Source organism: Acartia tonsa, chromosome 11 (genome assembly GCF_053477335.1).
Source record: "Acartia tonsa isolate MP-2025a chromosome 11, ASM5347733v1, whole genome shotgun sequence".
In the NCBI taxonomy this organism is placed as follows: domain Eukaryota; kingdom Metazoa; phylum Arthropoda; class Copepoda; order Calanoida; family Acartiidae; genus Acartia; species Acartia tonsa.
Window position 1 is genome coordinate 1125456 of NC_137270.1, and position 72089 is coordinate 1197544.

General features: G+C 31.8%; 1 protein-coding gene and 1 long non-coding RNA gene across 4 annotated transcripts; one reads left to right on the top strand and one right to left on the bottom strand.

The window, feature by feature from the left end:
- Positions 1-9743: 9743 nt before the first annotated feature.
- Positions 9744-13190, top strand: LOC145331785 (uncharacterized). The gene is made up of 4 exons (XR_013883900.1): positions 9744-9823; positions 12118-12195; positions 12642-12694; positions 13153-13190. It is a non-coding gene; the product is annotated as an uncharacterized LOC145331785 (long non-coding RNA).
- A 1357-nt stretch (positions 13191-14547) lies between these two features.
- On the bottom strand, positions 14548-47673 carry LOC145331363 (troponin C-like). 3 transcript variants are annotated; one of them, XM_080175985.1, is made up of 9 exons: positions 47631-47673; positions 47004-47156; positions 46187-46299; positions 24468-24567; positions 17068-17160; positions 16284-16301; positions 16019-16085; positions 15670-15774; positions 14548-15266 (listed from the first exon to the last, which is right to left on the bottom strand). In XM_080175985.1, exons 2-8 carry the CDS (start codon positions 47049-47051, stop codon positions 15692-15694), a joined length of 522 nt encoding a protein of 173 aa, XP_080032111.1. In that variant the 5' UTR covers positions 47052-47156; positions 47631-47673; the 3' UTR covers positions 14548-15266; positions 15670-15691. The 3 variants fall into 3 exon arrangements, with proteins under 3 accessions (XP_080032111.1, XP_080032110.1, XP_080032109.1); XM_080175984.1 differs by lacking the exon at positions 16284-16301 and adding an exon at positions 16388-16405; XM_080175983.1 differs by lacking the exon at positions 16284-16301 and having other exon boundaries at positions 16019-16103.
- Positions 47674-72089: the final 24416 nt, after the last annotated feature.

Consider the following 72089-nt stretch of genomic DNA (forward strand, 5'->3'; position numbering starts at 1 on the left):
TTTTTAACACATCAAAATACATTTTTGTATACTTTTCAGGCTAATTTTTATTTTAAACATGTATTTAGCTTCATCCATAAAACTGGGGGTCGGCAGCTGTCCTCTAAAGTGATAGGGATAGAATTTCTTTTTTTCAATTATTTCTTATTTAGAAAAATCATTAAAATCTACCTTAAACTGTTTTTCATTATAAATAATGCATAAATCCCTTAAAAAATTGTTATTTTATCAGAATTAATTTTTAAAAGTGGAGAAAAGGGCAAAACAACGTTTTCCCATTGATTTTCTTTTGATTTGCATAATGAAGTGGATCGGTAAAAAATACAAAAATATAGATTTTGATTGAAATATAAGCATTTTACTTTAAAAAGAATCTTTTTCTTTTATCATACGTGTTGCTTTAACAAATAGAAACAATGTACTGTAAAGCTGTACACTTATGGACTGTAGACAGAATATCCAGGAAAATGTAGTGGTTTTGGGTTTAGAAGCAAAGCTTTTCTTTAAAAGTATTGTCTGTACGTTCAAATCATTTGAAACTTAGATCTCGCATCTACAGTTATCACATGTGTATAATAACACAATATAAATAAATACAAGATATACAAATGAAAAAGCTAATTTTACATAATTCTAATCCAGTAGAAGATTATATTTTAGACTGTAATAAGAAATAGTTTAATTGTAGTTCTTAAAAAATCCTTACATGAATTTTTAAAAGAGGGAATGGTATGTTGCGGGTAAAATCCGTAAAGGTTGTGTGTTTTGACACACACTTTTAAGGATTTTACCCGCAACCTACTTTTCCCTTTTGTTTGAATAAAAATCTATTTTTTCAAGTGTGATAAAACATACACAAGCTTGTGTTTTAAAAAGATCATAAACGACATCTAGTGCATGTTTAAATAACAAAAAATATTATATAATTCTATAATCCACTGAGGTTTCGTGATACCGGAATTAGCTGATTGTTGGTTGAAGATTTAGCGGAAAAAGTTGGGGGGATGACGCAACTTCAACTTGAATCTTATTGGGCTGAACAGCTGTTTCTTATCTTCTCAACAGCTGTTATTTCTTTTCCTCAAACACAGCCAGCCGGCGTCTTCTTATTTCATCCTAAATATTAAACCATTTTATTATCATCATATTAATGTAACCCCAGCCAGAAAGTCGAGTTACTATCGAGCTACAATCACTTGCGATGTCGTAGAGTAATCTCACGCAAGTTCTTACGATATCGCAAAATAATCGCCCTATTCACATCGACGATATCATACGATAAATGGTTGATAAGGTCCTTACAGCTGCGCGATACACCCACGAAATCCTAAGCAATATCGTAAGGCTCGTAAGCGATATCGTGCCAAAATCGTGAATAAAAAGTACATTTAAAATATATTTAACATCATGTAGTTTTTTTTTTTATGTAATTAAGAATTAATTTTATACTATGCAGCATACAGAGAGAGAATGAGAGAGTGAGAGAGAAACCTGGTGCAGAGAGAGAACAATCTCTGTGACTTCCCTCTTTATATGTACTGTACTCTCAAATGTTTTCATTGAACTTTGTTAGAGTATATGAGGTTTCATTACAGAATAGCAATGATTTAAGGAATATTAAGACACACATTTAAAAATGTTGCCATTTAGAAAAAAAGCTTTTTAAAATACTTTTATTTGTAATATTAAACATAAACACATTATGACAATTTTAGTTATCACTTTTAAATTTATTTTGTTTGACAACAGAAAAAATGAAATATTTTTTTTAAATAATGTGAAATTCTAGCGGCCAATTTATAAACTATATTTCTCACAGAATGATGTTGATTATATGTTGGTTGTGTGTCTGTTTGTAAGTGTGTGTTGACAAACATAAAATGCTATGGTTTACGATTTCTTAGGCAAATCGTGGTTGCCGCGGTTTTTACTGCAAATTCGAATTAATCCCTAGCGATTTTTTTCGATTTTTTTCGATATGTAGTATTGGTGATAAAATACTACATATCGGATGCGAGTTTCCTTACGACGTTTCTGGCTGGGACAGGATCTCTGTCTGTTCGTTTGTCTGTAGGTCTAGGGAAGGTTTATAACTATTTTGGGGAAAGGCACCACCATCCTCCCAAGAGAAGTCTCAAAAAAACATAACTAACCACATCTAGGCGTTCAATTTTGAAAATTGTAGCACCCCCCCCCCCCCTTCTTCCGACAACGACAAACAACTATTTTAGGTTAGGTTAGGTTTTAGGCTTGGGAGCCGAGCGCTGCGGCTAGGCAGGCAAGGAAGCCGAGCGCTGCTGCTAGGCATGCAAGGGGGCCGAGTGCTGTGGCTAGGCAGGCAAGGGGCCGAGCGCTGCGGCTAGGCAGGCAAGGGGGCCTAGCGCTGCGGCTGGGCAGGCTAGGGAGCCGAGCGCTGCAGCTAGAGGTCATAGTTCGCTTGGAAAAAAATTTTCTAAGAGGATAATACCGCCCTATCCATTCCCTTTACCCCATCCTTTCCAAACAAACTAACTGACCAATAAATTACATCAATGCTAGCAACCTCAATTGACAATTTTTTCATGTGAAAATATCCAAGTAAATTGATTACTCTATATCCATTCATTTAACTTGAATTTTTATTCTGGTAAGACGACATATTATAGCATTGCTATCAAGAAAACCAAATAAGTTAAATAATCCTTCTATTATATGAATAAGTATTATTTTCTTTAATATATTTTTTCTAATGCTTTAAAGGGATAAGACAATGGCCGATACATTGATATACATCCCCAATGATAAATAACAAAATTATCCATTCTTTAGATTACAAGTAGTGGTTGAAACATTTGGACACTCATCTTCATGAACCAACTAATCAAAATTCAATAAAAGTCTTCAAAGTTGTTAAATCAACGAATAAGAAAATGTTATCATAAAACTTTTAAGGACTAGTATAATAAACAGCCCATTGTCCACTTTCTTCCCCCTTTTTTACATCCCTAAACACAATGCAAATTTATCATAAAACTTTTAAGGACTAGTATAATAAACAGCCCATTGTCCACTTCCTCCCCCCTTTTTTACATCCCTAAACACAATGCAAATAAATTTGTACTTGAAAGTTAGATCTGTATAATTCCAATCAGGGAGGTAGGGTACATTGGGCTGTTTATTACACTAGTCTCCAAACTTTTATAATGTTTGTTGGCTTAATAACTTTCGATTGATTGATTGATTAGCCATAGTCTCTTAGGGTTTGGACCTAAGTAGTCATGGAGTAGGCTGAGACACTTTTGTATAGCCACTAGGGCTATCAAGCTCCACGTTCAAGCACATTATGACTTGACCCGCTATCTCATGAGAGCTACTCATTATTACCTCACCCTCGCCGAGTATGGCAGGTGTCCCAAATTAAGTCACCGTAATGAATGACGCTCTCCGCAGAGGAGCTTGGGATAAGGGTAGTACTGATATTATGTACGTGACTATTAAGTATCCAAACTTACTCAATAATCCCCTTCTTACACAACCAGGGGAAGTTGCGTGAATGCATTCAACTGAGAAATTCGAGTTGCCACATGGGGACTAGAACTCGAACTCTCATCACCGTAAGTCAGTGCGCTACCACTGAGCTACGACGCCCCTTCTATAACTTTCGAGATTTTAATTGGTTAGTTTATTAAGTTGAGTGTCAAAATGTTTAAACGACTAATTGCTATCTACAGAAGAGGTAATTTTTTGTATCATCATTGGGGATGTACATCAATTTTCGGCCATTGTCTTATCCCTTTAGATCCCTAATACTTAGGGAAAATTTTGGATAACAATGAAATTACATATTTTAAATTCATTTTGCATTGACTTATCCCTGAAACACCCCCGAAGTAACTAATATAATATTACTTGGATGTTGTGTGGTATCCGCCTAGGTTAAATGGCAGACACCAGAGTTCAAATGACTACGGCACTGCGAACAGACGTGGACACATATATTATAGAGAAGCTACGCTTCTCTAGCAATCACTAAATAATAAACAGAGTCTATTCAGTTGTTCCTTTATTCAGGGTCTAAGGTTTACTAAAGTTATATACAACAAACAATAAATACACAGATAGGAATAAGTAATCATAAACAGAATCAATATAATACATATACAATAGTCAGTTTGGGCAATAATGATCCCCCATCCCTGGAAAGGGTGGGGGGAATTAACAATACAGCTTAACCATAATAAGGCTGTCAGAATCTATCATTAATTTTACCAGTTGCACCAGATTTTCATGTACTCTCATAAAGTAATGCTCGCAGCTTTCTAAAATAATGATACCCCATCCCCTCTCCTAATACAGGATGAACAGCCTGATCAATAGATGAAGCACTTATTTTCAAGCTAAATTGACGAGAAATTTTTCTCAGTCAATATATCCACATATCTTATTTCCATTCCAATTATTGTTATTATTATTTCCGTCGCTTTACATTAGAGTCATATGTTTTAGAATAATCATACTTAGCTTTTACTAAAACTTTTTAAATCAAATTTCTTATTTTTTTATTTCATAGCTTCAATAAACTGAAGGCTGGTTTCATATATAGTTGTTTTTAAATCCTAGCTTTTTTTGCAATGACCATGATTTGACAAGTGGCTCCGTCCCCTAATATATTAGATATCAACTTGCACCACATATTATAGCAATGTTTTTAATTACAAAAAATGGGGCTATTCTCTGCAGAGTAGAGCGTTAGGTTCACAGGTTACCAAGATCTTATGCTTCATATGGATAAACAGACATCTTTCTACTTTGTAATACATTAGAAAAATGACAAAAAGGGAATCTAGTAATAATTTCTATAAAGAACAGATACGATGCAAATATATTTGTACTTGAAACTTTAATTTATATTCCCAGGGACTAGAATCATAGAATACATATAGTTAGAACAGATATGATGTAAATATATTTGTACTTGAAACTTTAATTTATATTCCCAGGGACTAGAAGCATAGAATAAATATGGTTAGAATAGATATGATTTAAATATATTTGTAGAAACTTTAATTTATATTCCCAAGGACTAGAGTCATATAATAATTAGAGTTAGAATAGATATGATGTAAATATATTTGTAGAAACTTTAATTTATATTCCCAGGGACTAGAGCATAGAATAGATATGGTTAGAACAGATATGATGTAAATATATTTGTAGAAACTTTAATTTATATTCCCAGGGACTAGAGCATAGAATAGATATGGTTAGAACAGATATGATGTAAATATATTTGTAGAAACTTTAATTTATATTCCCAGGGACTAGAGCATAGAATAAATATGGTTAGAACAGATATGATGTAACTAATACTATATTTGTAGAGACTTTAATTTATATTCCAAGGGACTAGAATCATAGAATCAATATGCTTAGAATAGATATGATGTAAGTATATTTGTTCTTAAAACTTTGATATAAATTCCCATTGACTAGAATCATAGAATAAATATGGTTAGAGTAAACATACAAAACTAAAATTTTTAATATACAAAACTTTCAATTAAGTAGTTCTATTTTAAATTTTCTTAGATTGCATTAGTTTATAATTAAAATTATCAGTTTTCAATAACAAAATTGTTAAATCATTAATTTTAGGTGGCATTAATGTCCTTTTAATACAACATATCATTATGATAAAGTATTATGATGTCTAATTGTTTGTTTGTCTGTCTGCACCAAAGGATTTTGCTAATTGCTGAACCAAAATGGTTCTCCTTTACAATGTAGCTAAAATTTTTGTAATGAAATTTGTCTTTTTCAAAATTCCGAAAAGTAGCTTAGAAGTAATTAAAACCATTAGGTTTATCAATATATTCCTAAATAGGAAAAATATGTTAGAAAACTTTCCAAAACTATTTGGAAAAAAAATCCTCCATTTTTTTGTAAAAATTACCAGTATCTTTCTGAAGATTGCAAAAGCAAGAAACTTAAAACTTGAGTGAAAAAAACGTAGGTTTACTATAAAAAATGTCAGGCTCCAAAAAATATTTCATGTAATTGTAGAGCACTCTTGGCTACCTTTAAAACTGACCGAGGCATTCTCAAATATAGGAATTTAATATGAATAAAAGTGTTATAGATTAGGGATCTAAAGGGATAACACAATGGCCAATAAATTAACGTAAATCCCCAAATGTGATACACAAAATTACCCCTTCTGTAGTTGAGAATTAATGGTTGAAACGTTTCAACACTCAACTTAATGAACCAACGAATCAAAATTCACTATAAGAAACGTTATTATAAAACTTTGGGGGCTAGTGTAATGAAACACCCATTGTCCACTCTCTTTCTGGTTATAGAGATACTATCATCATTCGTTGCCAGATTATTTGCTACAGTAATAATTCAGCTTCTTTATAGAAATACCTTGCAAAAAAAAGATTAGGTGCAGAATTATTCTTCTAATGCAAATCATATTTTCTGTGTTAGTATTTCCAAGAACGTTCCGTGGCGTTGTCAAACAAGGATCATTATTTCCACAAGAGCTTAGCATTATTTAAAATAAAGGTCCTAGGACAAATGCAGGAGTGGCATACTACGGAGTGGACAAATGTCGGAGAGGACAAATGTTGGAGTGGACACTTGTTTTTTATCATGTTTTTTTAACAATCTTATAGGTTTTTAAATGCCTAACCTGTAGAAATTTACTTAATATTTTAGATACTCCTGCTTTGTCCACTCCGACGTTTATCACTCATGCTTTTGTCCACTGTGACGTTTGTCACTCCTGCGTTTGTCCTGGAACCAAAGACAATAGTGTAGAAAGTTGGTTTTGTGCTATATTAAACAGGGAGTGAGGGGACATAGGGCCGTTTATTACTATAGTCCCCAAAGTTGTAATACTGTTTTCTTATTTGTTGGAATAACAACTTTGGAGACTTTTTATTGAATTTTGATTGGTTAGTTCATTACATTGAGTGTCCAAACGTTTCAACCACTATTTAAAATCTACAGAATGGGTAACTTTGTATATACTCAACGTTTTTAAACTCAATTTTTAACTTAATTTTTTTTTACAGATTTTTATAATGAAAGAGATACTGAATGAGGAATTGTCAGGACTTTACTTCTGCTCTATATTCAGAAGGCATTTTGTCATTTAATATCATTTTAAACATAATATTGAATGTAAGAGAGAATAATTGTGGTTTTTATTGTTCTTTCTATACCAATAAATGTATAAGTATAGATGTATAAACCAGACAACTACATGATTCCAGTGGTGGAGATATTTTTTGTCTGCTAGCAAATTTCTTTCTGCTCTCTTGTAGCGACTTGGCTGTGTTAATATTTCCAACGATATTGGTTGATTTTCAAAAACCCAATTGAAGTCGTTTTATACATGTTTCCAATCCCGTGAAAGTAAAGTTATTTTACTCTTCCCCCCTTTATTCTTTTACTTCAATCCTATAACTAAATACAAATAATCGATTTTTATAAATAATTTTTAACGATAATGATAAAATAAATTTGGTTTAGAGATCTTACGTTTTTGGACATTGACACAGGTAGAGCTATGAAATTTAAAGATTAGGTTTATTTAGGGATCTAAAGGGATAAGACAATGGTCGATAAAATGATGTGCATCCCCAATGATACACAAAATTATTCTGTGGATTACACTTAGTGGTTAATACATTTAAATACTCAACTTAATGAACCAACCAATAAAAGTTTAATTATAACCCAAAAAGTTAATAAACCAACTGATACTAAAACGTTTTTACAAAACTTTGGAGAATAGAGTAATAAATAGCCCTTTGTCCCCTCCCTCTCGAATATTTATTAATAATCCTATTTACTAAGGTATCATGACTAGGATCTCGTAAATAAATTGGTTGATTTCAAAACTTTAAAACATTTTTTTAAATAAATGTAAAAGACAAATAAAAACCAAATTTAATGGTATGTTTTTTTTTAATATTTGTAGAATAGGATGTCTAGTTATAGATCTATCTATCTGTATGATCACTAAGATCTTAAAAATGACAGAAAGCACTAGAAAGATAAGAATTAACATTATTGGATGTTTTCATTAGAGGATTTGTTCTTTAAATATTTTTATAAACATTCAGGGTTTTATAGGGATAAGCCAATGACCGATAAATTCATGTAAATCTCCAATGACACACAGAATTACCCCATCAGTAGATTAAAATTAGTGGCTGAAACGTTTGAACACTCAACTTAATTAACTAACTAATCAGTAAAGGTTCCAAAGTTGTTAAAGCCAACGTATAAGAAAATGTTATTGTATAACTTTTTGGACTAATTTAATAAACAGCCCGTTATTCTCTCTCTCTCTAGAAAACATTACCTCAATTATTAGATGAAGATCTGGTGGTGCCAAAAGAGTTTATGAGTTTCATGACTCGACTCTTGAGAGATGGGGATGAAAGAATCCGGATGCCAATTCAGTCCACCCTCGGATCTGGCAAAGACTGGCTGCCTGTTACGGTATTCGATTTTCTTATTTTCTAAACGCAAAGATTTTCTATAATTATGGCCGGTCCGTCTGTCTGTCCATAACGGTTAGCTCTTTTTGTTATGAAGAGTTTTATGACTAGACTCTTGAGAGATGGAGATGAGAGGATTCGGATGCCTATTCAGTCCACACTCGGATCTGGCAAGGAATGGTTGCCTGTTACGGTATGGAACTTTCCAGTATGGCTTTGAAACAAATTAATATATGCTGGATTAGAACCAGTTCAAAGCCCTACTGTAAAATTATGTATAGGTTCGAATTAGACAGTTACAGACGATAAATAATAATTCTTATTTTTTTCTATACTAGACATAGAGGTGTTCAGGGGTAGGGGTAAAGGGGTGTTTATTACCCCTCCTCAAACTTTGAAGCCTCCAATTTAGCCCCCTTCAAAATTTGAAGAAAAATAATATTAGATTATCCCCTTTAAACTTTTGACAGGTCTCAATTTAATCCCCTCAAAATAAAAGTTTAGACGTTCTTGATACTGGAGATATGTATATTTTTTACTACGAAATTCTACAGTTAATCTATAACCATAGTTTAGAATTTATAGTTTTAAGGGCTTAGCAGCCCAAGCTTCAGACACCCTTAGCCTTAAGGCTTACAGAAGCCTTGCACCCTCCCGTGCAGCTAACTTAGCCACTTAATAGGCCACAGCCACCAAATAATAATCCATCATGACCATGAGTTCTTCTAAGCCACCTGGTCTAAGTTAATACTTAAACAAGATTGTATTGCTTTATCTTCTGAAGTATTATTTATTCATTATTTCAGGTAAATCACCCTGGAATGAGAAATAAAAGATGTACATATCACTTCATTGTCAGATCTTCTCTGTCTAAACCAATGAAGGTAAAGAAACTTTTTTAAAGACTCTGAAAGTTATAAAAATAAAGAATCAGCTTATTTTGCTAGATAAAATGACGTCAATCAATAAAAATAACCAATAATACATTGTAATTGACCAATGGTTAAATGAATACTGGCCTAACATTGGTCATTTGTATTGTATGATGTCATTTTTATTATGCACTATAAGCTTCTTCAAGAATCTGAATAGGGAAAAGAAGTAAGATAATAAGAACAAATTGTAGCCTATAGATTACGGAAAATAATAAAATGGGATATGAAATTCATTTGTGAAACTTGAATGATATTACTAACCTTTCAAGCACATTTTAGAACTAATGATGTAAACCAATATTTCTACTTCAGGATGATATACTTGAGTTGGTTGGATTAATTCTGGAAAGATTGGCTTGGAGAGTAACACAAGTTACATATGCTTTAAAGGTACATCATCCTATTAATTTGAGTAGCTGGGTGTACACAGGGAAGGAGGGGACATTGGGCTTTTAATTACAATAATTCCCAAATTTTTATAATAACACATTCTTAATTGTTGGCTCTAATAGTTTTCAGATTGGTTGGTTTATTAAGGTGAGTGTCCAAACGCTTCCATTACTAATTTTAATTTACAGAAGGGGTAATTTTGTGCATCATCATTGGGTATTTACTTTAATTTATCGGCCATTGTCTTATCCCTTTAGGTCCATGTGGTGTATAGGTCCATTAGGAACTCTGAACCAATACCACTATGTACAGGTTCTAAGCTATTTGGAGAAAGATATGAAGAGAACCTTTTTTTAGGTATTTTCTGTTCTTAATTATGAACATTTCATAAATATACATTTGGTCAAAATTATAAACAGTTTGACTTAATAAGCGCATTTGACAAAACATTAACACACATCTTAAGAGAAAATATGAAAAAATTACCCTGTTTTTTTATCTATTTATTATAGATAGAACTAGACAAAAGATATGGTAGTATTTGGCATGTTGTCATGGGGGAACAATTCACTAGTAGTATCTTTTTATTATAGATAGAACTAGACAAAAGATATGGTAGTATGTGTCATGTTGTCATGGGAGAACAATTCACTAGTAGTATCTATTTATTATAGATAGAACTAGACAAAAGATATGGTAGTATGTGTCATGTTGTCATGGGAGAACAATTCACTAGTAGTATCTATTTATTATAGATAGAACTAGACAAAAGATATGGTAGTATGTGTCATATTGTCATGGGGGAACAATTCACTAGTAGTATCTATTTATTATAGATAGAACTAGATAAAATATATGATAGTATGTGTCATGTTGTCATGGGGGAACAATTCACTAGTAGTATCTATTTATTATAGATAGAACTAGACAAAAGATATGGTAGTATGTGTCATGTTGTCATGGGGGAACAATTCACTAGTAGTATCTATTTATTATAGATAGAACCAGACAAAAGATATGATAGTATGTGTCATGTTGTCATGGGAGAACAATTCACTAGTAGTATCTATTTATTATAGATAGAACTAGACAAAAGATATGGTAGTATATGGCATGTTGTCTTGGGAGAACAATTCACTAGTAGTATCTAATTATTATAGATAGAACTAGACAAAAGATATGGTAGTATGTGTCATGTTGTCTTGGGAGAACAATTCACTAGTAGTATCTATTTATTATAGATAGAACTAGACAAAAGATATGGTAGTATGTGTCATGTTGTCTTGGGAGAACAATTCACTAGTAGTATCTATTTATTATAGATAGAACTAGACAAAAGATATGGTAGTATGTATCATGTTGTCATGGGGGAACAATTCACTAGTAGTATCTATTTATTATAGATAGAACCAGACAAAAGATATGGTAGTATATGGCATGTTGTCTTGGGAGAACAATTCACTAGTAGTATCTATTTAATATAGATAGAACTAGATAAAATATATGATAGTATGTGTCATGTTGTCATGGGGGAACAATTCACTAGTAGTATCTATTTATTGTAGATAGAACTAGACAAAAGATATGGTAGTATATGGCATGTTATCATGGGAGAACAATTAACTAGTAGTATCTATTTATTATAGATAGAACTAGACAAAAGATATGGTAGTATGTGGCATGTTGTAATGGGAGAACAATTCACTAGTAGTATCTATTTATTATAGATAGAACTAGACAAAAGATATGGTAGTATGTGGCATGTTGTAATGGGAGAACAATTCACTAGTAGTATCTATTTATTATAGATAGAACTAGACAAAAGATATGGTAGTATGTGGCATGTTGTCATGGGGGAACAATTCACTAGTAGTATCTATTTATTATAGATAGAACTAGACAAAAGATATGGTAGTATGTGGCATGTTGTCATGGGGGAACAATTCACTAGTAGTATCTATTTATTATAGATAGAACTAGACAAAAGATATGGTAGTATGTGGCATGTTGTCATGGGGGAACAATTCACTAGTAGTATCTATTTATTATAGATAGAACTAGACAAAAGATATGGTAGTATGTGGCATGTTGTAATGGGAGAACAATTCACTAGTAGTATCTATTTATTATAGATAGAACTAGACAAAAGATATGGTAGTATGTGGCATGTTGTAATGGGAGAACAATTCACTAGTAGTATCTATTTATTATAGATAGAACTAGACAAAAGATATGGTAGTATGTGTCATGTTGTCATGGGAGAACAATTTACTAGTAGTATCTATTTATTACAGATAGAACTAGACAAAAGATATGGTAGTATGTGGCATGTTGTCATGGGAGAACAATTCACTAGTAGTATCACATTTGAGGTAATTCTTTATAATTATTCGTATAGTAAGGTAACAGGATGTTCGCTGTTTGTTTGTACTAAAGTATCTCGCTAACCGCTGGGCTCATATGATTCTTCTTGACAGGGTAGCTTCTCATAGGTCCTCGAAAGGTTTATAACTATTTTTAGGAAGGTACCACCACCAGAAGCAGATAGTATAGTAGTAAGATTTGTTTTAAGAAGATTAAGATTTCAATAATTATTAAACTAAAAGTCTCATTTTTAGGGAAGTTTACATAGATTCAAGTATGGTTGTACGCTATTTTAATTACTTCAGGCCTTTTGTTTGGTTTGTTTTCTGCTCCTTAATTAATTTATTGAATACAAAGCCCCTATGAGATAGATTGAAGGGGGAGCAATTTATGATTATATTCTCTACAAACATGAATATAATAAATTGAAAAGTTTAATGTTGTTTGATTGTAGAAAGGAGGTATGATCTATTTTTACTATGGATCTTTAGCTATTCTTCTTTGGAGGTAAATTAGATTTTTTAAAGCGAAGCTTTTTCATAATTAGGGTTGGTCAGTCTGTCCGTAAAGGTAGATTTTTTAATTAAAAAGTTGGAATTGTCCTATTGATTTCAAAATTTGCATGATGATTTCTATAACATTTAAATACTTTCTTTGGAAGCATAGCAACTCTAATCATTACCAGAAAGTTTTTACGTCCATTTAAAACATTCTTTTTTTTACCTTTTGACAAGGATTTTTGTAATGTTAGGATTATCATATTCATCTGATTTTTGGAATACTGATTCCTATTTACATGGTGCAATGTTATAAGCGAAGGCTCTTTATAATCTCTATTATTCGTGTCTGTTACTCTACAAGTGATAATGTTTGCTTGTCCTTTCTTTTTAGAGCTTCGTTTTTATGAATGTTGTCATCCTTGTTAACTTAAAAATAATTTAGAACTTTTCTGTATACTTTTTAAGATGTGGATTTGTGTCAAGTCATGAGACAGACTATAAAGGCAAGTATAAGTCTTTCTTTAAAATCAACATATTTTGATAATTTGATTTATTAAATTTATTTTGATTTTTTAGTGGCTACTTTGTAATAAACTATTGTCCATCAGTCAATCTGGAAAAACGATTTCTCAGCTGCTGTGGATGAAAGACGGATGGAATTTTTAGTGAAGATTCCCTGTATCTATGAGCATCAAATGTATAATTTACCGTCAGTCATATAACATAAAAAAACATTAAAAACCTTGTTTATATATATCAGAAATGTTTCTTGATTTCAAAGAATTATAGCACATTTACCAACTGAACAATAACATAGTCTGTATAATTCATTAAGTATGTTTGTCCTTCTATTAATTTTTATTGCTTCGCTACTTATGAATGTTCTCATCCTTGTTTTTTCTCTATCATACTCTATTTCTGAAAAGACAAAATATTAGCCTTATAATAAAGTAACTATGGGTTTCTGTACTGAGGGATCTTGGTTCTGCTTTACATTGTAGCTTTACATTGTAGAAGAAAAGGTTTATAACTATTTTAACATTTAGAGAAATTATTACCCCCTTTGAAAAAATAAAATTGGGATGCTCCACTTCAAGTACACATAGAGGACTCTAGAAACGTATTCGCTAGTCTTACCAAAAATTAATGATTTATATTCCCCTTGTTGAAACAGCCATTAATAAATAATATTTATGCTTTTAGATCCAGAACCAGATGAATTTTCAATTAGAGAACAAAAAGAATTAAAACAAAGAAGAAAATATAATAGGGGAGGAGATTAATTATGAATTCTCTTTTGCTATAACATTTAAGTATAATTTTAGAATCCCAAAATATATAAAGCTATTAAGAATTATCCTATTATATAAAGTATTACGTTATTTTTTGTCTGTAGAAAAGGAACTTGCTAACCACTGAACTGATATGGTTCTCCTTTACAAGGAAGTATATTTTAGGTCCAGGAAAAGTTTAGGGCTACTTTGGTAGAGGGTACCATCACCCTCCTAAGGAAAATCGCCAAAAATATTTGCCAGAATGGCTTCGAAACCAATTATTATCCGCTGCATTAGACACGGTTCTCAGCCATACTGAAAAATCATGTATAACATCGAATTACAGACAGTTTTCAATGGATATTAAATAAAAATTATAAAATTAAAACCAGTTTTTTTAGCCCATGTAGCATGATTTCTCATTTTCATATCCGCAGAAAGCCATTTATAATACGATGCGAAAAAAAACTGTTGCATGCCCACAGAGGCCTCTAGGGGCGTAGTTGCTACTATATTATAAAGTCATAAAAAATAACTATATTGTTCTTTTGTGAAAATTAATTACACTATATTAATAAAAAGAATATCAGCATGAAAGAGATTTTATTGACTTATTTTATGAAAACATAATTACAATTACAAATTAGAAAACACTGAACACCATTAAATTATTATTGCATTGTAGTAATAATTACAAACTGTTTGTGTGTGTGTGTGTATGCATGTTTAATGTGTAGTTTTTTATAGCAGACCTGTGTACTTTTGATAATGAGGGACATTTTTTCGCGCATTTGTCATAAAGTTGAATGTTACTATTTAGTCAAATGCTCTTATTAAGTCAAAATGTTCTTAATAATAACCAAATGTATATAATATATGAAATAGTCCATAATTAAGAACAATTTGACTTAATAAGAGCATTTGACTATAACTCAACAGTAACACCCAACTTTATGAAATTATGCGAAAAAATTACTCTTTTAGTTAAAAGTAAAAAGTCCATATTTTGGAGAAAAAAAATTCAATATTTTATGAAGTAGAATTTGTTTGGACTTATTTTTGTTTAAAAGTATCATGCAGATACTTTGGCAATTTGATGATTAAAGTGATCAAGAAGCAATTATAAAAAATTATTATTTTTTTTAAAAATTGCTTCATGATCACTTTAAAGTACCTAATGTTACACATGTCTGTTTATGGCATAGTAATTATAATAGTTTGACATATGACATATAATTACATTTATAAAAGATAGAAAATAAAGGAAAAACAAGGAACTCGGATCAACTGCAACTCTTTTGATAACTGAAAATAAAAAAAAATAATAATTTTGCTTTTTGTTTAATTTTTTATTTTGACCAAACAATAAGCTAAAACATTTAGAAATGTTTTTTAGTAACTTAATTAAACACTAATATTTAAATTTTAGATAAACATAGCAGCATTTTTAACACCTTTAGTTATGGCAGTTGGTTAAATTGTGATTCGAACTTATCACCTTCCCAACAATGAGAGGATGTGCTACATTTTCATGAACAGTGGTCGCGGGTTTACCTCTCAGTATATAATAGTGTGAATAGTCCTCTTCAGGAAAGGCCATCTTGATAAAAACCAGATATCCAGCAGATTATTGGAAATCCAGAATTAAAAATTAGCTGGATATCTAGGACCCAGCCAATAATGTATCTGACCCAACCCTAAGCAATACCTCTCAGTATATAATAGTGTGCCTAGTCCTCTTCTGGAGAGGCCATCATGAGTTCACAGAATTCTTCAAAGTCCATGGTTCCACTGCCATCCTCATCAATCTCAGCTAAATTAAAGGATGTGTAAAAACAAAAAAATGTATCCGTTTATAAAACATGAATAACGCGGCTTGTGTTAATGGTAGATATATACCACACAGACTGCTCGAACCTCTCTGGGCTCTAGTCTTTGGAAATATAAGTATTATATTTGTGCTATTTGCCATGGTAAAACATGTAAGAGTGGATGAAAAATGCAACTTGCACGTAAGTGATAAACTCGTCAAAATTTGTTTTTAATTTATTACTGACCTATAATTTGGTCTAAATCTTCTTCAGTAAGCTTGGGATCAACATCAGCAAGTAAACCACGGAATACCTCCATAGTGATGAAACCCTAGACATAAACAATAGAGATTATTTAGAGTAAATCAACCAATATGATCAACATCAGCAAGTAAACCACGGAATACCTCCATAATAATGAAACCCTAGACATTAACAATAGAGATAATTTAGATACACAATGTCTAATTCAACCATTGGAATCAATATCAGCAAGTAAACCAAGTAATACCTCCATAGTAATGAAACCCTAGACATAAACAATAGAGATAAATTAGAGACACACTGACTAATTCAACCAATAGGATCAACTTTATCAAGTAAACCACGGAATACCTCCATAGTAATGAAACCCTAAACATAAACAATATAGATAATTTAAAAGCCTATTATCTAAATCAACTAATAGGAACAACTTCAGCAAGTAAACCACAGAATATTTATATTGTAGTGAAACCCTAAACATAAACAGATAAATTAATAAAGACCATCATACAAAGAACCTTCTTGAACACAAATAAATCCCTCCCCTACTTTGTTTGCAAACTAAATTGAAAATAAGGGGTAGTATTTTGTTAGTTTGTTTATTATTATAGGGTTTGATTAAGTTTTATTGGGTACTGGTTAGCCCTACAAGGATAGGGCACCGCAGGTAGAGGCCTGCAGGTGTTAGGTGTAGGAAAAAAAAACATCCCTCTTATTTTAAATGTATTTTAAAATTACGGGGTGGGGGTTAATCGATAAAGCAATTATTGTCAGAATTTTATACATTTGTCCATAAAAAAAACATCCAGCTATATTTGAACTGGTTTAAAAATGGGAGTAATAGTTATTTATCGCATCATATTTTATAGCCTTCTACTGATTTTAAAATGAAAAATTATCAGATAAAAACCAGTATTGTTAGCCAAATGGGGTCAAAGGCCCTGGCTAAAAAACTGGCTTTATGATTTTTATTTTTTATTTTTTTTGGAAAATTAATTGTAATGCGATGCTATACTGTAAAGAAACATTACCGTGCACTCTTTGTCGAACAATCTGAATGCCTGCTTGAGTTCTGCTCTCATAGTCTCTGGGTCGGGGTCTTCAACCAAGAATTTGGCACACAACTATACAATCAGTATTCATAATATACATTTGTTCATCTTCAGAAGTTCATAACATATGCCTGTTAGTTTGTATTTTTAGAGGTGAGATTTTAAATCAATCAATCAAGTTCTTGATATAAAACAATTTCGCGGCATTTTTGCATAAAATAAAAACGATGACATTGAAAAGGTCAATTATAATCCTTATAATAAATTAAAATGATGTTTGTCTGTTTGTGTATTTGATAGTTTGTATGTTTGTACTGAAGGATCTTGCTAATCTCTGAACGAATCGGGTTCTCCTTAACAGGATAGCTTCTCATAGGTCCCCAGAAGGTTTATAACTATTTTGGGGGAGGTTACCAAAACCCCCCATAAAAAAATTAACCCCCCCAAAAAATATTTTTATATTTTTCTTTTTAAATATAAAATAAAAAGTTGGGTCATCTAATTAAGTTTCACCCTCCTCAAGTGCCCCTAGAGGCCTCTAGGGGTGTCGCTGCTAATAATAAATAATCAACCAAGAATTTGGCACACAACTATAAAGCCATTATTCATAAAATTAATGTGACAAAATATAGGTCCTCTTAGCACGCCAGATGGTGAATTACTTCAACTTGACTAGAGGTTATGCCCCTACAGGCCTCTAGTGGCAATTAAAATATTTTTTATCTTTTATTTTAAATATGTAATTTTATAAATAGTTTGTTTATGTTAAGATCTGCGATTTATCTTGGGAGGGTGGTGGTACCCACCCTCAAAATAGTTCTAAACCTTCCTAGTACTTATGAGAGGCTTAGAAGTTCAGCGGTTAGTGAGATCCTTTGGTATAGACAGACGGACATCCTGTTACTTAATTATAAGGAATACAGCCAAAAATCCTTCAGTTACATTTCCTTTATTTGGATATTTTTTTGCGTCATAAACTGAATGAAGTTTTGTTTTCAACACAAAATGAATATTACTCATATTTCTCAGAATTTTAGAATTTTAAGAAGTTCGGATTTTCAATAAATTGGCCTGTCTGTAAGTTTACTATAAAATTGTTAAGAAAATGTGGGTTTTGTTTGATAAAATTTTCAATTTCCTTTTTAAATGAGTATTTAGCAAATATTTCACCGTCAGTAGGAGACACATGGTTACTAGCAAAGCAGGGAGGGGGGGGGGGCGGTGGGGCATTAGGCTATTTATTACACTCTTTCCCAAAAGTCTTAAAATAACGTTTTCTTATTCATTGGCCTAACAACTTGGGGACTCTTAATGAATTTTGATTGGTTGGTTCATTAAGTTGGGTGTCAAAACATTTCCACCTCTAATTTTAATCTGCGGCAGGGGGAATTTTGTGTATCATCATTGGGGATGTTCGTTATTGTCTTATCACTTTAAATCATGATTTGCTTATGGAGGTTGTTATCCTTGTTATGATTGAAAAGAATATGACATATTTAGAGCTATATATAGGTTCATTTTGTTTAAAATTTGACTTTTTGTTTTATATATGTTCTTTGTTTCTACCCTTGTGCGTAAAAAATTTACTTATTTTAAGGATTTTAAAACATCTAAATTGGATATTTCAGGTTGATAATAGTTATTTATTGCATCATAACATAGACAGCTTCCCGCGGATATTAAAATAAAAAATTATAAGATTAAAACCAGTTTTATAAGCCTAGTAAGACCGAAGGACTGGGCTATAAATTAAGGTATTAATTTTATGAATTTTATTATAATATTCATGGAAAATTGTTTATAATACGATGCTATACTTAATTTTTCAGTATGGCTGAGAACTGTTTCTAATCCAGCGGATATTAATCGGTTTTGAAGCCATACTGGAAAAGCTTTATGCATACTCTATTTATATAAGTAGTAAGTTGTTTGTTTGTTTGTGTCTAAAGTTTTAAGATCTCTCAAACCACTAAAATAATTGAGAAATAAAAATAAATCCTGGAATGGATTTAGATCATTCAATTCATGAATAAAAGTCTTATACTGGATTTAGGATATTTTCATACGACATCTTTTATATAGATTTAGTGACAAAGTGATACAGATTTTGAATATGCCAAATTTAGTTTTAAAGCGACCAAACGGCTAGACCTAAATGCAATAACAGCAGCTTTAAAAGACATTAGAAAAATTAAATATAATCTGAAATTGACAACTTATAATTGTCTAGCTGAAGAAAACAAGTGTAAAATAAGTTTTTTTCTTCAGCAAATATGTATATTGTGAATTAACTCTTCATTGGTGAGTATTGGCTATTCAAGATAATTTGGTCTTCTATTCCAATTCAATTGATTTAAAATTATAAAATGTACAATATACATTCATAGTTTTTTTAAGAACAACAAACAAAGAAAAAGCAAATGGAGGAAAAAGGTAAAATGAGAGGTTAATTTTAAAGTATAAAATGAATGAAAATCAGGCGCAAAAAAAGTGAAAAGAAAGAATAATGCTCCAGAGCTCTGATTCTGTTCTCTCGCGCATTTTTGCCTAATTCATGCTCAATTGAACAGACACGCCTGTCACATACGGGTCAGAATATAAAACTACTAAAAGTTATCCCAGGGATCTATAGGGATAAGACAATGGTGGATAAATTGATGTAAATGCCCAATGATGAATCACGAAATCACCCCCTATGTAGATTATAATTAGTTTGGACACTCAACATAATTAACCAACCAATCATAATTCAGTAAATGTCCTTAAAGTTGTTAAGCTAACGAATAAGAAAACGTTATTATAAAACTTTAGGAACTAGAGTAATCAGCTTATTGTCCCCTAACTCACATAGTAATGTAACTAAATAGAATTTATATACAATTTTGTTCCGACCTAGAAATTAATGTTCTGCTTTTTAAGTTTTGACACTCTACAAAATTTATTGTTCGGTTGCCCCTCCCCCCCCCCCCCTCTTTTAATTTTAGAGCTTTTTTTATAGTACTTATTTACTTCATTATAAGAACTCTGACTATCAAGATCTGACAGTTTTTAAATAAATTTGTTTTTTCATACCTTTACAAGCCCTAATTCTGTAAGAGTACACAATTACAGGTAGGGAGGGGACATTGGGCTGTTATTACACTAGTCCCCAAAGTTATATAATAACGTTTTTTTATTTGTTGGCAACTTTGGGGACTTTTTTTATTTGATTGGTTGGTTTCTCGAGAGTCCAATCGTTTCAACCACTAATGGTGATCATTAGAAGCGGTAATTTTGGTAATTTTTGAAGATGTACATCAATTTATCGGCCAATGTCTTTTCCCTTTAGGTCCCTGTCACATTTCTCATTTTTAGTCGTCTTTTAAAATGGAATAATGATAATGCTGATGATACACCAAATAATCAATTAATGGATGTAGAATATACGTGGATATTATGACAGGAGAAAAACTTAGCTAGCTAATATGGAACTCGTTTATTGGTCAGTTCGATCATCCAATAGGAGGGAGGAGATGGGGTATAGAGGGTGCAATGGGGAATTGGTATTTACCAGCCTTAGCTTTACTTGGAAGTAGTCAACCAAGTTGTTTTAAATCTTGATAGGAAAAATGTACGCTTTTAAAGAAATATAAAACATATTTTTTAAAGTTTTTAACAGTTTTACCTCTAGCCTATATATTTTCAATGAACTACAAACGACGTAGAACTTTTTTTCATGGATATCAAGCAAAAGAAACATAGAAATATCTTTTTTTACACTATTTAAAACAGTTTTTTTCTTGCATCGTATTATAAACAGCTTTCCGCGGATATAGAATGTACAATTATAAGATTAAAACCAGTTTTTTTATTCCCGAGATGCCGAAGGCACGGGCTAAAAAAACTGGTTTTTATCTTATAATTGTACATTTTTATATTCGTAGAAAGCTGGATATAATACGATGCTAGACATAGTTTTTCCGTTTGGATGAGAACCGATTCCTATCCACTTGATTCGAATGAATACGAGAAAAGAATTGAAAAGATACTGATAACGAGAGAATGGATATAAAATATGTGGATATTATGACAGGAGAATTTTGTCGTCAATTTAGGTTGCTAATATAGGCACCAGATATTGCTCAATACATTACTCTTTAGTCAGAAGGGGGACGGGTACCGTTATATTAGCCAACTAGGAGAAACATTTTATAAGGGTATGCAATAATATCTCACAATATTCACACATTATATATCCATTCCTGAAAGAACCCTGTTCTAGAGAGAGAGAGGTGACAATGGGCTGTTTATTACACTTGTTCCTAAAGTTTTATAATGACGTTTCCTTATTCTTAGGCTTAATGAATTTTGATTGGTTTGCTCATTAAGTGTTGAAACGTTTCAACCACTAATTTTAATCTTCAGATTGAATGATTTTGTGTACCATCATTGGGGATGTACTTCAATTTATTGGCCATTGTTTTATCCCTTTAGATCCCTGACCCTGTAAAATTAACTTTCCCATCAATTGCCATATCTTGTCTTGTTCAGGGATATAAAGGGATAAGACAATGGCCGATAAATTGACGTATATCCTCAATGATGATACACAAAATTATCCCTTGTGTAGATTGCAATTAGTGGCTAAAACATTTTTAAACTCAACTTTATGAACCAACTCATCAAAATTCACTAAAACTCTCCTACAACAACGAATAAGAAAACTTTATTTCAAAACTTTGGGGACTAGTGTAATAAACATCCCAATGTCCCCTCCCTCCCTGTGTCTTGTCTCTTTTACAGCACAACAATTGATACCTTGTTTGTTTTTAAATATACTACACATTGAAAAACATCTTTACTTTTTTGTTGCGCAGGTGCTCTAGACCTGTGTTTTGTCCAGAGAGAGAAATGGGACATTGGGCTGTTTATTGTGCTAGTCCCCAAAGTTTTATTATAACGTCTTCTTACTCGGTTGAGTGTTAAACATTAAAACACTAGTTTTAATTTACAGAAGGGGTAATTTTGTGTAACATCATTGGGGAAGTACATAAACTATCGGCCATTGTCTTATCCCTTTAGATCCTTGGGTTATTAGACGAACCATTGAGAACTGCTAAGAAAATATACTAAAGTTTTCTTCAAATTGTTCAAATTCAATGAGACATTCAATGATATTTTTACAGTGAATTATAGATGATACCTGCTATAAGTTTTGAGTTTAATCATTGATTCTTAATTACATAAAGTTTTAATGTTTTATTTTCATTATGAATACACTGATTTAGATTAGTAATCGAAAGAAAATATAATTTTTAGTTCAGTTGTATATTTATAAAAATATTATTTTTCAAATAAAAATCTTTATTGTTCTTGTTATACAACTGCGCGTTTAGCTTTATTTATTATTTGTTTGTTATATAAAATCAAGGGTCTTTGTATTCAAAAGGGTATGGGAGGGCATAAAATAGCCTAAAACCAAACCGTTACCTTTATATTTTAATGGCTTTATGTAATAGAATAATGTTTTTGAAATTCTATAAATTTTCAGTATAATTTTACAACTGTATAAAATTCTAAATTTTATTTAGAGATTTGACATGAAAGATCTGTAACAAAAACAATTTCAAAACAAATATTTAAATAAGAAAAATATAAACACTGCCTTAGGAAGGGGAATCAAAACAAAACTTTTTTGCTAGGGATTAGGTTAATCTTTTTATATGTTAAATTTATATCTAAATTTAAAAGTTAAAATAATCTAATTTTTAGTTTTAGAAACCTGTGTTGCAAAAAAAAACTATATTTTCACATGCATGATTAGGAAACAGCTCTAATGGAACTATACAGTCAAACGCCTGTGTTATGTCAGAAAAAATGGAATTTGTCTTAAATAGAGTTATTTTTTCAATCCTATTATATAGAGTAGTTAGGTTTTTTTTGCTTGTAGCTTAAGATTTTGATAAATACTGAACAGATTGAGTTCTCTAATTCATATAGTTCCCTGAATGGTTTTTAGCTATTTAATTTTAAAATCTAAGTTTGGTTTTAGGCTATTTTTAATAGCTATTTTTTAATGTATATAAATATTACCTGAACATTTTTAAAAGCGAAGCTTTTCTATAATTAGGGTCGGTCCGTCCGTCCGTCCGTCCGTACGTCCGTCCGTCCGTCCGTCCGAGATAGATAGCTTTTATTCGTTAATTTAGGCATGTTAAAATTGTCCTATCGATTTCAAACTTTGCATGATGATTCCTGTAGTAGTTAGGTACGATTTAGAAAGCGTAGCAACTCTATAATCATACCAGAATGTCCGTACGTCCATTTTAAACATGTTGATTTTTTAAATTTTTTAACAGCTAATTTTTATTTTATCTAATTATCCGTTTGATCTGATTTTTGGTATATTGATTCCTGGGACAACAAAGAACAATATTTTAAGCGAAGCAACTCTATAATCAAATCCTAAAAATGTAAGTATGTCCATAAACTCAATAAACATTATCCTGTATCAAGAAGTTTTTCAACAAATTTTCTTACTCTTATACTTTTATATTCTGATAATTCAGTTTAGACACTATACAAGTGTTAATGTCCGTTTGTCCTAACGTTTCAGTGCTTCGCTTTTATGGATGTTGTCATCCTTGTTTATCAAATTATTTAATGCAAAATTAAATAAGAAAAGTATAAATTTAATTTCTTATCTAACAAATAGGAAATCTGAATGTATACATATAAAGACGGCTATGCTAAGAATTTAGAACGGATTTTTATGGCTATCCGTTCATAGGACATTTCCCCTTCCTTAAGATAGTGCAGATTTTTTGTTAGTTTATTTTTAACATTCTTCACAACTAGCTTCTAGACTTGCTTAGGACTCTTCATTAAAAATGGTAAGAAGGTTACAGAAAATAGTCTAAAACCACCTAAAGGCTTAAATCTATAAATAAAAAAGTCTAAAAATATATTAACACATTTGTGAAGCTTTCCTTAAATGGAGAACTCAATCAGTTAAGCAGTTATTGAAATCTTGAGTTTCAAACAAAAAGATGCGAAAAGATATGTTTGAAATAAAAATGCTATATTTTTGTTAAATAATGTGGTTTTTAAATTTTGGAATTTAGTAATCAAATTCCATTTAACTTATATAAAGATGAGTTGTAAATGAAACCTTAAAACTTAATAATATTATTATTAATAATCCATTTTGTCCGAGGAATTAATATTCCAAAAATGAAAAGCCGAGATACGAACCTATCACCACAACACGTGTATCTTTTTTTGACCCACTGTTATTTGAGTCTAGGAGAAAAGCTTCTCGTTAATGTAACACCAAGTTAGTATGTCCTGCGTGAACTGTGGTTCTCGACTAGTCCAGTAGATTATGAATAATTGTATTCCTGAGCAAATTCTGGGAACTCGATGGCACCGGAACCATCCTCATCAATTTCCTCAATCAACTCCTCCAGCTCCTCTGCGGTGGGACGGAAACCCATGGCCCTTAAAATATAATCATTATTAAAATCAAGGATCTAAAGGGATAAGACAATGATCTCAAAATTTATAAATTAATGTACATATCAAAGGTTGAAACTCGAAATTATCCCTACTTTGGATTACAATTAGTTTGGACACTCAACTTAATGATCCAATCAATGAAAATTAAATTTAAGTTCACAAAGTTAGTTAGCAAACGAGTTATCAAAAAACATTATGAAACATAAAACAGCCATATGTCCCCACCTTTTACATTATCTTATTGTAATCTAAATAACGACATTTCGATAATATGTAATTCATGTCAAATTTTAAGTAATGCTTGTAATCGAAATGAATTTAATGCAATACGTTTTTCAATGATAATCATTAGATTTTGGTTATAAAATTCAACAAAAAGTTATTAAAATTTTAAAAATAAAGGTAATAAGAATAATATTAGAATTTTCAGCTAGATTTAGATTTTACCCTGAGGACCTGAAAAAATATTTAGGTCGAACAATTAGGATATTTATTCCCCAACAATTATCCACAAATATAGAGATAAGACATTAAAGAAATATTATTTCTTCAAATTTAAAGTTTTTAAATAAGAGATTATTACTTACTTATAAATCGTATATAGGGTTCTCTTGCTTCTAGGCCATTAACTTATTTCCATTAATTGGAAAAAATGGAGAGCTTACTATATTGATCCTACAGGGCGAGCGCTCTAACCCAGTGGGGACATATTTTCCAAGGCTTTTAAATCCTTTACTTAACCGAACTTAACCGTCAATAAGCATAAGAAAATTTGATATGAAAGAAATATTTTAATGCCACGAAAATCTAACGGTATATCCAACAGCCTGATTTTATAATAACATACCCGTTTTTGCAAGTTGTTAAACCTGCTAAATGGCCAAGGCATTCACTATAATCTGACTTTTAGCCTATAAATGTAGATTTTATGTTATAATATTCTTTTACGCTGGCTTAACAACTCTCATTGAATTTTGATTGGTTGGTTTATTAGGTTGAGTTTCCAACGTTTCAACCACTAATTGTACTCTACAGAAGTGGTATTTTGTGTATCATAATTAGGGATGTACATCAATTTATCCTCCATTTTCCTATCCCCTGTACCCCTGACAATTATCCTAAGAAAATATACTACACTAATGCTCATTACACATTTTATACATACTTCTTTAAACAATTCAAATAGTATATTCATCAGGGAGGGAGTGGTAATTACACTAGTCCCCAAAATTTGTTTTTCTTATTCGTTGGCTTAATAAATTTGGAGAATTTACTGAATTTTAATTGGTTGCCTCATTCAAATCGTTATTCAAACGTTTTATCCACTAATTATAATCTACAGAAGGGGTAATCTTGTGTATAATCATTGGCGATGTACATCAATTTATGGACATTGTGCGAACTTTTTTTGAGAAAATAATATATAGGTTAGTAAAGTCCCACAGGGCAAGTGCCTTGTAGGATAAAGGATTATCTTTATAGTCTAAAAGAAAAAAGCTTAAAAGAATATAATCCTGATTTTAAATTTTATTAATATTTTTCAATTTTGTCGTATTTTATCCCATAGTGTAAGTCATGTCATGCATTAGTCCCAAAGTTTAGTAATAACGTTTTCTTATTCGTTGACTTTGGGGACATTTGAGTTTAATGAGTTTGATTGGCTTGTTCATTAAGTTGAGTTTACAAACGTTCCTATTACTAATTTTAATCTACAGAAGGGATAATTTTGTATATCATCATTTTATCGACTACTGTCTTATCCCTTTATATCCCTGAAGTGATGGGGTGTATACAAGTAGAACAATGCCAAGAATTTTAATGTTTCAAATCAATTTTCCATGGTAATGAGATCTTATATATCCCCCTCTCCTACTAGTTTCATTATATTAGATTATCCTCCTTTCTAATAAAACAATCCTCTTAATAAAGTAACAGGATGTTTGTATGTCTGTACTAAAGGATCTCGCTAACCGCTAAAGCTACATGGTTCTCGTTTACAAAGTAGCTTCTCATAGGTCCTTAAAAAGTTTATAACAATTTTGGGGGAGGGCACCACCACCCTTCAAAGAGAAATCGCCCCTAAAAAACAACCCATCCCCCCAAATATATTTTTAACTAAAATAAAAATTCTACCGCCAAAACTTTTTATACAACTTCCCCCTCATCAAGTGCCCATAGAGCCCTCTTTAGGCGTAGCAGCTAGTAAGATATATTTTAACCTAATCTTTTATCAATAACAAGAGGAGGAGAGTGGAGATCAACCCCTAAACCATAAAATGTATTCTTGAAATTCCACAAGGGGAGGGGAAGATTTTTTTAGAAGCAATAACAGAGGAAGGAGCTAGCAACCCCAAAAATAGATTAAAACCTTTTTTTAAAAGTGAAAGCAAGCATGATTATGTCCATAGACAACAGAACTACATCCAGCTATCAATAACTTTAATAAAGGTAAAAAATAAAAATGAAGAAAGTGATTTTTTTAAAAATAATAAATGAAAAAATGCCTAGTTTTAAAAGCAGTACAAAACATTTAAAAAACATTTTGAAGGCATGCGTTTCATTCTTTTACAGACACATCTTCGGGATCAATACAGAAATACTAAAAGATATATGTTATTTAAAGCAAAGCTGTTTATAGTGCCTATACAAAAAATCACATCATACAATACAAATGACCAATGATGGGCAAGGACGAAGCCCAATTGTACCACTTTTGATTCCTGTGACATCATATAAATGAGGGATTCTCCACCTCTTTATTAGGGGTTTTATTTCCCACTTCTCCTCTCATTTTATGACGTCACAGGAAACAAAAGTGGTACAGATTGGGCTTTGTCATAGGCAAGTACATATTTCACCATATTGGTCAAAATGTATTCTTGCATATTGCGATAACTTTTTTTTATTTTCATTAGATTAGCTTATGTGGCTAGGGGACCGAGCGCACGCGGCTAGGCAGACTAGCGTTTGACGCTAGCAAAAGTTGTAAAATGTATTTTCATTCCGACATGATTCTATTTTAGTTTCAAGCGATACAGACATTTTAGTGTGAAACCTCAAACAATAAAGTTGTTTTTAACGCATAAATGATTGTTCTGTTAAGCTTAGATTCCCTTATTTTATTTGTTTGTCTTAATAGATGAAAAATAAGATTTTCAGTATCGATTCGAAACCGATTAATATCCGATGGATTAGAACCGGTTGTGAGCCATACTGAAAAATTATGTGTAAAATCGTATAACAAAAAATTTTCCATGAATATTAAAATAGAAACCATAAATTCAATACCAGTGTTACCCTTCGGGGCTTACAAACTTGGTTTTCATCATATATTTTTTTTTCTTTTTAATATGCGGAAAGCTAGCTATGAATAATACGATGCTATAATAGTTATTTCTCGCATCGTATTATAAACAGCTTTCCGCAAATATAGAATGTACAACTATAAGATTAAAACCTGTTTCTTTAGCCCCGAGGTGCCGAAGGCATGGGCTAAAAAAACTAGTTTTATTTTTCTGATTGTACTTTTTTATATTCGTAGAAAGCTGGATATAATACGATGCTAGACATATTTTTTTCGTATGGATGAGAACCGGTTCTTATCCACCGGATTCGAATGAATACGAGAAAATAGCATTCTTATATTTTTGTGTTATGAATGTTTTCGTCCTACATTTTATTTTGTGCTGGCGAGACACTCTGAGATGCTCTACATTTCACACTTTTTATGATTTTACAACAAAAATTTCATGGCATTTTTCAGTGAATAGACAATGGCTGATAAATTAATTACATACCCAATACACAAAATTAACCCCTCTGGACACGTTTGGACACTGAATTTAATTTTAACCAACCAATCAATATTCAATAAAGTCCCAATGCATAAGAAAATGTTACAATAAAACTGTAGGGACTAGTGTAATAAACAGCTCAATGTCCCCTTCATCCCCGGACAATTTTTCTTCAGCTCAAAGTCGACCAATAATACACTGTTAACAATTGCCGATGAATTGATGTTCATCACCAATGATGATACACAAGATTACCCATTCGGTAGATTATAATGAGTGGTTGAAACATTTGGACACTTTCCTAAATGAACCAACCAATCTAAATTCAATGAAAAGTACCTTTCTAAGGTTTGTAAGGCATCGAATAAGAAAACGTTATCATAAAACATTGAGGACTAGTGTAATAAACAGGCCAGTGTCCCATCCCTCCCTGATATAAATTCCATGAACATACTTGATGTCTCACAATATTATTTTATTTCTCAGTGATTAAATAACTTTATGTTGTCGTTTATTTAGTTTTAAATATCTCTCTCAGACGCAATTAATTTACAACAGTTTGACTTGAGCATGGCGTTTGATATGACTTGCAGTTCAATATTATATTTTTTTTTTCTTCTTAAAAGCGAAGCTTTTCTATAGTTATGGAACGGTTAGCTTGTTTAGTTTATTTAGACATGTTGTGCTATCGATGGCAAACTTTGCATGATGATTTCTTTAACAATTAGGTACGATATAAGAAGCGTAGCAACTCTATATTCATTACCAGAAAGTCTGTCCATTTAAACGTTAAATGTTAGTCATGTAAGAATTTATTATTGAACTGTAAATTTTATCATTATAATTAACAGAACTGCTAATTTAGTTTATTCTTATTGAAGGTATACATCAGTTTATCATAAATTGTCTTGTCCTTTAAGATCCCTAAGTACATCATAAATATTGAAACTTATAGTTACATCTACTCTACAACTAACTTTGTATTTATGTCCCTAAGAGAAAAATTGAATTGAGTAATATTTAAGAAAAATGGCTGATTTTTTTTATTTTCAAGAATCGGTATTTCATAACTTACTTTGTCTATCGCTTGATTTCAATTTTATATTCGTGGAAAATTGTCAGTATTAAACTGCTATTCATGATTTTTGGGTACGGCTGAGGACCGGTTTTAACCCAGCGGATATTGATCGGCTTAGAAGCCATACTGGAAAAATGATTCTAAATTTATGTGTTTCTTGTCTTGTATAAAATAGCTAAACTTTATAAAATGTATAAATTTTGTCCTAGGATTAAAATTTGTAAAATAATTAAATGCAGTTTTGTTAGTTAAATAAAACTTACAAACAAAAATACAGGGTGGCAAACAATATCTATAATAGGGGGGGGGGGGGGCCCGGGGGGGGGTCGATTAAAAGTAGATTTAGGAGAAATTGATGAATAACATTATATTTCAATCAGAAATGCTGGTGATAATGTGACAAAAAATGCATTTATTCTATTAAATCAAGTAGTAAGTTTCTGTTGTCTGAAAGATTTCACTATCCGCTGAACCAATATGGTCCTTCTTTACAGTGAAGTTAAACGACCATGAAATTTTTTATCTTATGGGGGGAAATCTCCACCATCCGAATAAAGAATGACCCCCCCCATTATTTTTCCTTTTTATTCTTTAAGGAGGTACATCCCCTTGAAAGAATAATTAATGTTGGACGGCCTGTACAATTTGAACCTGTGTCAGTGTGTATATATTTAGTGCCAGGGAGGGAGGGGGGCATTGGGGTGTTTCTTACTCTGGACTTTTAATCAATTTTTATTGGTTGATTAAATAAGTTAGATGTCCCAACATTTCAACCACTAATTGTAATCTACAGAAGGGGCAGTTTTGTGTATTACCATTAGGGATGAAAATGAATTTAACGGCCATTGTCTTAGCTTTTTAGATATCATCCCTGATATTTAGTGCACTAAATTTGAACTGCGCCAATTATGTGTAGAAATGAGGTGTGCACCCAAGGAGAGGTAAAGACAGGGATATAAAGGGATAAGACAATGGCCGATATATACATGTCTTCCCCAATGTTGATACACAAAATTTCCCCTTTTGTAGATTACAATTAATGGTTGACAGGTTTAGAAAATCAACTTAATGAACCAACCAATCAAAATTCGAATTAGAAAACGCTAGTATAAAACTTTGGGGACTAGTATAATAAAGAGCCCAATGTCCTCTCCTCCCTGAGGTAAAGACCTTAAAACATAAATAAAGATAATTTGGTAATTTTACGTAGACTGAAAATGGACGACAAACATGTTTTTTAAGGAAAAAACGCACTTTTGAGTATTTTAAGTTGGGATAAAATAGGTCCTGCAGAGTTGGGCCTTACTTGTTAAATTCAAAATTAAAGAGAGTGAGGATGATCATTATACAACTCAACAGCATACAACTAATGATATTGTCTGATGGGTTATTGTATACATAAAAGTATATTTTACTTTTACATTTTTGTCTAGTATCCCTATTTTAGCAGTTATTTGGAAGTCTTTATTTTCATATTTCTAAAGTCTAAAAACTTTTTATAATTATAATATATTTTTGTTAACAAACTTAGTTGGGAGGGTGTAATATTTATTACAAAATATGGACAAATTAGCCGAATTATTAAACATGATGAATTTGCACAAGGATGACAACATCCATATGTAGCGAAGCACAAAAAATTGTTTTTTTAAATGACAGGAAATTTAATTTTGATATCTATAACTGAAAAAAATTTGAAAATCGGACCATAAACACCAAAGATATGGAAAATTACGTGAAAACTTAAAAAAACCAAAACCTGCAAAAAGGTAGTCTGACCGTCATGGTTGTTTTCTTTAAACGACGGGAAATTTTATTTTGATATCTATGAACTGAAATAATTTTGAAAATCGGACCATAAACACCATAGATATGGAGAAAAATGTGAAAAATATAAAAATAGCCATTGATGTTTTATAGTTAATTGTGCTTCTTAATGATGGGAATGTTGTCAGAAAATTTCACCATTCTATCTTTTATAGGAGCTGAGTAAATCTCATTTCCCCCATAGCGTTATGGACTGACGGACAAAGTGAATTATAGAGTATCTTCGCTACTAAAAACATGCAAAAAAGGGCCTTACTGAAATAGTCTATATAAAACATAGCTGGTTATGTTCTTATGACAACAATTTTTAACTCAATCAAGAATCATTTCTAGCAAAACATACTTCACATAATTGAGAATGAAATGGATGTTTTTTTTTAAATTAATATTACAATATTTAAGGTCCGTTCTCATGTGCACTGTTCCTGTATAGTAGATTTACACATATACTGGATGATCATATAAAAAACAAATTCTTAACATTAGAAAAATATAGAATACAAATTGAAGACTTTTTTATCTTTATATAAATAGCAGGATCTGTGTATGTACCAAAGGATCTCGCAAACCCCTGAACCTATATATTTATCTTTTGCAGTATAGCTTCTCCTAAGTCATAGTATGCCTCATAGCTATTTAGGGGGAGGGTTTTCAAAATTCTATCTGGTTACATTTTTCTTGGAAGCTTGTATTGGTGACAATTTGTTTTAATTAAACCTTAATTAATTTATTTTTAAAATAGAACACTTCAGATATGACACCCTGTATGAATACTTTTCTGTATATATATATTAAAAAGAACAAAATGACAACAGGATTTTTGTATCCTTCAGTTACATGTGAAACAAATTGCATAGGAATCTGCTAAATTTAACATACAAACCAGGGAGGGAGGGGACATTGGGCTGCTTATTACACTAGTCCCCAAAGTGTAATAACGTTTTCTTGATTCGATGGGTTAACAACAATGGGGAAATTAATTGAATTTTGATTGGTTGGTTCATTTAGTTGAGTGTCCAAAAGTTTCAAAAACTAATTGTAATCTACAGAAGGTGCGATTTTGAGTATCATCATTGGAGATGAACATCAATTTATCAGTCATTGTCTTATCCCTTCAGATCCCTGAATACTAACACATGCAGCTGAGCAAAATTTCATTTTCATTAACATTATATTTATAGATTAGCAACTACGCCCCTTCGGGCCTCTACTGGAACTTAGACAGACGGAAGGACAGACATACGGATATACAAACGACGCGCCGTAGTTTGTTTAGTTCGATCAATTAGATGATTTAAAACAACAAAACCATTCATACTACTGTAGTTAAAGTTAGAGTTTTTTTTGCTAAATTCAGTTCATTTTGCTTTTAATACTGTACATTATATTTAGGGAAAAATTAGCTTTAAAGAAAGAAAGAAATACTAAAGAGCAACATATAGAATTTAAGTTAATTTCTAAAACTATGTTAAAGATGATTTGTCTAGTGAAATTTGAGATGTAGCAACTATATAAAATGTAGACAGTTCAAATAGAGGTTAATTTCACAACAATTTTTTTTACTTATGCTCTTTATGTAAAAAGTAGTGTCTTTGACCCTAGCCTCAAAGAACTAAGCTCCAAGATGTATGGGTGTTCCCTCCCCCATATATGTTTATGTTTTATATTATATATCTATAATACAAAGTAGAATTATGTCTGTCCATCCGTCTGTCTGAACCTTAAGATCTCGGTAACCACTGAACCCATCGGATTCTACTCTCCAGGGAATATACCTACTGGTCCTGTGGTGGTTTTAGGCTATTTTCTTGGGGGGTGGGACACCCCCAACCCCACCAAAAACAACCCCCATCCCCATTTTTGCTAATCTTAACAGAGATTGAAAAAAAATCATTTAGGTGACCCCAGAGGCCTCTAGGGGCGTAGCTGCTAGTGTAGATATATATTATATTGTTAAAAATTATAATTGGAATAAATATAAAGTTATACTTAGAATATTTTCTGTTTTTCAGATAATGATATTTTTCATATTTCTGTTGTAAAAGGCAATAATATATTTAACAAGGAATACTACAACCATAAGCAGGAAATATAGATATTATGAAATCAAGAAATGCTGATTAAACAGACAAAAGTATTTTATACTAGTTATTTATCGTATCGTATTATAGACAGCTTTCCGCGGATAAAAAAATTTTCCAATGATAAGATTAAATTCAGTTTTGTTAGGTCAAAGATGCCGGAGGCACGGGCTAACAAAACTGGATTAATATTATGATTGTACATTGTGATTTTTGTAAAAATTTGATATAATACAAAATTATACATTATTTTTCAGTGTGGCTGAGAAACGTTTCTTATACACTGGACATTAATCTTAACACATAAAATCAGCTGTCTACCTACAGAAATAACTAAACAGTAAATTTTATTTAACTGAATGACTGACAGACAGATAGAGTCAAAGAGTAGCTTCGCCACTAAAAATAAATTTGTGGAATATTTTAGAAAAATTGAGTTATTGTTTTATTGTCATTATTTTACTCCAGGGATCTAAAGGGATAAGACATTCACCGATAAATTGATATACATCCCATTCCCTAATGATGACACACAAAATTACCCCTTCTGTAGATTGAAATTAGTGGTTCAATCGTCTAGACACTTAACGTAACCCTTAACGGTTGGGGGGGGGGGGGCGTTGAACGCCCCCCCCCCCATCCGGTTTTTTCTATCTCATTTTCTGTGTGTGAAAGATAAAGAGCCCAAACTGCTTGACTTTTTAAGTATGGGTATGACACATAACTGAGAGTTGGAATTTTTTGAATATCTCCATCCTGGCGGGCACAGGATGCCACCAAACCTGGCAGGGTCATCCATGTAAAGAACAAAAATTTGTTTTTGACTTAAACAAAGCATTTTATCTTACCAAAATACTAAAATATCCTCTAGTAGTACATCCTCATATTAAATACAGGTGTTCAAGTCAATTTCAGGTTCCAGGTATGATCCTGCAGGTCCTGATCCTCCAGGTCTCCAGAAATCTTTAAAATGCTCCTGTGGCCGCAAATTTTGACTTAGAGACTTCAAATTTTAAACTTAAGCTTTTCTTACATGTCTACATAATGTATTAAAATTTCATAAAGATCCGCCGCCGTTTGTCCGCCGACCGCCGACTGCGGCGGCTGGCAGCTGCCAAGTACAGCTGCGGCCGCTGAAACTTATGTTTTGATATTTCAATTATAAAATTTTAATAAAAATAAACATTTTCTGCAAAAAAAAATTTATTCTAGCTTTAAAAATAAAAAAATTACAGCCGTTTGACATTTTTAAGTAAAAAAGGACCTAAAAACAAAGGTTGTTAAATAAAAGGGTGAAGGAAGCGGAAATTGACCTTGACTTACTTAAGGTCGGAAATTCACCATAACACAGGGGACTTGCACAAAAAATTTTAGCCCTCTAGCTCTAATAGGAACTGAGATAATGAGGGGGGGCGTTGAACGCCCCCCCCCCCCCCGACTGATAAAGGTGCGGCAAGGGGCCCGACTGTTAAGGGTTAATGAATCAATCAAAATAATCTTAGGTCCCCAAAAATTTTTAAGCCAAGGATCAAATAAATCTTATTATAAAACTTTGGGGACTTGTGTAATAAACATTACCTTGTCCCCTCATTCTCTGTGGATAATGGAGAAATATTTTTTAAAATTGAGTTATTGAATCATTATTTTGCTCTCTTTCTGAACATTTCTTGTTTCTTAATGACTTGGTCAAAATTTTCCTTTTTTTTCAGTGCAAAGCTTCTCTAAAACCCAACATCCTCATAATAAAGTAAAAAGATGAATTATTGATGACTCATGGGTCGTGGGAAGGTTTATAGCTATTTTGGGAGAGGCTACCAACAACCGACACAATCTTTCCCGATTTTGTATTAATTTTGAGGAACATGATTCCCAGTTACGTCATATAATTCTTTCCCGAAAAAGGGAAGGGGGGAAGAAAAAAAAAGATGGGAGAAAAAGGGGGTTTACCCCATCTCTTTTGAAGAGATTTTCTTCCCCCCTTCCCTTTTGCAGATTCTTTGATTCTATGATGATAAAAAATTGAATTCTCAGAAGTAGTTAAGCTACTAATTAATTTCTCTTTCTTGTTTTTTCAAGTCATCTAAATGGATGAAAAGCAGAGTTTGTTTCTTTGAGAAGTTTTTAGTTTTTTAAATTCATTATTTTCTCTTAGGAATCTAAAGGGATAAGACAATAGCCGATAGATTGATTTACATCCCAAATGACTTTACAGAAAATTATCCCTTCTATAGATAACAATTAGTATTTGAAACGTTTGAACTCTCAACTTAATGAACAAACCATTCAAAATTTAGTAAAAGTCCCCTAAATTGCTGAGAAAAATGTTTCATGAAACTTTGATGACTAGTATAATAAACAGCTCATTGTCTACTCATTGTCTACGCTAAAACAGTTCAATCTGAATTAGCAAAAAAATATTTTTTTTTCTTAAAAATAAATTCCTTTCAATTATTGGTTGAAACGTTTGGACACTCAAAATAATAAAACAATCAATTAAAATTCAATAAAAGTCTCCAAAGTTGAAAGACAAAAATAAAAAAATGTTATAATAAAACTATGGGGACTAGTTTAAAAAAAAACATCCCTCTCTATCTGAATTCAATTGCAAAAACAGTTCAATCTGAATAGGCGTTAAAATTCTTATTTTTCTGAAAAAATTAAATAAACTTAAAAATAAATTCCTAGCATAGAACACAATTATGTGAAGCTTTAATTGAAGAAAACAAAAAAGTTTTCATTTTTGTATGTTTAGAGCATTCCTTATTTGTGATCGGGGTGTCCAAATTTGGCAATGTGATTCATTCAACAAAATTCAATGGTTACAGAGATAAAGAAAGGACTATTGGCTGTTTATTACACTAGTCCCAAAAGTTTTATATTTACGTTTTCTTTTTTGTTAAGATTGGTTGGTTTATTAAGTTGAGTGTTCAATCGTTTTAACCACTTGTTGTATTCTATAGAAGGGGTAATTTTGTGTTTTATCATTAGGGATTTACATCAATTTGTCGGCCATTGTTTTATCCCTTTAGATCCATGCAGTGTTTGAAAGTTTCTTATAAACCATGTGAAATCCATATGAAGATTAGCATCTACATAGAACAATAAATTAAAATATAGTATCATTTAGAATATATTTTTATTTATCAGATTATAAAAATAGATGTTTTTTTTTAAATGACAGATTGACTTTAATTCGGCAACCCAATGTAACTAGGAGAGGGGGAGGAATCGAGAATGCAAGAATTTAAAATCTACTTGGAAACTAAAATTCTTGTGACAGCCAACTTTCATGTTATCAAGTGAAAAAATTCCTGAAAAGGGGGGGTGTTTCAAGAAAATTAGTATAATAGAGAAGGCAAAGAGGGATGTTAGAGGGGGGTGGGGAATGGGGAATGGAGAAACAAGCGGTCAACACAGGTCAGCTCCGCCTAACAGGGAGGTAGGGGACATTGGGCTGTTCATTACACTTGTTCCCAAAGTTTTATAATAACATTTTCTTATTAATTGGCCCAACGACTTTGAGGACTGTTTTGAATTTTGATTTGGTTCATTAAATTGAGTGTCCAAACCTTTTAATCACATATAATATACAGAAGGGATAATTTTATAAATCATCATTGGGGATTTATGTACATCAATTTATCGGCAATTGTCTTATCCCTTTAGATCCTTGGGTCAGCTCCGCCTAAACTAAGATCTCATTAACAATAAACGGAGAAGTGGATACTATAAAAGGGAAGAAGCTGCAGCAGTGGAGATAAGCCTTGGGGGATGACTTCTGCCGATTGGGAAGGCAATTTATAGAAGACTAAAGGGAAGTTTGCAGAAAATGACATGAATTAGAGGGGAGAAAAATTTTTAGAGAAAGTCTTCAAAAGTAGGCCTTGCTTTTGTTATCCGCAGAGATCTAAAGGGATAAGACATTGGCCGATAAATTGATGTACATCCCCAATGATGAAACACAAAACTACCATTTCTGTAGAATTCAATAATTGGTTGAATGTTTTGGACACTCAACTTAATGAATTAACCAAGTCCTCAATGTTGTTAAGCTAAAGTATATGAAAACGTGATTATAAATCTTTGGGGACTAGTGTAATAAACACCCCAATGTCCCCTCCCTCCCTGGTTATCCTACTTAGGTCGGGTTGCAAGAAACAAAATGACACTAACACACATACACATACACTTACACACACACACACACACTGATAATATAAATACAGACAGACAAACAGACACTCAATTAACACATGTCCAGAACCGGAAGTGCTAAATCTATATATATTTTCCCAGAAATCTACAGGAATAAGACAATGAACGATGAATTGATGTTCATCCCCAATAATGTTACATATAATTGCCCCTTATATATATTTCAATGAGTGGTTGAAACGATTGGACACTCAACTTAATGAACCAAGCAATCAAAATTTATTTAGTCCCCAAAGTAGTTAAGCAAACTGTTATAAACATAGCCCAATGTCCCCTCCCCCCAAAAATAGGGGAGATGGGTAAAAAGTAGAATCAAAAAAAGAAGGAGAAAAGTTATTTGACAGAAGAATTTATGGTGGCAAAAAATAACCTTTGCCTTTTATAAAAAAAATACTTAATTTCCTTAAAAAAAATCAAAAATTTATCTTTTAGATTATTTTTCTTGGATTTTTTTATTTATTTGTATAATTTAATGCAATTATAAAAGTAACATTTCAATAACTATTTAACTAATTAGGTTCTCCTTTTTAGGGAAGTTTTGACTAGGTCCTGTTGTGGTTTTAGACGATTTTATTTTTAGATTTAAGCTTTGGGATGGTTTAGGCTATTTTTCTGTCCCATATACATATATACTTTTGAATACAGGGTCTCATATATAGTTTATAAACTTTATTTGTTATGTTTAAGTATTTTTTTAAAATATCTTTTTATGAATTTTTTTTTATATTTTAAAATGCAAGGCTGTTGAAAAAAAATGCTTTTCCTCCTAAGCTCATAAACAGGGAGGGAAGGGACATTGGGCTGTTAATTACACTAGTCCCCAAAGTTTTTTAATAACTTTTTCTTAATTGTTGGCTTTACAACTTTGAGGACCTTTAATGAATTTTAATTAGTTGGTTTATTAAGTTGAGTGTCCGAACGTTTCAACCATTGGGGATCTACATCAATTTAGTAGACATTGTCTTATCCCTTTAAATCCCTGGCTCATAAAGCTTACAAACTGTACATTAAATAACTTTTAAGGCATCTTAATTGTTCTTTTTTGAACATTTTTCCTCAGCTAAATGTTGATAGTAAACAAACATTTTTTTTACTTTTTAAAATCTCTTTTTAAAATTTAAATACATACGTATATTTATGTTTTTTTTTCATGTTTACTTAAATTTATTTTATAATCCTAATTTCCACTAAGGTGCTTTTTTATACAAGAAGAGAGGAGATAATTACATTGGACTGTTTATTACACTAGTCCCTAAAGTCTTCTATATTCTATTCGTTGGCTTAACAACTTTGGGGACTTTTATTGAATTTTGATTGGTAGGTTCACTAATTTTATTATACAAAGGTTTCAACCACTAATTGTAATCTACAGAAGGGGTAATATTGTGTATCATCAGTAAGAATGTACTTCAATTTATCGGCCATTGTCTTATCCCTTTAGATCCCTGTTTTCTTATGTAATAACATGCAGAGGACCAATGTAAAGCTCTCATAAAATTTTGGTTTTATTTTGGTTCAGTTGTTTCTGTGATCTTATACAACTTTGTAATTTAGTATATAGGTTTTTTATTTACTTAAAGTTTAAGATTAAACAAAAAAAGAAAATCCATGATTTTTATCAGATTTAAATTAAAAATGGCGCGGTATTGCCTAATAAATATTTTAAAAGAGTTTTAACAGCGAAGATGTTCTACAATAACGGTTAGCTATACTCGTATATTTTATATATTATAATCATCCTATGTACTTCAAACCTTGTATGAAAATTCTTATAACAAAGAGGTATATATTATATTTCGTAGTAACTATAATCATTATAGGATAGCATACACCATAATTTGGTTCAAACTGCCGTTCTTTTATATTTAATCTTTATCACTATAATCTATAGAGTAAAAGATTATATTGGAAAGGGGTTAAATAACTGTATGTCCCCATCTCAAGGACCCTATGCTGAATTTCAATTGGGTCTTTGAAAATCAAACAATATCGCCAGGAATTTTAACACAGCCACATCGCTACAAAAGAGCAGAAATAATTTTCTATCAGAATAAAAGGTCTCCAACAGAGCGATCAAGTTAAATTGTTTGGTTATACATCTTTATTTATATTATCTATTTTAAAGACAATTATCATGTGATTTTTTTAATTATTTGCTAAGCTTCCCTCTATTGAATATTAGCATTCTTGTTTGTAAGAATCCAAACGAAACAAGTACAAATTGTACAGCTAATTTAGATTAAATAGGCCAGTGCACAAAATTAAATGTTTTAGCATTTTAGAGGATAAAAAATGCACTTTATTTCTTTGACTAATTTGCGCCATTTAATCTTTTATTTTATCGCAGAAATTTTTTTGTTTTTAAACACTTTTGACAAATTTAATTTAATCTTTAAAAATATCATCTTGAAACTTTCAAAGTCAATATATCAACCTTGCAACCTAATTATTGCCACCTAGAAGCCTCTAGGGGCAATTAATGTGAGATGACCTTCCCCAAAATGGTAAAAAACCTTCTCTGAACCTGACAGAAGTTTCACATTGGTTTAGCGGTTAGTCAGATCCTTCTTTACAGACAAAAAAGCTTACTACTTTATATAAATGGAATCCAAGCAGCTAAAAAATATATGCAACTACTGCAAATTGTTGGCTGAGTTAAACTTTCTTTATTTGTTTTTTCTTCTTTTTTATGCACACGTTTGAGGCACCTTTTTGGTCGGTGATTGTAGACATTTTTAACCAGGGAGGGAGGGAATATTGGTTTGTTTATTACACTAGTCCCCAAAGTTTTGTGATAACGTTTTCTTATTCGTTGGCTTAACAACTTTGGGGACTAATGTCGAATTTGATTAGTTGGTTCATTAAGTTGAGTGTTAAAACGTTTCAACCACCAATCATAATCTACAGAAGGGTTAATTTTGTGTATCATCATTTGGGATATACATGAATTTATCAGCCATTGTCTTATCCCTTTAGATCCCTGCATCTTTACCTGTAATTTTTATGTGAACGCACAAGAAACATTTTTTACCTCAAGATGCAATCCTTAAAACAACATTTTTCGTCGCACGGCTGCTCTTCAACTAGATTTACTGACATACATTTTTCATTAAGCTTTATACAATGCTCATAAAAAAAAACTTCGTACTGGCCTATCATTGGTCCATTAAAAAGTATACTGGCCGGCCATGGGTAATTTAGTCTGTGTATTGGCCCACCATTGGTCATTTTTATTGTGTCTAATATTGTGTAATTTAGTGTATGTTTGATTTAAAAGTAGCATTTAATTATTTAAATTTAACGTCACCTGTTTGGGTCTGTCCTAAGGATCTAAAGACAATGGACCGACATCCCCAATGTTAATACACAACTTTACCCATTTTGGATATTAAAATTAGTGGTTGCAACGCATGGGCACTCAGTTTGATAAACAAACCAAAAAAGTGTCCTCAAAGTTGTTAATTATAATATTTAATCTTTAGTATAATATTTTGGGGACTTGTGTGAAAAACAGCCCATTGTCCCATCTCTCTCTCTGATTTAATTATCTAATATTGTATAGTTTATTGTATTTTTGACCAAACAGTAGCATTTGATTCATAGCTTTTTTCCATCGTTAGTCAAATATACAATAAGGAAGTTCAGTAGTAATTGAAATCTTAAGCTACAGACAAAATACCTTAATACTTTATACTATAGGATTTAACATCTAGACTTGTCTGTGCTTTCCAAACAGTATTCATTACAGTATTGTATTCATTTGTAAATATGACCTGGGCTAATGTGCAGGAAGGGGGGGGACATTGGGCTGTTTATTACACTAGTCCCCAAAATTTTATATGACCGTTTTATTATTCGTTCGTTGGCTCAACAACTTTGGGGACTTTTATTGAATTTGATTGGTTGGTTCATTTAGCTAAGAGTTCAAATATTTTAACCACTAATTGTAATTTACAGAAGGGGTAATTTTGTGTATCAATTTAGGGATGTACATCAATTTATCGACCATTGCCTTATCCCTTTAGATTCTTGGGCTAATATAACAAAAGAAAAAAAAGCTAATTAAATGAACAGAAAAAGCTTTCTCAGAGTGATGAACATATGGACCTCTAAATTTGCCAGGGATCAAAAGGGATAAGATAATGGCTGATAAATTGATGTGCATCCCCAATGATGATTAAAAAATTACCCCTCTGTAGATAACAATTAATAGTTGAAACGTTTGGACACTCAACTTAATGAATCAACCAAACAAATTGTTGAGCAAACTAATAAGAAAACTTTGGGGACTAGTGTAATAAACAGCCCAACGTTCCCTCCCTCCATGCTAAATACCTCCCTCCTACATTTCCTTGAACAGGTTTTTTCTGGTACATTAGGAGGTAAATGATATTATATTTAGTAGCCTAGCTACTTTGTAATTAGATAATATCCTTACGTCTTAATCGTAAATCTATTCAAGTTTTGTAATGGTTTCGTTTATTTGAAACCATTACATGGAGATTCCTATAACAAGAAGGTGCTCTATTAAAGAAACTTAAGCAAATAATCGATTTTTAAATTATCTAATAACTTGATTTATTAAATGGTGATTCCTGGTGAAATTAGGCTAAAAACGAATCAAGTCTTAAATGTCATTGAATTCATATCATATACTTATATAGGTATCCTAGATTCTAAGCAGTTTTACGGTACTGAATCGAAATTATTTTTTTTCAACATTGAATCATCTTTTCATTGTCAACATGTGTTCGTTTGTACTGATGTATAATTTGTTGAGCTTCGCTACTTATGGATATTTTTGCCCTTGTTATGTTCAAACAATATAGGCATTGTTTAGCAGGGAGGGAGGGGACATTGGGTTGTTTATTACACTAGTCCCCAAAGTCTTATAATAACGTTTTCTTATTAGTTGACTTAACAACTTTGGTGACTTATTGCATTTGATTGGTTGGTTTATTTAGTTGAGCATCCAAACATTTTAACTAGTAATTGTAGTATACAGAAGGGGTAATTTTTTGTATTTTCATTGGGGATGTACATAAATTTATTTGCTATTGTCTTATCCCTTTAGATCTATGATTGTTTAGTTTGTATTGCTTTGGTATTTTTTGTTTAAATGAATGAAAATTATTTTTTTGTGTTTTGTAATTATAGCTTTTTGTTTTGTTTTTGACATTATTATTAATTGTACAAACTGATATAATCCTTAGATAAAAGTAACAAGATGTTTGTACCGAAGGATCCCGCTAACTGTTGAACTAATATGTTCTCTTTTACAATGTAACTATTTTATTGGAGGGTACCACTAAACCATTCACCCAAGAGTAACCACCCATTTGAAGAAATCCTCTCGGGCCGGGTTAACAAAACTGGTTTCAATCATATAACTCTTCATTTTTATATATGCAGAAAGCTGTCTATAATATAATACGATAAATAACTATTCTTATTTGTTGTACATAAACTCTCAAACAATTAGAATTGAGAAGGCTTGAATAAAGCGAAATATATTTCCTACTAAGAAGTGTGTTCTTACTGTGTAGTTAGCTTTAGCCGCGCGTTTTTTGAGATATTCTTATTTCTAATTTAAACTTAGTACAACTTTTGTTTATGTTTTTTACATTTATTCTGAATTATGCTTCTATTAAAGCTGGATAACTAATGTTAGCTATTATTCTTGTCTAGTAGTATGTGTATACGGAAGGAGCAAAGTTAGGTGTATATTCACTTTCGTAAATGCATCGCAATCTTAATTCTATTTCATCATATTTTTTTTTTTTTAAACAGCCTGTTCCCTTAGGCTTTTACTACTACCATTAAAATAACCTCTATTCTTACAGCCATTTGTTTGTTTGCGTTAATTTTGGTTGCTTGTATGGACCCTGTCTATTGGTCAGTTTCTTGATCTAGTAAAAGGGAGGGGATTGAATAAAAGGGGTGGATAAGGGGTATCAATATTTAAGCCAGCTGATAGTATCATTTTATTTTTAAAAATATGGTGCAACATCCAAATAATAATTATCTTATGCTGATGATTGGGTGAGGATACAGATACACCGTTTCAGATACCCAGTAATAGACTTTAAAATTAAAAGACTATCAAATGCAGGGAGGGAGGGTACAATGCATGCACACTCCGAAGCTACCCCCAGACAAAAAGAAACTAGACATTCCTAATTGACACCTTAAACAACGGATACACCAGACACAAGCATTACAATAAATTGCTTTTTAGACAAAAAAAATCTTCTGAATGTTTGATTTTTTTAGATTTTAATCGGATGAAAACAATCTTATTATCCCTCCTACTCCCCCTTAAAAATATTTTTTTTTCAGGAATAGTGACCTTCCCCCTTGTTTGTTTTGCTTTCCGTACAGGGAGAATACTATTGGAAGCGCCCCTAGCATCAAGGGGCTCTGTTTTTTTTTAAGTTATGAGACAGAAAAATAGCCCAATACCATTTCAAGACTTTATCTAAAATGAAATAAACTAAACACATACAGAGAACATATCTTCTTTGAAAAAGCTTGTTTAAAAAGTAGAACCCTATCAAATCAATAGTTATTTAAATATTAAGCTTCAGATAAAAAAATACTACTTTACATAATAGAATATGCGCCTTTAACTCAAATATCTAAGAACTTTATATAAAAACTTTTTCTTATTTTCTTCTAAAAAGTAAAGTAAATGTTTAAAGACTAAAAGAAGACAATTCGAGGAATTTAAAAAAATAAGCATTGCTAAGAAGCCAAGTAAAAATTAAACATTAACCTACATTTAGCATTATACTAGAATTTCAAGAATAATTATGTTCATAGCAGGATGACTAGATAGAACAAAAAAGTGCAACTTTTTATTGTTGTTAATTGCAAAGTTACTGTATAAGTCTAAATGTGGGTTCGTCTGTCCGTCCAATTTTTGGGGAAACATGATTTTCTATGATGGATGGCTGACGTTTTATTTAAGATTCCCTTTACAATGTTTAACTCACTTCTATTTAAAAACGGTGAGGTTGAAACGTTTAGACACTCAACTAATAAACCAACCAATCAAAATTCAATAAAAGTCACCAAAGTTGTAGAGCCAACGAATAAGAAATACTTTGGCGCTTGGTGTAATAAACAGCCCATTGTTCCCTGCCCTTTTTTAATGAAAAGTTTATACATAAACGTTGTAAAGGTTAATTTATATTGGCATAAAAAAAAAGTAAATTAGCTGGAGTTCATAAGTTGAAAGTCAGAGAGAGAGAGGGGGGACATTGGACTGTTTAATACACTAGTCCCCAATAAATTTATTATAACTTTGGCTTAACAACCTTAGCTACTTTTATTGAATTTTGATTAGTTGTAAAATTAAAATAAGTGTCCAAACCAATAGTTGTAATCTTTAGAAGGAGTTATTTTGTGTTTAATAATTAGAGATGTACATCAATTTATCGACCATTATCTTATCCCTTTAGATTCTTGGCTGAAAGGTATACATTTCAGATTGTTAGGGGTATTCCGTATTTTTTGTCCAAGTCATTGTAAAAAAAAGTCATTAAGTTGAATGTCTTTATAATTTGTTAGGAGCAACTTTAACTAAATTTTGAAAGTGAAGCTTTTCTATTTTAAACAGCTTAGAATTGTCCTATCGATTATAAATTTACATGTTGATTCCTAAAACGGTTTTTTATGTAAAATAATTATCCTATTCATCTGATCTTTGGAACACTAATTCCTATTACAACAAGGTACCATGCAATAAGCAAAGAATCACTATAATCAAGTCCTAAAATGTGAGTATGTCCTTAAACAGTACCCTTTATCTTGTATAGACTTTATGATAGATTTAATGTTAGTTTGTCCTACCTTTTCAGTGCTCACTTTTAAGGATTTTGTCATCCATGTTTTTTTTTACCTAAGTTTTTATCTTTCCAGCATTTAGTTGGATAATTCGTCACGTAGTCGAACTATTTGGATAAAAAAGCTAGAAATATTTTACCGCGTTTTTTGTTATTTTTCTTACACAATTTGTAATGGTGCTTTTTAATTTAACAAAGAATAAAAATGTATGTATAAATATTAGAGTAAATCAAGAGAGGGGGAAGTAGTTGAATAACTGTAAGTCCCCACCCTAAGGACCCTGTGCCGACTTTCATTTGGGCCTTGGAAAATCAACCAATAGCGTCAGTAATATTAACACAGCCAAGTCGTTACAAAAGTGCAAAAAGCAATTTGTCAGTAGACGAAAAAGGTCAAACAATAATAAAATAATAACTAAATAACAAAAAAAACACAAAGCCCTTCATGGTCGTACCCATAGCATTGAGCTAACCTATCCAACATATAATAAACCTTAATTAACCCAACCTAACCAAATATAGTATAATTTTTCCAGTATTGCTTCGAAACTGATTAATATCCGCTGGATTAGAACCTGTTCTCAGCCATACAGTAAAAAAATATTTATAGCATCGTTTTACAGACAATTTTCCACGAATATAATAATCAAAATCAATACCATTTTTGTTAGCTTGGGTCTTAAGCCCCTCGGGGCTAACAAAACTCGTTTTAATCTCATAGTTTTATATTTTCATATCCGCGGAAATCTGCTTGCTTACCTCATAACCTCATCAATTTCTTCAGCTAGGAGGTAATCTTGCTTTTTCGTGTCGAAAAGTTGGAAGCACCCGAACAGGACCTTGATGTCATCTACTTCCAAACAGGTCTGCTCCTAAATAAATTAGTGGTTGAAACGTTTGAACACTCAACTAAATTAACCAACCAATCAAAATTCAATTAAATTCCCCAAACAGGTCTGCTCCTTGAGCAAGTATTTAGTTGCAGGTATCTAAAGGGATAAGACAATGGCCGATAAATTGATGTACATCCACTATGATAATGCACAAAATTACCCCTTACATTAGTGGTTGGAACATTTGAACAGTCAACTTTAAAAAACAACCAATCGAAATTTCTAAGGTTGTTAAGTCAAGGAATAAGAAAATGTTATCAAAAAACTTGTTGGGACTAGTGTAATAAACATCCCTTTGACCTGGTACAGCCCTCAAACCATTGAGTTTGGAACCTCGCACCATTTTTAAAAGTATTGTATTAGTATAAGTTAAAGTTAGTTTAATTGAAGAAAAAACAGTAAAGTTAGAGCTATTTATAGTGCATATAAAAAGACGTCAAAAAATACATATGACCTATGATAGGCCAATATACAGACTAAATTACCAACGACAGGCCAGTAGACATTTTATTGACCAATGGTAGGACAGAATGACATCATTTTTATAGGCACTATAAAAAGCTTCAATATGCCACCAATATTTCTTTAAAATTTTGAAGATCCTTAAAGATTTAAATTTTAAAAATAAGTTTTATAAATAATTGAAGTACCTTAACTTGCAGAGCTGCTTTTCTTCAACTAACCTGGATTTCTTCAAAGTCAATTCCTGCCCAGGGGTCGGGTTTAGCCATTTTGTTTTGTTTTGTGTGTGTGTGGTAGGTAGAGAGGGTCTGGAATACGCGGGAACAGCCAAAGGTGGCCTTCTAAAACCGGTTTCTAGCTTCTAATCCAGTGCCCTAAATGGAGGATAAATATATATAGAGAGATGACATGATTCTCTATAAAATAGGTAATGAATATTAAGGTCTTTTGCATCACTTATCCTAAGCCTTACAAAACCAAACATTATCAAGTTTACCCTCAGAATTTAAGCAGCTTTAAACCAGGTACAGCCACCTAATGTCATCAACATTTTAGCTACTTGAACCCCTACTCATTCTAACCCAAAGCCCAATAATAGTTGAGTTTGGTAGATGTTATTATTGTCATGTATCTAAAGGGATAAGACAATGGAAGATAAATTGATGTACTGTACATCCCCAATGATTATACACAAAATTACCCCTTCTGTAGATTATAAACAGAGTTTAAAAGATTAAACACATGACTTAATAAACCTCCAATCCTAATTCAATGAAAGTCCCTAAAGTAAAATGAGAAACATTACTATAAAATTTTAGGCCCTCCCTCCCTGTAATATTGTTACCTACCTTATTTGGGACTGGACCATAAAGACACACGAGTACAAACTATTTCAAGATTTATGATAATTATTTTTGTTTCAATAAAAACTTTTCAAATATATTTTTACTAGCGGCGGTGCCCCTAGCATCTCGGTTTTTTTCATATTCAAAGGGATATGGAAGGACAGAAGAATAATCTGAATCCATTTCCAGACTTTATAAAAAATAAAATAGCCTAAAACTATATCAGGACCTATTAGAAACTTCACTGTGAAGGAGAACCATATCGGTTCATGAGATCCAACGCTACAGACAATAAACCTCCAATTAAACAAGAAAGAAAATAACCATAAAAGTCAAGCTAAACAGATCAGACTAGTAAGTGAGACTAAAGTGCTTTGTTATATTTGTTAATGTTCGTTTTTCCTTCTTTCTGATTTTAGAGCATTGTTTTTTTAATAATTGTCATCCTTGTTAAAGTTTTTCTTTTTATTTAAACAAGACAATGATAGTACACAGTAAAAAAGTCAATCATCGTCAGTTAGATAAGCTTTTGAGCGTGGCTGAGAGAAAAATGTGTATACGTACATTTTAATATACGTCAGTATGAGGGGTAAAAATATGACAACGCGGTGGGTTATCAAATCCACAAAAATAGAATAGCTACATACATTACACATTAATATGCAGGGATCTAAAGGGATAAGACAATAGCCGATAAATCTATGTAGTTTCCCAATGAAGACACACAAATTTTCCCCTTTCTGCAGATAACAATTAATTAGTTGACCACTAATTATAATCAACCATTCGAAGTTCATTAAAATCCCAAAAGTTGTTAAGCCAACCAATAAGAAAACGTTAATATAAAATTTTGGGGAATAGTGTAATAAACAGCTCATGGTCCCCTCTCTCTCTCTGATCTAATAAGCATGGATATAACATTAGCCAACATTGTAAATCTTAATGTAATGATACCACAATATATGAGTTCCATTACTTATATTTGCTGTAATAGTTATTTATAGCATCGTATTATAGACATCTTTAACAACAAGTTCTCATCCAGAGGATATTAATCGGTTTCGGAGCCATACTGTAAAATTTAATTGCGTTGCTGATATTTTCGCGTAAATAATGGCACATCTGACACAATGCTTGTGAGAAAAAGAGTAATTTGTGTCACTCAAAACTTTTACCACGTTTTTACAATTAAGTGTTTCAGTAAGAAATAAAACTATTTATATACAACTTATATATCGGAAAGGATAAGATAATGTATGATAAATTGTTTACTACAATAAAAAAATCACCTTATGTAGCTTAGTAAATAAAAATTTAAGTTAGGATTCATTCCTCACCTTTTTAAAAATTAAAACTAATGAGGGAACGTTATAATGAAGCTTTGGTGAACAACAGTGCAAGATCGAACCTCCAATAATTGTATGAAACCAAACCAAAACTTATAAAATCTTTTTCTTTCTTTTAAACACAGCATGGAAAACATAAATAGAAGCAAATGAACCTCCCAACCAATTCTCTTCTGTAATTCTATGGAAGAAAGTGGAACAAAGGGGTTTTAAGATTATTTCTATCAACATATTTATGATATGTATACTATATTTTTTAGAATTAATTTTTCGTAAAAGACATTTAATTTGTTAATCATGACGTTTACTATTGTGTTTGACATTTTTTTTATTTTAACTGTTTTGTATAAATACCTATATGATATGCAGAAGATCTGGTTAAGGTCAAAAGAAGTAAAATACAGGGATCTAAAGGGATAAGACAATGGCCGATAAATTGATGTACATCCCAAAAGTTAATACACAAAACTACGCCTTCTGTAGATTACAATTTGTGGTTGAGACGTTTGAACACTCAACATAATAAATCAACCAATCAAAATTCAATAAAAGTAGATGTCACTGAATTGAATGAAATTCATATGGTCCCCGGGAAATAAATTGATAATTTAACCTGTAAATTTACAAAATATTTATATTATACCATTGCAAAGTCATGAAATACTTTTATTAAGTGACAGACAAACAAAATATCTTAAGTAAAGAGTAGCTTTGCTACTAATAAGGCTGACATAACCCGTGCAAATAAAAAAATTTCAAAACAAATCATCCACATTGTAAAGTAAAACTGGGTCAGTTTTCAATAGAATTATATGATACGGGTCAAAGAGCTAGATGAAAAATTAGTCTATTGCAATATTCTACGGAAAAGGGTTGATAGGCGGGTCTTAAAGCAAAATCTTGACTGAAAAGCCTAAGCATAAATAGTTATTGATAATAGCTTTCAAACGAAAAATTGCACGATTCAAATTGGTATTGATTTATACCTTTTATTTTGATTTTTGTAGTTAGATGCTATACATGATTTTTTAGTATCTATATCTAAAATCTATAGTGCACTTTCTCTGACAGACGTACAAACATACAATTATGACCTAAGCATAGAGCAGCTATTAATGTTTGTAAAAAAAAACACCATTCAAAGAAAGAATTTCGCCGCTAACGTCATTTGCTCTCATTTCAGCTTAACAAGCATAAAAACAACCATCACACAAAAAGATAAGAAATTGAACAAAACAAATCAGGGAAGGAGGGAACATTGGACTGTTTATTACACTAGTCCCCAAAGTTTATAATTACGTTTTCTTATCGTTGGCTAAATAACATTCAGTAAATTTTGATTGATTGATTCAATGAATTTAGTGTTAAATGTTTTAACCCCTAAATTAAATCTACAGAAGGGGTAATTTTGTGCACCATCAAAGGAGATTTACATTAATTTATCAACAACTGTCTTATCCCTTTAAATCCCTTTAGTAATCCCAAAGTTTTGTAGAACACAAGCTGCATGTGCTTGAAATATGTCTCGTGCGTACTTAAAGTTGCTCGTACTTTTTTTTACAACGAAGCTTTGCATAATAGTGTATGATGCTAGCAATTATGTAAATCATGATTTTGTCATTTACTCAGTTGTTAAGAGAGATAAATCACATATATTCTATTACTAGATTGTTCGTCCATGAGTCAATCTAAGAGAAATAATTCTAATTTATGAAATTAGATTAAAGGATCTAAAGGGATTAGACTATGGCCCATAAATTTATGTACATCCCCAATGCTGATACACAAATTACCCTTTGTATAAATAACAATTAGTTGTTAAAATGTTTGTATATTCAACTTAATGAACCACCAATCAAAATATCCCAAAGAAAATAATCAATACACATACAAATCGCTAAGAAAAGAAAACTGCACAATTATTAGATACAAACCCATTAATTTTGAGTTCTTTATCCGACAATTTAACACATCCAAATATATTCATTTTTCAGGGATAAACGTCCAAACGAGCCGAGATATTGAAATTGTTGTATATTCCCAAATTACCCCTTCTGTATATCACAATTAGTAGTTGAAACATTTGGACACTCACCTTTATAAATAAAAATTAACTAAATTCCCCAAACATGTTAAGCCACCGAATAAATGTTATAAAACTTTGGGGACCAGTGTAATAAACAGCCCAATGTCCTCTCCCTCCCAGCCTGTTTTAACATTCATGAATCCAGAATATTTATTTTGTGTTCTGTGTTACGTATAAAGATTAATTTTGGACAAATTAAGAATAGAATTAGCATAGCAGCTGTTATTACGTATTCCCTGCATTTTTTTAATGTCATGGACAAACTGGCCTTTTCTCCTTAAAGTTTATTGTTGATCATAGAAACCCCATATTCTGACTTTTTAAATAAATTTGAAATAAAGGAGGGGTTAGTTTAAAGTTTTTGGTTTACTAGCGGCTGCTCCCCTAGTAACTAGGGTATCTGTAGTATTTAGAAAGTCGTAAATAGCACAAAAATAACCTAAAACCATCTGAAAACTTAAATCAATTAACAAAATAGCCTAAAAACAACCCTGGACATATGTGAAGCTACCCAAAAAAGGAGAACTCAATCGGTTAAAAATCTAAAGCTAAAGACAAAAATCCCTTACTACTTTATTTAAATTGGAATAATTAAGGTCAGGTAACGTAATGTTATACTGGGTACTGGGCAGCCACACAGGGTTAGGGCCCCTGCAGAGGTTAAACATAGGGAAAAAATATCAATATATATCATAAAATAAGACGGAAAGGTTCAGAGCTTGACAGGCAATTTAAGGTAACGCACCACACTACTAATATTTATGAATGAATATAATTTTATTGTTATTCTATTTATCCTTAATTTCCATACTATTTATAAATTCTAATTTACTATTTATATTTGTTTTAAATTTGAACAACCTATTTCTTGCTGAATGGAATCACTAGTAGTTTGACCCAAAGGTGGCTTTTGACAGTGTGTAAAGCTTTATGAGTTATAAGAAAATAGTCGATAAATTCATGTATACTTCCAATTATGATTAACAAATTTACCCCTTTGAGATTAAACTAATCGGTGTACCAAACAATCTGGATTTATACAAGTACCTAAGTTTATAGGCCAATAAATGAGAAAACATAAATTTGAAACTTTGGGTATCATCATTACCCCGTCCCGGATTTGAAAAATTTTGTTAAAATTTTTGCCCCCAGCCAAAATATGGTTGATTTATGCATAAAAATGACCCATGCAAAATATTTTTTCTGTAATGCAAAAATTGCGACGGTACAAGCACTGCAAAGTTTTTAAAATCTGCAAAAAACCCTGTTTTTATGGCTTTTTGGGGGCTTTTGTACCATCCCAATTTTAAAGATTTTTACAAAATTTCAATTCAAGTGTGTTGATATATACCTGAAATTTACCAAAAAAAATGGGGGCAGTCTCAATTATAACATATGAAGGTGTAGCAAGTAATCTTCCAAATACAAAATTGTCAAATTGCATACATATATAATAGGGTTAAGCCGGATACTTTTTTGTACGGATATTGAATATCTGGCTGATTTATAATGCCAGATATATGACATCTGGCCAGATATCTAGCAAATATCCGGTAATTTGGCCGGATATCTGGTTATTCGACCGGATATCCGGTAATTTACCGTATACCAGATATGTTGCATTATAAATCAAATGGATATCCGGTATCCGGCCAAAAAAGTATCCGCCCTACCTCTATTATATAAGTATGAAATTTGTTTGATACACAAAACTATCCTTTCCGTAGATTAAACTTAGCGGTTGAAACGTTTATACACTTAACTTAATAAACCAACCAATCAAAATTCAATAAAATTCTCAAAAGTTGTTAACCCAATGAATTAGAAAAACAATTATAAAACTTTGGGGACAAGTGAAATAAACAGTCCAATTTCCCCTTCCTCTCTGAATTATACCAAAGTGTACCAAAAGTCTAATAATAACTAGGGAGGCAGAGCACAATGGGCTGTTAATTACACTAGTCCCCGAAGTTTTAAAAACTTTTTCATTTGTTTGCTCAACAACTTTTTAGATTGTTTGAAATTTTAATTGGTTTAATAAGACGTTCCAACCACCTATTATAATCAACAGAAAGGGTAAGTTTGTGTATAATCATGGGGTATACACGTCCATTTATCAGCCATTGTCTTCTCTATCTAGATCCCTGTACACAAAGTCTGATAATAACTTGAACACTTTTATTTTTATTACATAACAAGAAATAACATGTTATTCAAGAATCTAAAGGGATAAGACAATGTCTAATAAATTGATGTACATTGTACATCCCCAATAATGATACAAAAATTATCCCTTCTGTAGATTAAGACTAGAAGTTGAAACTTTTAAACACTCAACTTAATAAATCAACCAAATAAAATTTACTGAATTTCCCCAATATTTTAACCAAAATGTAAGAAAACACCGTTATAACACTTTTGGGACTAATTTAATAAACAGCTCAATGTCCCCTTCCTCCCTGAACTATACAAGAGTGTATCACAAGTCTAATAATAACTAGGGAGGGAGGGGACATTGGGCTGTTTAATACACTAGTCCCGGAAGGTTTATAATAACATTTTTTTTATTTCTTGGCTCAACAACTTTGGAGACTTTTATTGAATTTTAATTGACTGGTTCATTAGGTTTAGTGATCAAACGTTTCAACCACTATGTAATCAACAAAAAAGGGTCAGTTTGTGTATCATCATGGGATATACAAATAAATTTATCAGCCATTAACCCTTCTGTAGATTAAAATTAGTGGTAGAAACGATTGAACACTCAAATTAAAAAAACAATCCATCAAAATTTATTGAAAGTCCCCAAAGTTATTAAGTCAATGAATAAGAAAAGGTTATTTTCAAACTTTTGGGACTAGTGTATTAAACATTTTGTTCAATCTATTTCTGATACTTATTAAATGTAAATATTTTCTATAATATGAGTCTGAACGAACTCTGTAAAGGTTAGCTCTTTTATTGAATCTAAGCAAGTTGAAATTTTTTGATTAAAAACTTTGGTTGATGATTCCTGTAATAATAAGGGTTTAGAAAGTGTAGCAACTCTGCAATCGGTACTTCTGCTTTATAGCTTTAGTTTTTGATATATTGAAGACGTAAGTTTAATGCAAATTATTGCCAGTTTCCCAAGTGCCAAGTCGAGCACATACCCCCCCCCCCCATCTCCCGACCTTGAAAAAAGGAAGGGATACTTTTTAGTTTGTTTTTCTTAAATATATAAGGTCAGGTTAGGATACTTTATATTGGGTATTGCAAGTTAATATAAGGAGGGAGGGGTTGTCAGTGATCAAAAGACACTGTGAGGGAAAGCAACGAACATCTTTTATAAGCTAAGACATCTTTTTCCATTAAGTCAATACAAAATTAACAGAGATAAACAATGAATAATGACACATAAAAAGATAATGTTAAAAATTATCTAAGTTTCACAAGAAGAGCTTACCCATAGTACTTTCTAGCGGTAACGCACCTAAAGGACTCGTGGGCACCTGAGAGAAGGGTCGATCCTCTAATTTTATTTAAGTGGTAATAATTGAAACATTCCCTGGATCTATCAGAAACTTTACTGTAAAGAAGAAACAATTGCATACATATATAATAGGGTTGGGCCGATAATTTTTTGGCTGGATACTGGATATCCGGTTGATTTCTAATGACAGATAATCGTTATATGGCAAATTACCGAATATCTAGCCAAATAAAAGAACATCGGCCGAATAACCGGATATCTGGCCGAATAACCGGATATTCGGCCAAATAACCGGATATCCGGTAAAATAATTGGATATCCGGCCAAATAACATATATTTGCCGGATATTTGGCATTATAAATCAGCCAGATATCCAGTATCCGTCCAAAAAAGTATCCTACCCAATCCTATTATATATGTATGCAATTTGACAATTTTGTATTTGGAAGATTACTTGCTACACCTTTATATGTTATAATTGAGACTGCCCCCATTTCTTTTGGTAAATTTCAGGTATATATCAACACACTTGAATTGAAATTTTGTAAAAATCTTTAAAATTGGAATGGTACAAAAGCCCCAAAAAAGCCATAAAAATAGGGTTTTTTGCAGATTTTAAAAACTTTGCAGTGCTTGTACCGTCGCAATTTTTGCATTACAGAAAAAATATTTTGCATGGGTCATTTTTATGCATAAATCAACCATATTTTGGCTGGGGGCAAAAATTTTAACAAAATTTTTCAAATCCGGGACGGGGTAATCATCATAATTCAAATACTAATGTCCCTTTACTCCATAATGATTGTAATCTACAACATGATATTTTAGTTTTTATAAGTTTTTATAACTTGGGTGGGTGATGGTATCCTTCCTCAAAATAGCAATAAACCTTCCCAGGTTCTATGAGAAGGGTACACTGTAAATGAGAACCATATCGGTAAAGTAATTAGTGAGATCCTTCGCTTTAGACAAAAGCTTAGTACTTTATATAATAGGATGGTATATATTCATTTATGGTTGTATTTGATCTTGTTATAAAACATATCAACTATAATTTTTCCTTGTTGTAAACTGTATAAACTCATTAACAGTAAATTATTATGAACAGCTTTACTCATAAGAATTTTTTCCCGTTTTTTTGAGCTTTCTCTTGCGAAATATGCAAATATTTTGTGTAGTTATAATGCACTGTTAGTGCACGAATTAAAGGATAGTAGCTAACACAAATTTTGTTTCTGTAGATCCAATAGATTTTAAGTCCTCTAATACTAGTACCGTTCGTGTATCATAATATGAACATACTTATTAAAACAATAGAGGGGGGAGAGGTTAAATAACTGTATGTCTCCTTCCAGAGAATCTTTTGCCGACTTTCAATTGGGTCCTGGAAAATCAACCAATAGCGTCGGGATTATTAACACAGCCAGGAACACAAAAGAGCAGAAAGCAATTTGTTAGCAGACGTAAAAGATCCCCAACAGGGGGATCCAAGTAACTGTCTGGTTATACATCTATTTTGCTTAAAAGTCAATGAAATATTTAATAACGATGTCTTATTTAGTGATCTATTAACAAAAAAAATGTCATAAGTTATTGTCAAACTTATCGTATAACATAAAGTAGTTGGGTTTTTGTTTGATGCCAAAGAACTCAGAAAATACTGTACCAAATGAAATATTATTTTCAGAGAAGCTTTTTGATTGGGGTTGGTTTAGGCTATTTTATCTTACCTCCTTTACCTTCCCCTAAAAGCTAGGGGCGAAGCAACTAATTTTATTACAAATTATTTATTGTTATAGATATGGCTGCGCAACTATCTATAATACAAAGTAGAACGATGTCTGTTTGTTTGTCTGTCTGTTTGTAGCGAAGGATCTCGCTAACCGCTGAACCAATCGGGTTCTCCTTTACAGGGTAGCTTTTCATAGGTCCCGGAAAGGTTTCTAACTATTTTCTTGTGGGGTGGGACACCCCTAACCCCCCCAAAAAATGAAAAATACCCCCCCCCAAAAAAAAAAAATACCCCCCTAAATTTTTTTTTCTTTTTTTTTCTTTTAAATCTAAAATACGAAAAATTGGTTTGATTAAACCTCTTGGGGGAAAGCCGCTAGTCATAACGTCTTATTTAAATTTTTTATTCGCCGTTCTATTTTCTCCTGAAAGTGTTGCATGCTATATAAATATATACAGAGCACTTTTTTTAAACAAGTATTTTTCCCCTAATGATATGAACATATTACATTAGTATCAGGGATCTAAAGGGATAAGACAATACCCGATAATTTGATGTACATCCCCAATAATGATACACGAAATTACCCCTTCTGTTTATTACAATAATTGGTTGAAACGTTTGGACACTCAACCTAATGAATCAACCAATCAAAGTTCAAAGTTTTTAAGAATAAGAAAATATTATTATATAACTTTGTGGACTTGTGTAATAAACAGTCCAGGGTCCCCTCTCTCCCTGATAGCTACAGGGGATTAAACATATTGTGCTCATTTACATCTTTATAAAGGTAAACTAACTAAAATAGTTAAAAATAATGTTTTACACTCATCCATGGGGATAAAATTTAAAGAAAACAAGGATGACAACATCCATAAAAGCGAAGCTCTGAAATGATATGACAGACGAACATTAACTTTTGTAGAGTGTCAGAACTGAATATACAAAATATGAAAATATAAGGTTTGACAAAATTATACGTAAATTTGTTGCAAAACTTCTTAAGTACAGAATTCTGTTTAAGGACATACTGGCATTTTTAATACTTGATTATAGAGATGCTTCGTTCATAATAATGTACCTTATTGTATTAGGAATCAGTAATCAAAAAATCAGATCGATCGGATGATTTTATCACATAAAAATTTGTTATTAAAAAAGTAAAAAAATCAACATATTTAAAATGGACGTACGGACATTCTGGTAACGATTATAGAGTTGCTACGCTTTCTAAGTCGTACCTAACTACTACAGGAATCACCATGCAAAGTTTGAAATCGATAGGACAATTCTAACATGCCTAAATTAGAGAATAAAAGCTAACTATCTCGGAAGGACGGACGGACTGACCGACCCTAATTATAGAAAAGCTTCGCTTTTAACAACATAAGTCGCATATTTTTTTTGGTTCCACCAAGCCGCCAAGTACAGCTGCCGCCGCTGTTGTTTATAATTTGAGATTCCTAATTTAGGACCTCAAAACAAAGGGTGTTAAATAAAAAGGAAGCAAAATTTGACTTAGATTCATGTATAGTAGGGATAAGCACAAATTTTTTTAGCTCTCTAGCTCTAATAGGAGCTGAGATAATAGGGGTGTTAACGCCCCCCTCCCTTCCCCCCGAACGAGGTTCAGAAAGGTGCCTGACTTTTAAGGGTTAAATAAATTGTGTTGATTTTATATGATAAAATATTAAATATAGTAACAAACTAAACTGTATATTAGGCAAATATTATCAAAATCCAGGGATCTAAAGGGGCAAGACATAGGTTGATAAATTAGTGTATTTCCCCATTGATGATACACAAAATCACCCTTTCTGTAGATAACAATTAATGGTTGAAGCGTTTGTACACTAAATTCATAAAACCAACAATTCAAAATCTCCAATATTATCAAGTCAACGAAATAGAAAACGTTATTATTGGACTAGTTTATTAAACAGCCCAATGTCCCCTTCCTCCCTGACTAAACTACAACTGTATAAGAAAGTGAACAGTATCTAAATCTGTCCCCATATGCAAATTTAGGATTTGTAAAATGACGGAATTGAGGCATAAAATTTAAAAAATTCTCTGATATTTACAACCACATATCAGTTTTACTGCTTTCAATGACTGCAATGAACAGCTGACTTGAAAAGAATCAAGATTATTTCTTTAATTTTTACAATTAAGCTAAATTAAGCTTTTTTTAGTGCCTTTCGGCATACAATACAAATGACCAATAATAGGCCAATACACCGACTAAATTACCAATGGCAGGCCAGTATACATCTTAATTGACTAATAGTAGGCTTGTATAATATCTAAATTTCAGGCCTTATTAAATACTTTTTTATTAGGAAGGACTTTAATTAAACCCAATGTTTTACGATTTAATTCTTTAATTGGTTTTTGCTTATAAATTTGGGCTTATTTATAACATGTTCATTGTTTGGTTTAAAAAAACAAATATTACAGTTTTATTTAGAGTAATAATAACCTCTTTGCATGTTGCAGTAAAATGTAATCCAAACTAGTGGTTACACAAGACATCTTATTACTTTTATATAAGGATAATCTATATAGATATAACTGCTATTACTCAACTTTGTTTTGATTTATATCGAGAAAGGTGTGATTATTCAAATTTGAAAAAAAAGGTTCATGTTTTTTCTCTCAAATATGCAGGGAGGAAGGGGACATTGGACTGTTTATTACACCAGTTCCCAAAGTTTAGTAATAATGTTTCTTATTATTGGAACTTTGATTGGTTGGTTTCCAATTAGTTCAGATTTTGTGTATCATCAAAGGGAATGTACATTAATTCATTGGCCATTGTCTGATCTCTTTAAATCCCTGCAAATATTACATCAGGAAAAAGATTCTAAATATTCATTGATTTAAAATTTGATAAAATCAATATAATTTGATGAATCATTCTATTTTAGGAAAATACATAATTTTAAGAAATATATATAATAGATGATAAGAGATTATTATGTATAACAATTTTTGGAGGGGGTCATTTTATTACTGTATATTTTTCTTGGGAGGGTGGTGGTACCTTCCCCTAAAATAATTTTAAAACTACCCTGGACCCATAAGAAGCTTCACTGTAGAGGAGAACCATGCAGGTTCAGAGGTTAGCGAGTTCCTTCGCTACAGATTAAAAAGGTTACTACTTTATATAGTAGGGTAGAAAAATTATAAGTTTTGGCGCGTAAACAGAAAAAGGGCAGATGGAAAGCAGGCCTACCCGAGGGCGGTATGTTCTCCCATCCCAAGTCCAAAACTGATAAATTAAAAAATCTCATATTGAAATGAATCGATCATAGAAATAGAAAATCTAATATTTTTTCTTAGTTTGGTCAGAAATCATTTCCTTTTTTGGTAAAAACGATTGATGTAAATTTGACACAAAATAGATGTTTTTTTAAAAAATGGAATGCAAGTACAAAATCAATTCTAACAAGGATGACAACATCCATAAAAGCGAAGCACTTTAACGCTAGGACAAACGGACATTAACACTTGTATAGTGTCTAAACTGAATAATCAGAATATAAAAGTATAAGAGTCGAAGCAAAATAGTAAGTAAATTTGTTGAAAAACTGATTAATACAGGATAATGCTCATGGAAATACTTACATTTTTAGGACTTGATTATAGAGTTGCTTTGCTTATAATATTGTTTTTTGTTGTCCCAGGAATCAATATACCAAAAATCAGATCAAACGGATAATTACATCACATAAAAATTTCTTGTTGAAAAATCAACAACATGTTTAAAATAAAAATACGGACATTCTGGTAATGATTATAGAGTTGCTACGCTTTCTAAATCGTACCTAACTACTACAGGAATCACCATAAAAAGTTTGAAATCCATAGGACAATTCTAACATGCCTTATTTAACGAAAAAAGCTATCCGTTACGGACGGACCGACCCTAATTATAGAAAAGCTTCGCCTTTAAAAATTGGAATGCATGGACAAAATCAATTTAAAAATTTTTAAATTATGCTAAAGTTTCCCTTAATAGAAGAACCATATTGGTTCAGTGGCTAACAATATCTTGATAGCCAGATTAAAAACTTTCCAGATTGGCTTCGAAATCGATAAATATCCGCAGGATTAGAACCGATTCTCAGCCATACTGAAAAATCATGTCTAAAACCCTCACAGGACCTATGTGAAGCTTACCTAAAATTAAGTAATCTTAAACTTTAAAGAAACAAAAAACCTTACTACTTTATATAATCAAAATATCATAGGTATGTATAAATATTTTATATTTTGTATGCCTTATTTTACTTTTTAGTGGTATAACTATAATAAATAACTTGAAATGATTATCATAAATCCTTCCCTGTAGCACACTAACTTGTTATTAGGGTTATTTTGTTTATCACCTGATGATTTCAATTCTCCTCTAGGCACAACTATATATTATTATATTTACAAAGAATATATATGTAACACTACTGAGGGAATACTAATTCCCTGTGTGTGTGTGTGTGTGCCTATAGGTGTGTGTGTGTGTGTGAGTGTATTGTTGAATACTGGCTATAATAGAACTATTCTGCACACTCTCTCTGACACAGTGTGTGTGTGTGTGTATATGACACAGGGCGAAACCTTCCGGTCAACATTATTCCCCCTTCCCTATTGTTTACAGTATTCACACAATATCATAGATTTTCCAAAGTAGCAAATTTTAATTTATTATTAAAAAGCGGCTGCTATTTGATTAAAGAATTCTGTATTACTATTCGTTTTTAGTTATCATGTTTGATGGATCTTTTTAAAAGCAAAGCTTTTCTATAATTAGGGTCGGTCCGTCCGTCCGTACTCGCGTCCATAACGGATAGCTTTTTTCGTTAATTTAGGCATGTTAGAATTGTTCTATCTATTTCAATTTTGCATGGTGATTCCTTTAATAGTTAGGTACGATTTAGATAGCGTAGCAACTCTATAATCATCACCAAAATGTCCGTACGTACATTTTAAACATGTTGATTTTTTTACTTTTTTAACCATAAATTTTTATGTGATCTAATCATCCGATTGATCTGATTTTTGGTATATTGATTCCTAGGACAACAAAGTATAATGTAATAAGCGAAGCAACTCTATAATCAAGTCCTAAAAATGTAAGTATGTCCATAAACATTATCCTAATTCAAGCAGTTTTTCAACAAATTTACTTACAATTTTGCTTTGACTCTTATACATTTATATTATGATTATTCAGTTCTGACACTATACAAGTGTTAATGTCTGTTTGTCCTACCGTTTCAGTGCTTCACTTTTATGGATGTTGTCATCCTTGTTTATATAATGTTCTCGCTCATTGCAATAGACACATTATGTGTTACTGTTGATGGTCATCTTACCCTATTATTCATCAAACTTAAAAAGGGATTTTCAGCAGACAAAAAACATTGTTTATATTTTGTTATAAATGATATAAAGGTGACAAAATTTCTCAAAGATACAATTTTATATATCTAAATATTCATAACTAAACGGTGTAAATAAGTTTCAAAATGATCAGATAATTGTTTTAATCCTTATCTATAATACAAAGTAGAACGATGTCTGTTTGTCTGTCTGTATGTAGCAAAGGATCTTGCTAACCACTGAACCGATCGGGTTCTCTTTTACAGTGTAGCCTCTCATAGGTCCCGGGAAGGTTTGTAACTATTTTTTTGGGGGATGGGACACCCCCAACCCCCCAAAAAATGAAAAATAACCCCCACCCTCTAAAAAAAAAATTTCTTTTTTAAAACTAAAATTAAAATAGGGGGGTGGACTCCCTCCCAAAAAAAAATTCCCCCCTCCCAAAAAAAACAAATTTTTTTTTTAAATTTTTCTTTTAAATCTAAAATACGAAAAATTGGTTTGATTTAACCTCTTGGGGCAAAGCCCCTAGGGGCTAGGGGCGAAGCCGCTAGTATATAATAAAAGTAACATGATTCTATCTGTCTGTTTGTCCAGAAATGGTTCTCCTTTACAAAGTAGGTCGTTAAAAGGTTTATAACTCATTTCAAGAAAGGTATCTTACCACCACCTTCCCAAGAGAAATCGTCCAATAAATCTAAAATAAAGAAAGATTTCATTAGATTTATTGTTCTTGGGTAAAAAGAATATCAATAATAAATTAATTAAATGAATATTATATACTTTTATAAATAGACAAATTTTATTGATATGTTTATTTTATATGAAAATTTTCTTCCCTAATGACAGTTTGCTAAAAAATAGGAAGTATGCAGAAATGTGTATTTACACATTGTTTTCATACAGGCCATATAAGTAAGATAAAAAATAATAAAAATAAATGAATATATTAAATGATAGATGAAAAATTAAATTGGAAAAAACAAATAATTCATATATTAATGTGATTTAAATAATTTAAATTCTGATATGATAAAAGCCTTATTAATTATAGAGTAGATACGCTTATTATAAAAGCGCAGTTTAACTTAGTGATTATAGATTTTCAGACCAATTGACCAACATATTCTACTTTTGCAATTATTATATTATATTGAAAATTATATTTCTTATGATGAGGTATTTTTTAGTTGTAATGTTTAAACAGAATTACCCCTGCTATTTATTTCTTTGCTTTTGTTCCCTTAAATTCTCTCTCACTCTCTCTCTCTCTCTCTCTCTCTCTCTCTCTCTCTCTTTCTCTCTCTCTCGCTCTCTCTCTCGCTCTCTCTCTCTTTCTCTCTCTCTCTCTCTCATCACCTTTATTGTCTCCTGACACTCTCTTTCTCTCTCCCTCTCCCTTCAGTATTGTCTCCTGTAACTTTCTTTCTAATTTTCTCTCTTTTTCTCTCTATTTCTCTCTTTTTCTTTCTTTTTCTCTCTTTTTCTCTCTTTTTCTCTCTTTTTCTCTCTTTTTCTCTCTTTTTCTCTCTTTTTCTCTCTTTTTCTCTCTTTTTTCTCTTTTTCTCTCTTTTTCTCTCTCTCTCTCTCTCTTTTACTCTCTCTCTCTCTCTCTCTCTCTCTCTCTCTCTCTATTTTTCTCTATGGCTATCTATCTTTCACTTTTTCTTTTTTAATATTACCCTTCCTCTCTCTCTTCTATCCCTATCTCCCCCTTTATTGTCTCCTGACACTCTCTTTCTCTCTCCCTCTTCCTTCCCCAGTATTGTCTCCTATCTCTCTCTATATCTCTTTCTCTCTCTCTCTCTCTCTCTCTCTCTCTCTCTCTCTCTCTCTCTCTCTCTCTCTCTCTCTCTCTCTCTCTCTTTCTCTCTTTCTTTTCTTACTCTTTTTATCCATTTTTATTCTACATCTCTCCCCTCTCACTTTTAATTCTAACTTTTATGTTTCCTCTCTCTCTCTCTCTCTCTCTCTCTCTCTCTCTCTCTCTCTCTCCTTCTTTCTTATTCTCTCCTAAGAAATTCCTTTCTATATATATTCATTTATTCATTCTTTGCTATTATGACTCCTAATTGATTTTGTCTTTTCTATTTTTAAAAGCGATGCTTTTCTATAATTAGGGTCCGTCCGTCCGAGACAGATAGCTTTTTTTCGTTAATTTAGGCATGTTTGAATTGTCCTATCGATTTCAAACATTTCATGGTGATTCTTGTAGTAGTTAGGTACGATTTAGAAAGCGTAACAACTCTATAATCATTACCAGAAAGTCCGTACGTTCGAAATTTGCTGATTATTTACTCTTTGACAAAAAGTTTTCTATGATGAACTTATACTATTAAAACTTTTTGCAATACTGATTTCTATTACAACAAGGTACAATGTAATAAGACAAGCATCTCCATAAACAATTCTTAATGTTGTAAGTATGTCCTTAAACAGTGTCTTGTATTTAATCAGTTTTTTTAACAAATTTATTTACATTTTTTTAGACTTTTATATTCTGATTATTCAGTTCAAACACTTTATACATTTTACTAGTTTCAAAGTCATTGAGTTCTAAACCAAACATAGACATTGTTTCCAGGAATGGAGGGGACATTGGCCTGTTTATTGCACTATTCCCCAAAGTTTTTATTAACATTTTCCTATTTGTTGGCTTAGCAACCTTGGGGACTTTAAACAATTTTGATTGGTTGGTTTATAAAGTTGAGTGTCCAAATGTTTCAACTAATAATTGTAATCTACAGAAGGGGTAATGTTGTGTATCATCATTGATCATTGGGGATGTACATTTATATATCGGCCATTGTCTTATCCCTTTAGATCCCTGCATTGTCTCAGTTACATCAATTTATATTGCAATTACCCCCGCATTTATTGGTCGGGCCGTTCATCAAGTTGGAGTAAAGCGGGAAATAGTAGATGTGCTAGCATTTCTACCAAATATATCGCTTTACCAAGTCACCATAACCGCAAATTATTGTTATAGCATAAATCTGAAATTTGTCCTGATATTATTAATTTAAATACCCCCCCCCCTCCCACCCATTCCATTCGCAATTGTCTATTTTTGGTGTTCTTATTATATAAAGTTGTAACGTTTACGTCTGAAGCTTAAGATCTCAATAACTACTGGAACAATTGAGTTTTCTGCACATAGTTCATGTGTTGATTGTATGCTACTTTATTTTCATGTTTAAGTCTCGGGATGGTTTTAAGCTATTTTTCTGAGTACCTTTAGATGCTATGGGCTTAGCCAGTAGTCTATAATACAAAGTAGAACGATGTCTGTCTGTCTGTCTGTCTGTCTGTCTGTCCGTCTGTCCGTCTGTCTGTCCGTCTGAAGCTTAAGATCTCAGTAACCACTGAACCGATTGGGCTCTACTCTTCAGGGAATATACCTACTGGTCCTGTGATGGTTTTAAGCTATTTTCTTGGGGGGTGGGAAACCCCTAACCCCCCAAAAAGTGAAAAATTCCCCCCCCCCAAAAAAAAAATATTTTTTACTTTTTCTTTTTAAATCTAAAATACGAAAAATTAAGTTGATCAAACCTCTTGGGGCAAAGCCCCTAGAGGCTAGGGGCGAAGCCGCTAGTATTTTATAAAGTACAAGAAAAAAAAAGGATGGCTTAACCAATAAGTAAAATGTATTTTATTAATGTATGTTTTTGCATAATTAGCCAATTATAAATTTTTACATTATTTTGGGAGCACTGAAAAGAGAAATTAGAGTTATTTTAATGCATTGATGTATGTAGTCTACTAGAACAATCATGGAAGGAGGGGATATTGGACTGGAAATTACACTAGTACCAATACTACAATAGTTACATAACCACAATATCATCAAAAACTTTGAATACTTTTCTTGTATTTTGATTGGTCGGTGCCAACCTAATAGTGTTTAAAATTTCAACTAATGATTTTCATCTACAGAAGGGGAAAATTTGCATCATCATTGGAGATCTATTACATATACGCATCTAAGGGTTATCCTTTTAATAAAATAATAGGGTCTCTGTGTCTATCCGTCTGTTTTTAACAAAGAATATCGCCAACCGCTAAACCTATATGTATCTACTAATGTAACTTCTCATAGGTCCTGGGAAATATTTTGGGAGAGGGAACCACCACCATCCCATTGTAATCCCATCTAGAAAAAAGAAAACCATCCCAATTAAAAAAAAATTGAAGCTAAAATTTAGAGAATGAGATAATTGGGTCATCGAGTTCAAAACCCTCCCCCCCCCCCCCTCCCATCAAGTGCTCCTAAAGGCCTCTAGGGTCGAAGCCACTAGTTTTTATACTATGTATAAATTCTATAATGATAAATATCTTTACAGTTACAACCAGCTAATGAGTGATTAATTTAAGATAGTAATTGTTGATGTATTATTACTTGGATATTGCACCAAAAATTCCAAAGTAATACTCGCATCTGGCTTACATATCGATACCCATATAGACCCCTTTACTTTATTCCCAACCCTCCTACTCGATGAACGAACTGAACAATAAAAGTGATTCATAATAGCAAACTCAGTTGACGACAATATCCAATGTATTGTCATATATCCACATATATTCTACATCCATTAAGATAGTACTATAGAGTAAAGTTTTGATTGCGGGTTTTTAAAGGGTCCTATTAGAAAAAGGCTAAGCCTCTAAAGATTACAAAAAGTAAACGTGATTCTAGCCCCTTAGAGGAAGACTAGTCCAACGGGGCCTCAAAGGGAACTTTACCTAACATAACCTAACTTTAAATCAGCATAAAAAGTTCTTTTTTGTTAAGGTTTGTTTATAATCTTCTTATTTTGAAATTGCTTTAATTCTCGAATTTGTTATTCATTATCATAACCTTAAAAATAGCTTAAAACATGGGAACTACCTATTTCTAGTGGTTTCCGAGATCTTACTGGACAAACATAAATCCAAATACTAGTTTATATCAAACTATTCTACGCCCCTAGAGGCCTCTAGGGGCACGTAAAATATTTTCTTTTCAATCTAAGTTAAGATCAGCTATTTACCAAAAAATATCCGATAGGCAGCGCTCTTTTGGGGAGGTTGTGGTACACTTCCCCAAAATAGCTATAAACCCTCTCAGGACCTATGAGAAACTACACTGAAAAGTAGAACCATACGGTTCAGCCTTTAGCGAGATCTTTCGGTACAGACAGACACACATAAAGGGATCATTTTACTTTGTTATAAGGATTGTAAAAATTGTCTTTTATAGTGAAAATTCACAATAGCATCAGTTTTTTTATCTTTCTCTTACGCGTAAGCATCTCTGGCACTTTTACTCTTTACGCAAGACAGTGGGATTTTCTAGGGAGAGAGTGGACATTTAAATGTTTATTACACTATTCCATAAAGTTTTATAATGACTTATTCTTTTTCGTTGGCTTAACAACTTTGAGGACTTATATTTCATTTCGATAAGTTGGGTTATTAAGTTGAGTATCCAAACGCTTCAACTACTAATTGTAAAAAAAAGGGATAACTTTGTGTATCACCATTGGGGATGTACATTAATTTACCAGCCATTATCTTATCCCTTTAGATCCCTATGAATTTTTAGAAAAAAAACAGAAGGGGATAATATAATAGTTATTAATTGCATGGTATTATAGACAGCTCTCCGCAGATATTAGAATAAAAAAGATTATACCAGTCTTGTTAGGACAAAGGGGCAGAAGGTCTGGCTTAAGAAAACTGGTTTTGATCCTGTAAATTTTAATATCTGCTGAAAGCTGTCTATAATACGATGCTATGCATAATTTTCAGAATGGCATGAATATTGTAATATTATTTAATCTTAAAAATCCATACTTCTAAATTATTAAAGAATTAACTTACTTTTACATGCTGTGTCGCAGCTAAAATAAACATTTTCCTTTTGGGATTGCTGTTTTTTCACTGTGCGTTCACTCTCTCTTTCTCTCTCTCTCTCTTTCTTTCACACACACACACTCTTCAACTCTCTCGTATGTATCGCATCGATTAATCTCGTATTTTTAATTTCAGTCGCGTATTTTCATATCGTGGTGAAACTTACCAGAGAAAGTGGACATGTAATCAACAACCAGTGACGCAACCATTTTTACTTTACGTGAAATTAGTTTTTTTTATATAAAGCGTAAAAATGCGTATTGTAAACAATTATAAAGTTATTTTTAGTGTGTTTTTTGTTGTTAGCAGTTTAAGTTTTATAAATGGTAAGTTAAGTAATTTATAACTTAAAAACTCCGGAGCCTAATGGGATAAGACAATTTGGCCGACACATTGATGTACATCCCCAATGATGATACACGAAATTAGCCCATCTTTAGATTAAAAAGTAATGGTTGAAACGTTGATCAATCGACTGAATGAAGCAACCAATCAAAATTTATTTAAAAGTCCCTAAAGGTGTTAACCAACTAATAAGCAAACATTATCATTATGGACTACTGTAATAAACAGCTTATTGTCCTCTCTCTCTCTCACTCTCTCTCTCTCTCTCTCTCTCTCTCTCTCTCTCTCTCTCTCTCTCTCTCTCTCTCTCTCTCTATCTCTCTCTCTCTGGGTTTTCACAGCAGTTTTCGAGATCCTTTGCTACTAACAACAAACCACTCACAGACAAATATCCTGTTACTTGTTGTTTATCTGTCCGTCAGTCTGTCTTTAAAGATCTAGCTGGTCCGTTATAGCTTTTCTTTACAATGAAGCGTTTTAAGAAGGGTTTTAACTTTTTGGGGTATGCTAAATTAATACAATTTTTTTAAAATTCAAATTGAATGTGGGGTCAAAATCCCTATCCCCGATACTCTCTCAAATAACTTTCTTTAAAGGTCTCTAGGAGCGCAACCGCTATTAATTATAAGAAACAAGATTTGACTTACTTTAAATTTTTACTGAGAGAGGGAAAGTCGGCAATACTTCAGGGAGGTTAAGGGATAGGATCTATAATAGACAATAAATATGTTTGTTTTTCGTTGTTGGTAATTATTTTGGGGATATAAGGGTAGTAGATTAAGTATACCGGAATTAAGTATCCAGGAATCTAAAGGGATAAGGAATTGGCTAATAAATTGATATACATACCCAATGGTGATACACAAAATGACCCTTTCTATAGATCAACATTCGTTATTTGAAACGCCTTTACACTAGGCTAACGTATAAGAAAACGTTATTATAAAACTTTAGGGACTTGTGAAACAAACAGCCTATTTTCTTCTTCCTCCCTGCTTTTACTATAACGTGTTTTAAAGACATATGTTGCTCTTGAAAAATAATAAAAAGTCTTTTCTAACCAACTTAGGGATACATACTAAAGCAATCTATATACATATTATTACTATGATGTTGCACTAGATTTTCAAGTACTGAAGTACTCTTTACAAGTGATGCTCGCAGCTGGCTAAAATAACGATACCCACATTCACCCCCACTCCCACCTTCCTGATAAACGAAAGATTAATTCTTTCTTTCTGTATTGACAAATGTATGATATCCATTTGTTTAATGATTACTGAAAATAAAAATCAAATCTTACTACTTTACTTAAAACACTATCCTATTATATAAAGTAGTAAACTTTTTTTCTGTAGTGAAGGATCTCGCTAACCACTGAACCGATATGCTTCGCATAGGTCCTGAGAGATTGTAGCTTGTTTTATTTATAATATAGTCTGAGTATGGTTTTTCTCCCCTATCACATCCCTTCCAATATAGAGCCCCTAGATGCTATGGGCGCAACCGCTAGTACAGCTTATATTACAACTTTTATATTTTTTGGTTCTTATAGCTATATCACTTGTGGACATAAATATTATTGTTTTTGATTGTTTATAAATCTTTTTTGTATATTATAATTATATGCAGGGATCTAAAGGGATAAGACAATGGTCAATCAATTTATGTACATTCTCAATGATAATACACAAAATTACCTCTTCTGTAGATGGTTAAAACGTTTGAACACTCAACTTATTAAACCAACCAATTAAAATTCAATATAATTCCCCAAAGTTGTTAAGCAAACGAAAAAGATAAAGTTATTATAAAACTTTGGGGACTAGTGTAAAAAGAATCCAATGTCCTCTCCCTCCCTGAATTATATGAAATTATATGTAATATAATCCTTTTCTCATGGCCATCTAATCATCTTATGATCATGAACAGGACCTAATGATTTGTGCATTTAATTTTCGTAAACTTAAAGGGACTTTTAATGTTTACAGCATTAGAGAAAAAAAAATATTAACACAGCAAAGTTGCTACAAAAAAGTAGAAAGCAATTTGATAGCAGACGAAAAAGGTCCCCAAAAGGGGTTCCAGGTAGTTTTCTGGTAATACATCTATATTCATAGATTTATTGTTAAATTTTTTTTAAATCCTTACATAAAACTTTTTTTCTGGCGAATTTTAAGAATTGAAAAACACTTAATATTAAAAAGTTCTTTTTGTAATTTTCTCGGTTGCCATTCGAGATAGATTTTTAAAAAGATTCCCTATGCCAATAAGCGTTCAGGATATTATTTACTTAATCCCGTTGGTCTGTCAGTCAAAAATATTGATATTAAGTATTTAGTGATCATAATTTTCCTTAATTTTATTACAGCCAGATTTTTAACATTATTTATATTGTGTGACAGACCAATAAACTATTTGTATAATACAAAACCTTATAATTGTGAACAAATGTCTGTATAAAAAAAAACATGTCTTTTTAGCATGGCCGACATACTGACAGATCAAGTAAGTTATATTATTGATGCTCTTTTGTATGGGGTATCTTTACTCTCAAAAAAAAAGCAATTTATCTTAATTTAGCGATGGCAAAATCACATTAATATCCTAGAGTTAGGACTGACGGACGTACAGACGAAGTTAATTATATAGAAGCTTCGCTACTAAAAATTTATGCCACTGTTGGTCATCAAAGATGAAATAAATCATCTTCTTAAATTATGAGAAATTGTTGGTGTTTTTACAGTAGCCATTTTTGACAGGGATTTAAAGGGATAAGACAATGGCCGATAAATTAATGTACATCCCCAAATTATACACAAAATTATCCCTTCTGTAAAATAAAATTAGTGGCTGAAATGTTTAAACACTCAACTTAATTAACTAGTAACAAGGATGACAACATCCATAAAAGCGAAGCTCTGAAACGGTAGGACAAACGGACATTAACACTTGTATAATGTCAGAACTGAATAATCAGAATGCGAATGTATAAGAGTCAAAGCAAAATTGTAAGTAAATTTGTTGAAGAACTGCTTGATACAGGATAATGTTTATGGACATATTTACATTTTTAGGACTTGATTATAGAGTTGCTTCGCTTATAAAATTGTACTTTGTTGTCCCAGGAATCAGTATACCAAAAATCAGACCAATCGGATAATTAGGTCACATACAAATTTTTTGTTAAAAATGTAAAAAAAATCAACATGTTTAAAATGGACGTACGGACATTCTGGTAATGATTATAGAGTTGCTACGCTTTCTAACTCGTACCTAACTATTACAGGAATCACCATTCAAAATTTGAAATCGATAGGACAATTCTAACATGCCTTAATTAACGAAAAAAGCTATTTAAAAAAGTAAAAAAATCAATATGTTAAAAATGAACGTACGGACATTTTGGTAATGATTATAGAGTTGCTACCTAACTACTAAAGGAATCACCATGCAAAATTTGAAATCGATAGGACAATTCTAACATGTCTAAATTAACGAAAAAAGCTATCCGTTACGGACGTACGTACGGACGGACGGACGGACGGACCGACCCTAATTATAGAAAAGCTTCGCTTTTAAAAAGCATTAATATTATATATACAAATTTATATTGATATTAAAAGCTAAAAATATTGACAAAATTTTAATGTTTAAATTATCATTGTTGTAACTCTAATGAAAAGAACAGATTTTATGCAGTTTTGAATTGACATCGAGAAAATTCAAGATCATATTTAATTGTCCGTATGTTTTTGACCAAAAGTATTCTTTCACATTTTTATGTCATTAAGTTCTCCATCTTAGGGAAGCTTTATGTTGGTTCAGGGTAGGCTTATATCTATCTTTCTTTCAAATTAAAAGATACCTATAAAAGTTTGGGCGTAGCTGCTAGTTCACTTTTATGGTAGATGATATTTAATATAAAATTTCAAAATGTAAATAAAAACCAAGTTTAGATAGCGTTCCAACTAGAGTCGGACCGAATATCCGGCTTTTTTCAATATCCGGCCCAACCAATGTTCTAACAAAGAAAAAATTGTAACTGACGTACAGCTGTTAAGCCAGGAAAAACCTGAGGCGATAAAGTATAATTGGCAAAAAGCTAATAAAAAATTCATTTAGTCATTGATTATTTATTTACCTAGTGAGTGCGCCCCTAGAGGCCTCTAGAGGAACTTTAAAGAGAAGGGGGAT

Bases quoted from the DNA above. Each gene is read 5' to 3' on its own strand.
- LOC145331363 (XM_080175983.1), bottom strand. From the start codon at position 47,051: ATGGCTAAACCCGACCCCTGGGCAGGAATTGACTTTGAAGAAATCCAG. The intron at 17,161-24,467 runs GAATACAATTAT...CTGATTGTATAG, and splicing joins AGTTCCCAGAATTTGCTCAG to TTGTGTGCCAAATTCTTGGT. The intron at 15,775-16,018 runs GTCAGTAATAAA...CCTTTAATTTAG, and splicing joins AGATTTAGACCAAATTATAG to CTGAGATTGATGAGGATGGC.